We start from the raw sequence: 72,089 nt of genomic DNA on the forward strand, positions 1-72,089 counted from the left end.
GCACATTCATCATCAAGCTATTCCACATAAATGCTAGAGGCAGCACTGACTAGCAATCTATAAGCCTTACAGCTGGAGTTTGGACATTCTAGCTTCCAGCTGCTCCTGTACCACCGAGTTACATTTACCCAAGAGGGAATTTCAGAGTGCAAATAAGCAATATAAGTTTGTATGCATAATTCAGCCTGGATCTTGGGCCACAATACAACTGTAATAGGGGAATGGAGTGTATTAAATATTATTTCCTTATATTTTCATACACTATTCCTAGAGCGTCTCATTAATCGCCAACACTTCACCACTTTCCTTTATGAAACATACCTACTCCAGTCTTTTATACTACATTAAATTACATACAACCCTAATAGAGTTCTCAGTACAATATTTACAGTATAAAGGCTGTAAAAAGAATTACAATGCAGATCTCTCTCGCTCTCTGTGTGGCAAAATATGAATTGATGGTACTACTATGTGGCATAATGTGAACTGGGGCCTCTACTATGTGGCATGATATGAATCGCAGGCACTACTATGTGGCATAATATGAACTGGGGGCACTACTGTATGGCATGATATGAATTGATGGTACTACTATGTGGCATAATGTGAACTGGGGCCTCTACTATGTGGCATGATATGAATCGCAGGCACTACTATGTGGCATAATATGAACTGGGGGCACTACTGTATGGCATGATATGAATTGATGGTACTACTATGTGGCATAATGTGAACTGGGGCCTCTACTATGTGGCATGATATGAATCGCAGGCACTACTATGTGGCATAATGTGAACTGGGGGCACTACTGTATGGCATGATATGAATTGATGGTACTACTATGTGGCATAATATGAATTGGATCCACTACTGTGGCATAATATGAATTGCGGATAATACTATGTGGCATAATTTGAACGATTATTTGTTGGTCCCATCACTTAATATTATCTAGATCAGTGGTCGGGGAACAGGGGTAAATTACAGGGGGTAATGCTGCCGATTCACATGCTGTCAGTTGGATTGTAGACCCCTTTAAATGTGAAATTGCTGTTGTACCAGAAGAGCCTCAAGTGTTGGCAGAGGCACTTCTTGAGCTTCGATGCAATAATGAAGCACGTATTGCATTTAAAAACAAAGCAGATCTGTCATATTTTTGGATGTCAACAGCTGCAAAGGCATTCAAAATTGCACATGAGGAGGCAGTCAAAAAGTTGCTGCCTTTTGCAACAACCTACCTTTGCAAACAAGGTTTTTCCACTATAACGAACATAAAAAAAAACAAAGAAATCAATTGGACACTGAAGACTGTATCCAAATTGCTCTGACATCAAAATGCCCCAATATTGATGCTCTCGTATCAAAAATGAGGCAACATCATTTCTCCAAAACCTGAAGTTTTGAAGTTGAAGCTTTCAAAGAAATTTTGAATTCCAATAATTAAATAATATACGATTTCCTTCCTTTCAAATCAAGGGGATAACATCGGCGTATCTAAATATATTTTGGGGTAAAAGGTAAAAAAGTTCCCTGATCTAGATATCATAAAATTCGAAATAAATTTTTTACAAAAATTATATACATACATACACGCACACACAACTGGTACACCTGAACATGACCAGATTTCAGATTTTAAAAGTTTGCCAACCCCAGCAGTACCCCCACGTTACAAATATATTCTCAAATTACAGCAAACACTCTCCCACAATACAGCAATGACCTCCAGCTCCTCCACATTACAGCATCCCCGCTCCCAGATTACAGCAATCCACTATACGAGTCTGCACACTGCCCCAATACCATCTTTCTACCCACACTGCACCAGCACTAATTCTCTGCCGTCACTGCCCCAATACCACCGCTCTCCCCACAATGTACTAATACTACCCCTCTCCTCATACTGCACCAATGCCATCCCTCTCTCTGAAGAAGGGCACAGTATATGATTATGAAGGGGCACAGTGTAATGATAAGAGGGACAGTAATGAGGGGCACAGTGTAATGTAGGGGTCGCAGTGATGAAGGGAGATCTGTGAGATATACATGTTATTTGAAACATACGTTCTGTGTAGGAACCTCTTTGGGGGGGGGATTTGGAACTCTCCTTTAAATAAATTATGCAAGGTCCAAGACAGTAGTATTGTCATTTCATTTGGAGATAAGATTTACTTACAAATACAGATAATAGTAATAAAACAGCAGGATTTTCTTCAAGATTCAGTTACAGCACAAAACAAATATTTGCAAAACCAAAAAATAATTGAAATTACTTATCTGCCACTTATCTAATTTGTCATGCTGCGGCAAGCTGGCGCTGCACACTTCTGACAATGGTGTACACAGCAATGCAGGTTTTTTTTTTGTAGTAGGGTAGCCTAGCTGTTTTCACTCTTAGGCACGCCACTCAACTATGCAAGCCACACCCCAATGATATGGTCACGCCTGCTATGAAGGCAAGCATTAAGCCGCTACTCGACTATATGGGTATATACTATGCTAAAAAAATATAGTGCTATGGATTGTTTCAGGGAAGTTTGCTCCCAAACCACTATTTTGCTTAGGGCCCACCATGAGCTCTAAATCTGGCTCTGGTGCAGGGGGCGAGAGGGAGTGGCGGATCAGCTATATTGAACCATGTGGCACGTTTATTAAGGTGGCTGGTCTAGTACCTAGATCAAATTGCAGCCAAGCTCATACACAGCACCCATGATGGGTGAAAAATAAATAAATGATTTATTTAAAAAAAAAAATCAACAGACAGCAGAGCCTAAAGCCAGTTTCAGAGTGGGGAGAAGTACGGGTATATCATACTAGCACATACCGCCCCATTTTGAGTACTTCAGTGTATAATGGGCATAGATCTGCAATTTGAGCTTAATTTGGGCAGATTAGTAAAGAGACTGAGTAGATTAAAAAAGTGTCAATTATAGAGTTAAATGCTTTCAGCAGTAGATGAAGTAGCTCCTGGTTTCCAGTACGTGTTTCCAAAAGTGCCGTCTGAAGTTCTATTAGCCAAAGTGTTAGACTCCACATTAACCCTATTTGACTAATAAGGACAGGGATGCCCATCTTGTTAAGGTATGTCTGAGTCAGGTGTGACCTGAATGATAAAGTGTCAATTTATTGCACAATATAAAGAACAGTGTAATAAGGGCCCTCGCCAGTCGTTTGTTGGGCTTGATTTAAAATACATAGTATTTATATTTACAGAACACTAGAATGTGTTTGAGTAGTTGGAGCAAGTAAGTAGATAAACCACTTTCAATAGGGGCGAGAGTGTCTAAAAACAGGCTAATAGTCTATTTAAAGCTTGTAGACCTGCTTTAATTTCCTCCCTCTCCGCAGTCCTCGGCTTTTTCTGCTGAACTGTAAACATAGGAGTTTGCCTTTCAGCAGGGCCGGACTGGGACTAAAGATCAGCCCTGGCATTTGAAGCATACAGGCCAAACTCTGTTGATGAGCAGAAAAAAAACAAACAGCGGCGGCGCCAAGTGCGTGGCCACATTATGTTGGGGGCGTGGTCAACATGGGACATTGATACATACATTATAATAAAACATTACATTTATCATGCACTCACCATCCACATCACACCACCACCCCCACACACATTACGACCCCCCCAGTCCATTGTATTTATCAGGGTGGGAACTTCCTGTAGAGTGAGCAGGGAAGCTCTCAGTTGCACGAGATTAACAAATCTCATGAGACTTAGAGCTCCTCGGCTTGCTCTGCAGGCTGTGTCCTGTCCAGTAACTGGGAACTATCAGATTCCTCCTGCTAACCAGAGCTGAATTAAGGCTCGGGGGGCAGTAGGCACTTAAGACAGGGTGTAATATGATGTAATATGGTTATTAGACACATTTTCAACAAATACACAGGCAATACTCTGAGCAATACTGTTAGGTGCACACAGTTCTGCCTTCACAAGCAGTACTGTGTGAAGCAGGACATACCTCCCAACTGTCCTTGCAAATCCTGACAAAGCGGGACAGTCACCCACCAAATTCAGGACAGTTGGCAGACTGTCCTGCTCTCTCCTACCTGTTCTTGTCACTTTCACCACTTGTGGCTGCTGGTGTCTTAAGATCAGTTGCTTCTTGTCTGGATCCTGGAATGTTGGGGGGCCCTATTTGGAAAAAAAATGGGTACATGAAATGTAGAAAACTCCAACCAGCACCGCTGTTAAATCAATATAGCATCCACGTTTTAAAATTACATTTGATAAATACATCTACTTCCCTCCAACTAGCCCTGACATGATATTAATAGTATTAACATTTAATAAATAAACCCATTTCCCTCCCTCCAAAGAACCCCAGCAACAAATTAAATAGCATTTACGTTTAATAAATAGACCACATTTTCCCCAAACAGCCCCACATTCAATTTATAGCTCCCAAACCACCCCAGCATTAAACTAAAGGTCCAATAACCCCATTTTAAATTGATAGGCTCCACTATTAAATTAAATTAAATTGCCCCACCATCACCCCACAAATAAAATAGCACCCAATAATTAGCCCCTACCTGCAATTAGATTAATAGCCTACCTCCCACATTATATTAAGACCCCCCTTCCCTCGCACAGTATATACATATACTGTCCCCCCTTACACATTATAGTAATATACTGTCCCCCACACGTTGGCCATTTTTATTCCCCCCTCCTACAGCCATTGCCCCCCCCCCCCCTGCAGTCATTTTTACCCACTCGTACAAACCCCCCTGAAGACATTTTCACTCCCTCCCCGCAGTCATTTTCACTTTGTTCCCCCCCTGCAGACATTTTCAACCCCCCCTCCCCGCAGTCATTTTCACTTAAGCCCCCCCCCCTTCCACGCCCCGTGCTGTCATTTTTACTTACTCTCCTCCTCCCCTGCAGTACCTGTCACTATCCCCCCTGCACCATTTTCTCTATTCCCCGAACGGAATGCAAAGAAAAAGAATAGAGACCCATTGAGAACACCAACTTACCTCAGCACTCTACGCCCTCAACAGACCACGCATCCCGATGGCTCCTACGCGGCTGCGCATGACGTCACTTCATGCGGCCACGCGATAATAAAAGCAGCGGGACTCGGAAGCGCAGGGAGCCGGACCGGCCCATGCAGCTATCGGCCCTTCTGGCAAATGCCAGAAGTTCCAAAGGGCCAGTCCGGCCCTGCCTCTCAGGAGACATGTTTGAGCTTCCCAAACTTTATTAGGTAATTGAGAGTGTAATTCAGTGTATTAGTCTGACAGAGTGTCACACAACTTGGATTGTATTACTGGATTTTGAATGAGGGATGTATTAAGCTTCTAATTCCTGGTTTGTTGGACACCTCAAGAGAAACTGAATACAAAAAATGGGTGCATGGCCAGATCAAGTAATGTGGCATGGGATGGACATGGTTTGCACAAAGAAGTAATCTATCAGAGGAAGGAGATTGTGAATAGCTTTGTCTGCCTTGCAATAGTGGCACATGGACAATAGTTGGCTACATGGTGGTGGGGGATGTGTCAAATTCGGCCTACTCACTAGATAAGTCTCACTGCAAGTCCTACAATTGTCTCTGAAAATGTTCTGTTTGGGCATATTGTCAAAAGATGGATTGTTCTACCCAGATTTCTCACATCCGCTTATGGCATAAAGGTAAGCCAAGAGAGTTTACAGCCCCCAAATGAGTGGGTTTGTGGAGACTAAACAGGATTCATAAAATTGGAGATATTTTCAGGGACTCCAACAAAAATATGAGATACCCCATAAATGGTTTTACAGATACTTGCATTTTTTCTCTATTTTATATAAGTATTTTTGGAGATAGGGCCTCCAAGAACTATTCACAGTACTCAAGATTTGGTTGTAAGAGTGACCTATAATTTATATGGCAATATAACCTCTCTCTTCCTGCTACTTATGTCTTCCTGTACAAGTAAGTATTCTGTTGGATTTTTCTACTGCTTATCGACACTGCTTACTTTCATATCAGTTGAGACTATAACTCAAAGGTCCCTTTCCTCTGTTGTTGAAATTACATTACCAATCTGTATGGATTTGTGTCCTACATGCATTTTTTTACATTCTGATGTATTCAATTTTAAATTCAATACTATAGTCCATTCTGCTATTTTCTCTACATTCATTTTGCATTTGATTTTCCGTTTCTTGGGGAATGAACCCTGCTACTAATATTTGTGTCCTCTGCATGAAGCCAGTTTACTTTCCCTTGTAAGCCACAATAATCCTAATTAATATAGTAAACAAGATAGGACCCAGATGTAGTGCGTTAACAACAAGTCACCAGCCAAAGTCTTGAGTCGCAATCACACAAGAGCTTTACTGTGAGGATAACACAGCCATAGAGGTGGACTGCAAACCAAAACAATGCAGAAAGTTCAGCATATAGTGACTTCTTCAGTGGAGAGGTGTGAGTGAGACTTCCACCCTACCCAGACACAAGCCAAATCTAGACTGAATTTGAGCCCTTAAATAGACATTCCTCCCCTCTGAGGAATGGGTGGGACTTCCAGTAGGTAAAACTTTGCTCAGATGTAGCAGTTTCTCACCCTGCCACACCAGGATTAAGCTCTGAGATAGTCTACAGGTTACCAGCCCTTCACCTAAAATTACACCATTGGCTACAACATTCTAGGCTAATCTACCAACTTCAACTAGGTGCAAAGTTTTCATTGAACCACTGCAACCAATCAGTGAATAGCTATTATTTATCTTGTACAAGAGCCAAAAAAGCAAGTGTCTGACTGGTTTCTATGGTACAAAACAAATTTTGCACCTGAACGCAAATTAAATGTGCTCTCCTGTCTCCTGCCCTTTAACCATTCTACTATCTGAGTCAAATCAAACCAGATCATGCAGAGTGACCTAAAGCCTTTGATTGCCATCCGTAGAACAATACCACTGCTAACTAAATTGTTGGCTGTGTATCCAAATCATTCCAGATCACAATAGTTGTAGCGGCAGGAATGTCCCAGGTTGCTTTCATTTGGGTGTTCAAACTAGTACTATGAGCATTTCTATCATTCTTTAAGCAGTGTATTTGCTATTGGATGTGGAATCGAGGAGTTTTCTAACATTGCTCAATTCCCACATGTCACAGTGGCAGTGGATGGTACTCATATACCAGCAGGAAGAACTTAATCCATTTTTCAGAATCAGAAACATTTACATACCATCAATGTCCAGGCTATATGTAATGAATCTCTTCTCATTCGTAGAATTGTTTCCAAATTTCCAGGTAGTGGCCATGACTCCTTCGTTATGAGGCAATCCATAATATGGCAGAAGTGAGGTTCAAGGTGAACATGTATAGCTATTAGGTTTTGTTTGTTTTAAAATTATATAACATGACTTTAGTAATGCAAGTAGTAAATGGACATGGAGTACTATAATTTCCACAATGCTCCATGTGTTTTAATCTCATTTTTACATTGCAGCTAACCGTCTTAGAATCATGTTCTTTTTAAAATATATTGAAGATCATTTTGTCTCCCTCTAAAAAAAAATGTCTGTAGTAACAAACAAAACAAAAAGACAGCTGTTGTCAGCACTTGTCATTATCATCTGTGCATATCTAGCAAAATTAAGCATATATGTTCGTGTAGGACCTACATACAATGAGGTACCTCTGACGCTGGGGTGCAGGCTTAAATGTTCTGATAAAAAATATGAGCTAATACCTCATGTCTTTATTTTGCTAGAAACACACAGATATGCAGTGGTAAGGACAAGTGCTTGCAACAACTGTATTTTTGTTGGTATGTATCATATATATATATATATATATATATATATATATATATATATATATATACATATATTACACACACACACACACACAACATGAGCACTCATGTTGTGTGTTATTTCATAGCATTGCAATTAGGAATGGGGTGCCTTTTCAGGAAAAGGTGGAGATTACTGGGGTGAAGTCTGATAATTAACAACTGGAACCTGGAGGAAAGCATAGCTTTTAAGATTATGATTTTTAACATTACTTCAGTGCAACTAAAAATACATATTCTGTAACCAGGTGGGTGGGTAGAGTTTGGTGTCTGAGTCACATGATAACTGGGAACAACTGGGAATGCTTTCACTGTTCTTTGCACATTGCACTAATTTACCACAATTATTATCAGTTGGTGAAAACCCTACTATAAAAAGAAAAATTAAAGTTGTCAGGCATGTGTGTTAAATGGGACTTCATCCAAATAATAAATCGAGTAATGGCTTTTGAATTGTAGTCTAATTATACACATGCATTGCAACTTTTATGTACAATAAATGTAAATGTATAGAACATATTCGAATTGGTATATTGTAGGCTGGCCCTTAGAAAATACAACTACCTAAGCTGTTAAATTATCTGTAAAAGGAAGTTGTCTTAGTAACAAATCAACCACATTTGCAAAACATACTGTACACATTTCAGAGCTAGAAGATGAGTCATGTTATTACATAGACTGCTTGAATAAATTATGCAGGGAGCACTGGGTTAGCTTACAAGCGGGAGGCGTGACTATTTTCATATTACATGAATCTAATATCGCATGCAGATACAGCTGTAAATACAATAGTTCACTATAGTGTGCACTTACCCTCCAGCTAATTTATGTAAAACGTCACTAGCAATGAGCTACTCTTGCCAATGACAAAGATGGCCGCCGAGACATCGGCGATACGGCAGGCACGTGTGGAAACTCTATCCATGGGCTGCGGCTGATATCAGCCAATCATCAGAATGATATCCTAATCACCGCGATGAGCGTCTGTCATGTGACCCCATACACACAGATGTGACCACGCCCACGGAAGGGAGTGTGACAGGGGACAACTAAACCAAAACAAACTAGAGTAAAGTTGTTTGGGAGAAGTACTGGAGCTGGCAGGGGCGGAGCGGAGACTGGTAATTAACCCTTTCCCTGCCTCTGTTCATGTCATGGGCTGTCTACATGTGTCTATGTAAATACAGCATTATTGGGTTCAGTGGGTTGATTATACAGTAGTTAATTGCTGCATGTGTTTGTGTATATACAGGTAGGTTATAAGTGTTTTCCATGTGTTTCTTTATCAATGCAGTGCAACCTGTTTGTGTCCCTCTATACTGATACAGTATTAGGGTCTGCTTGATTTTTTTATGAATGGACTGTCCCCAAAGGTCTGTGGAGTGAGCAGTATTTCAGGATAGCCTTTGGCTGTGTTATTTACATTTGTTGTACTGGTATATTTAAGAAAGATGATTGAAATCCAGGCTTCCTCATAGTGAGGTCTGTACCTCAGTGAACTGACAGGAGGAACATGAGTCATGTCGCCACTGTTCATCTGTTTTGTATACTGAGTGCTGCTGTTGATGTTTGTAACATGGATTGAATGTCAGCAGTGTTTCCAGGTGTCTTATGGACAGTGCTGATTATATTTAGATATGTGGTGTGTATTCCTTGGAGTAACAAATAATTTTACATCATACGTATAGGAATGTAGATTTTACTTATAATTTAAATTAATCTAAAGCCGCAGATATCATGTTAGTTTAGGTTTTAAACGAGGACATGGTGGACTGAAATCCTCCCCAAAAAATATTATTCCAATTGTAAAGCGCTATGGAATTTGCTGGCGCTATATAAATAAATGTTGATGATGAGGTTGATGATATTTCAATGTGTTGTTAGCCAAGTCGTTCCTTAGATGGCAGATCATCTCTGTTTGCTTTAAAAATTAATCAATTGCTCACTACATGCTGCTATATTTCTAAGAAAGTCTTCTTCTCATCTCTCGCTGACTTGGATCAACACCAATATAATGCAATTTTACAGCAGTATTTTTATTTATACACTATTTATTTACTGCGCTTTTTGAATAAATCCTCAGTACAGGTACTTTAATTTGTTGTATACTCAGGTATGTTAAAGATTAACTCCACCCAAAACAGAAAATATGGTTTTGAGTGGAATATAATCTTAGACCCTATCCCAGAAGATTACTGCTCTCCTTGTACCACTAGCAGTTAGTTCAGTGGTCAGTACTCTCCCTGTATGGATAAAGACCGTGTTGGCAGAGATTGGGTCATTCGCCATGTTTTTGCCAACTCAGTCTCTTTTTGATACAGCAAGAGTGAGGAAGCAGTGTTGGGTAGTGCTAGTACTCACTGATTATATTTAATTTCAATCCCAATGTAAATAATCTTTGAGTTTAATTTATACTCCCCAGAAAAGAGGAAATTTTGGAAAACGTTGATAGTTACATAAGACTTACATCTGAAGATTGACAAATATCTATCCAAATTCTGAAGGAGAGCTAAGACAGGCTGCTTGCATTGGAGTCCTGTGGTGACCCCTGGTCTGTGTGTGCTAAGAGCACATTCTTACACCCTTGAGAGGCGGGAGCTGGACTGGTGTGTTTGTGGCAGCTGCGCAAGTTGTCCCAACCCCAAACTCACCCTAGCCAGTTTAGATTTCAATTCTTCCAGATGTAACAGCAGCAACTAATAATGATGCTGTTTACGTACAAAACTCCCCTTCTGCTGCTCTAGCCAACTGCTGGGAACTTGGTGGGTAGAGGTTCTGGGTGTTACAAGCAGCATAAGTGGGTCATTAAACGCTGGGTTATGTTTCTGTGAGGTAGGCACATACTTGGCAATGCTGGCTATTATTCCTGTGTGCTACAGGCACATGCTGGGCAGTGCTGGATAAATATATCAGGCACTTGAGATACAATCTAGAATAATGAGTTGTGTGGTACATCCTAACAATTGTGTACATCTTGCTCTGTGCACTGCAAGATTTCTTCTTGTAAAATTGCTGGCTCCTAATTTGGAGAAATGTATCTAAGCTTGTAATTCATGGTAGAAAACACAAGTACTGTGACTGGGTGGGCTTACTTCACCACCCAGTCTGTTGGTAGAAGAAGGATGAAGGGATGTTCTTCATGCACAGTTTATCTGGGCTTTCCTTTCTTCATTTCTTTCAATAACACATTTCCTCCAACACAACTGCATCAGAAATCAATATATTTGTAATTCAAAAATTAGTACAGTTGCAATGATATACATCGCGCACTGCACCACTAATTGAAAGAAATTTATACAATAAGTTATTTATAAGTGATCCAGCCACAAGTATCTTTCATGATTTGTAATACATAAAATCAAAAGCTGGGAAAATTATCATAGCTAGAAAGAAGCTACAATAATGTGGTTATTGTACATAGAGAATCATAGATAACATGATTATGTGTAAAGAAATTCTTCCACAAAGGGAATTCACAAAACATGTAACTTTTCTCAGTACTGTGTTCAGCTGAAATTGTAATATTAGTTAATAGAACTTCTCATTTATGTGTTTTAATAGACTGTCTGTGCCAATTCACTTTAAATGTTATGGGTTGGAGGCATTGATCATGCAAATGACCCCATTGCTGTTGCATGTATAGTACCCCTTAACTTTAATAGGGTACCCGGGCAAAGTTTGGTAAAAGTGTCACCTTTTTAGATGCTATTGCAATTTTAGCTGGCCAGACATGAAACACGTATGTATAGAAATCTCTGGGGTAGTGCGCTTGCTAATGCCAATCCTAGTTATTTTACTGCTAATGCTATTTCTCCTACAGTGGAGTTCATATTATGCTAACATGAACTCTTCTTAAATAAACAAAGAATATCCTATTTTGAATAGCCAACAAGTAACTACGTATAATGTGTGCCCTGGCAAACAGAGCCCTATTAATGACTTCCCAATTATTATCTTGTCTGTACTCCATACTTGCCAACTTTAGAAAGTTGGTTTCCGGGAGCCTGTTGGGGGAGTTGGGCGTGATGGGGGTCGGGGATTCCAAAATGTGCGTCATTTAACAGCAGGGGGTGGGGCCAAACGCCGCAATTCACCGGGAATCGCGGCGTTTGGGACCTAATTCTGTCCACTTCACTAGGAAGTGGGCAGATCCGGGAGATTGCCACACTCTCCCGGGAGTCCGTGAGACTCTCACAAAATGCGTGAGTCACCCGGACATTCCGGGAGAGTTGGCAAGTATGCTGTACTCCTCCTATTATATCATCTTTACATAGAACCCTTTTTAGACAATGTAGTTACAAGCTTATTACTTCCTGATGTACTTCTAAGTCATTTGGAAAAGTACATAGTGGGTGACAGTGACAGTGTATGGTTGTAAGAGGTATAGGAGAGGGACCAGGCCTTGTGTATACCTGGGGGCACAACTTAAAATGTTCTTGAAAATCAGCTACAGTGCTTTAAAGAGATGTAAAGGCCAGAGCTGGTACCTTATATGAATCTGGATGACTATTGATGGAAATAGCTTAGTGGAGCCTGCTATGATTATTTCATGGGATTTTTGCTTCAAGCTGACAATTAAGTATGTATATAAATACAATAAAAAAAATGTTATCAGTCGTGTCTGCTTATTTTGTATTTAGTAGACTTTGATGAGTAATGTATTCATAGGCTGTCTATTAGTTCCCCATAGCACATCCCGTTATTGCTATGTATTTCCCCAGCTACAAATAACAACACATGTATGTTTAGAAATGCACATGGTAAATTGTATATAGTTATAAAAGGTAAACATAATGACTAATGCATACCTAGCAATGCAATACAAGCTAGATTGCAGGTGTATCATCTCACATTGTAGTAGTATTTCGGCACTTGATAACCCGGAATAAAGCAATTACACATTCTGTACATATATTTATAGACCTGGAATTCAGGCTAAATCGCCATGACTGATGAATGAACGTGTGAAAGGACTGTAAATCACTTATCACTAATCCTCCATGGTTTATGTGAGGAGATTTGAACTGTTCATCAGGAGAGAAATCTTGGGAGTAAAATTTTAATCTGGTGTTACCCTGTCTAATCCTCTGACCAAAAAAATCTGCATATCAAATCCCTTGCACATGAACCTTAAACAATGGTGTACATTTATTGGACTCCAACAAAAAAAAATCTTTATACAGACTCGCTTTGTGACCGTAGTGGGTTAACATTTGAGGAGAGTTATATTTTGTAGTCTTTTCTCCCTCATGTTCATAAAAGACCATTACAAATAGTGTATCTAACTTCACAAGGTGACGACTCTTAACCCATTACAGGTTTTTCAACCAATTATCATGTCAATCACACAATAAAAGACTGTTAGGTCCGATATTGCATTATTGTGTACACTCCCTCTCGTGATAGTATTTTATCATATCAAAGCTTATTGTATCGTTTGGTTTTATAAACTGTCTAAAAACCAGTATCAACGATGGAGCGATGTAGGGCAGATTCTTCAGTGTGTACGTACTCACGGCCAGCAGTGTAGGCAGATCACAATCTTTTCAGCCGATGGTTTTGAGAGATGCGGAGCACAGATGTGAAGGTAAATCGTGTAGGTGTGAACACATAAATCTACATGATCATCGGGACTTTAACTAATCGTTACAGATTTTTCATTGGGAGACATTTTCTGCAGTGTGCACCCAGCTTTAGTTTGAGATATGACAGGCAGTTGAGACAGATCTTGTGCACACTCAACACACATGTGGTATCTGTGACATGCGAATGTCAAGTGAGGATTGGCAAAGGGGAAAAGTAGGCAATTATCTTCCAGCGGGTTGCTATTGTCTATATAGTCTTAGCAGTGCTTGGTCACTGTATTTTGTATTTTATGTGTGTCAGGAATTGATTGATTGATTCATAATGATATCTATTTAGCAGGAGGAAAGCGCTATCAACCCACTATGACTATGTTTAGGTCGGCATGCAGCACCTGTGTGTCAGACTTCCAAGTAGACTACCAGAATCTGTTTTTGGGGTTACCTGATTGTCAGATATGCAATATATTCTATGGGGAACCACCTCTTTTTGAGTCCCAGAAAAGTGGCACTTAGTAGTGGGTTCAAACTATTTTTCATTAAAACGCAGAAGTTCTCCGTTCACTGTTTAAAACTAGACAGTGTTTTCACAGTGTCATATACAGCGAGGGCAGAAGTGTGTTCACGTCAAGAGATATATGTATGTATTGATACACAGCTGTTCCAATAATATTCTGCACATGTACACTGTTTAAACCTGTAATCTGACTAAACCATGGAAAGAAGATTAAATTTGCATTTAAAAGAAAAACAAATAAATGGTTGAAACCATGTTTAAAACTGCATTAGAACCTAATCTAAAGCAAGCAGCAAAATTTTACTTTAAAATAGCTGCAGATGTGCGATGTGAGCAGGATCAATCAATCTCTGTGACTGCAGTTTATGGCATACTTACCAACTTGACAAAGTTGGTTTCCAGGAGAGTTGGGTGTGATGGGGGCGGGGCTCCAAAATGCACTGCATTTTGGGCCCGCCCCGTGACGCAATGACGCAAACGCGTCATTTGACAGCGGGGGGCGGGGCCAAATGCCGCGATTCACCGGGAATCGTGGCGTTTGGGAGCTAATTCTGCCCACTTCACTAGGCAGTGGGCATTTCCTAGTCAAGTGGGCAGATCCAGGATATTGCCACGCTCTCCCGGGAGTCCAGGAGACTCTTGCAAAATGCGGGAGTCTCCCGGACATTCCGGGAGAGTTGGCAATTATGGTTTATGGTTGGTCCTCTGGCTCACAGGGCCCTGGTGAAAATGGCTGCACGGAGAAGTCTGGTCTCTGGGAAATGGTGCCCTGAGTAGGATAGTGTAGATTTAAAATGTTTCACGTTTAATGTCAGTGACCCGGGTGGCATTAAGAAGTAGCTGGATGGTGGCAGTTGTAATACTTTGCAATAATATTGAAAAATATTGGAAGCTATTGCCCACACCTGCCAGGACTGGTCAGACTGGTGGTCAGTGGTCTAACACACACTGCTGGTTGTAGTGCTCACATAGTGCCTGTTCTAGTAGGAGAAACAATGGTTTATTCTATTATAATAAGACTCTGTTGGGCTTCAGGAGCCGGGTGACAAGTAAAAACAGCCGGTTGGAGCACCCGGGAAATAGGTGCTGGGGAGAACACTGTATTTGGAGGAGTTAGGGGTATCTCTTGGTAAGTTAGCTCTCAATTTAAAAATACACATATATGTATGGGCCAAAAATTAGGATTCTCACTGTTTAGAGTTAGGACCACTCTAGTAACAGAAGCTCACATGAAGTGGCTGGTGGCTTACAAGCAAGTGAGAATTCTGCATTTTTATGTACAAGTAGAAATGGCAGCTCCTTTGCTGGGTATAGCAGTGTGCTGGGGGATTTTTCTCTGTGTTTGTTCCTTTGTGGATAACCCCGCCCTGTCAAAAATCTGCTATGAACCGTTTTGTCCCTCTAAATGCTTTTCTGGCTTGCAAAATAAAGGATGGTAAAGCGTTTTCTTTAGGCACTTGTACACATTATTTCTTGCAACTAGAATTACATTTGTTTTTCATCTCTACTCTTTTAGGATTGGAAATGGATCCTGACAATCTGTGCCTTGATTTGTTGACGTTAGATCCTGGTCAGCTGAACTTTCGGTAATTATGTTTTTGTGTGGTGTTGGAAATGGTACATTTCACTGGAAGACTGTCAGAATGGAATATCTTTCCTTGCCATAGATTGTATGGCATCACAGAGGAGAGTGGAGTGTTGAAGAACTGTTTGCATTCCTCAACCTATAATATCATTTGTTTTACAACAAAAATAAATATTTGATACTAAAATGGTTACATTTAAGGCATCCATACTTATTTCTTGCACTGCAGTCAAACCTCCCTACCCCATTTTACACACCCACAATTTACATTTATCACAGTTTGGACCTTTTTCCCTACTTCATGACCTTCACGTTTCAATACATTCCCATGTAATACTTTTTTTCTATTTATGTTCCAGCAGTTAGCACCAAAATGGACAGCTGTACTTCACAGTTGTCAACATTTTAAAATAATGTTTCAGGGACAATTTGCTGACGAGCAATAGTGCATATATGACACACACACAGGGTGCAGGCTCAGCAGACCTTTGTGTACTGCAATCCCCATCACAACACGTTTAATGAACTTGGTTATAATTGCATCCAGTATACAGAATAAGAGGAATAGCACTGTACATTTGGTCAATATTGAAAAACAGAGACCTATCCCAAGGCCACAAATTCCAAGAACAAATCTGGAAAAATCTTAAAACCTTGAACGTTCCCTGGAAATCATTGATAGTTGGAAACAATGGTGCTTACATCTCAATAGCTTATCCAAGCCACTCTAGTACTCTCTTGCAGGCTTAGGCAACACGCGCCTCTGCTGTGATTGGGCCACAAAAACTGGTTGTCGCTCTGAGTCAGAAGACGCCTACCTGTGCTAAGGGAGACCATTCAGCATTATGAATGTATGGCTTATGTTTCTCTCAAAAATACAGTTCTACACATGCACTAAATGTTACAATTATGCCCTTGAATTGTGAGGTATTCTGGGAAATATCATAAACTGTTTTGTTCAAATAAATACATTTTGAGGTAAAATTTTAATAGTGTACCTTCCCTGTGCTTTCCAGCAAAATACTTTCCCTAATGCCCTCTAAAAAATTAATTTAGATAACTATTAATATATTTTTCACTTATCAATGACTTATATAATTAGCTAGACAAAGGCTGTGTTGTGTTGTCCTGCATGTTCTCAGCACTGTAGAAAACTGACAGATACGCAGATGACATAATACATCTCATGCATGACCTGCACAAGGCTGTGGAATGCATTGTTGAATTGTGTAAGAAGCGTATTAACTGAGGCGTGTGATTAATGTCTGTGTTCTTGTACTATTCCTTTTCAGCTCCCCATTAGCGGGTTACCGTGTGGTACAAAGGGTGGGAAATCACAAGAAGAGGCTTACAATTACTAGAGTGTTAGCATGGAATCTGGGACAAAGTTTTTTACACAGTACCTGCTGGTGTTTACTAATGAAATATGTGTCTGCTGCATATTGTCTTAGTAATACCCCAAGGGGCATATTCAATTGTCCCGTTCTCGCGCCGCGTAAAAACTACTACCGGTATTACGGTAGTAGTTAGCTGGATTTCAGCTCGCAGCTCCCTGAACCGCGAACTGAAATCCAGCGAGAAAATTACCATGTTAATGGTTTTTCCGCACATTATTACCGTAATAATGCTCGGACCGCGAGATTGTCGGCGAAAACGCCGACAATTGAATATGCCCCTAAGTGTCCTTCATCCTTAAGGATAGCTCTCAAGAGCTGTCTGTCTCCTCTATTTGTCAGGAGTTGCGGGTAAAAAGAGTAAATAAAACCGTTTTGTAATGAAAACTAACTAGTAAATGGGATTTCAATGGTACACACTACAGGTTTTTCAGCCAATTATCGGGCCAAACAGTCGTTTATCAGGTGTCGCATTAATGACACCTTAGTGTGTATACTTACATGATGAACGATAGTCATTCCAAAGTACCGATCGTCGTTTCATTTGATTAGTCGTACTGTTTAAAAATCTTGTTCCAATCACCTTCCAATCATGCAGTGTGTATGCACTCCCGATTACGCTCTCTATAGAGTTTACAGTCATGATCTTTTCAGCCGACGGTTATGACAGATGAACAGCACAGATCTGAGGGTAAATCTTTTAAATCATGTATAGTGTGTACACATGAATCGGCATGATGATCGTGACTTTTTTTTTCCCCCGTCGTTAGATAAGATGTTTTAGATAAGGTATAATATTCCTAGCAAGATTCAGTCATTTCCCTGTTCTAGACAAACCAACCAACCAGATGTTTGCTTTCACGTTCTAAACTTTATTAGAACAAATATGTATATCGGTTTTCATAAATGTCCAACTTGGTGACCTAAAACATATTTGGGCATATTGTGGAATTAAGTATCCTTTGGCATCTTTCTTATAGTGTTATTTGCCGATGATGGAGCTGGTCACTTAAATGGTATGTGTAAGTTTTTTTTGTGGAATCTGTCCTAAATGAGGCCTACAGAGAAATCTCCCAGCACACTGCTATAGCCAGCAACAGATCTGCCATTTCTACTGTAGATAAAAATGCAAAAGTCTTAGTTGCACACATTTGCAGATGTATGTTAAAGCCACCCGCCACTCCACGGCGCTTTTGCTAATAGGGTGGTCCTAACTCTAAACAATAAGAGTCCCATATATTTAGCAGTGTGCTGGGGGATCTCTCTTTGTGTTTGTTCCTTTCAGGATAACCCCACCCTTTCAAGCACCTGCTATAGCCTATAAATTGATTGAGCAACTTCCACTTCTTTATTTGTCTGAGAGGCATGTTGGTGTCAGTAGCTGAGGGGGAGTGCTGACATTGGATTGCTATTTGGAGGCTTCTGGGGTACCTCTTTGGTAAGTTAGCTCTCAATTTAAAAACACATATGTATGGCCAAAATATATGGGACTCTCATTGTTTAGAGTTAGGACCACCCTATTAGCAAAAGCGCCGTGGAGTGGCGGGTGGCTTTAACATACATTTGCAAATGTGTGCAACTAAGACTTTTGCATTTTTAACTACAGTAGAAATGGCAGATCTGTTGCTGGCTATAGCAGTGTGCTGGGGGATCTCTCTGTGTGTTTGTTCCTTTCAGGATAACCCCACCCTTTCAAGCACCTGCTATAGCCTATAAATTGATTGAGCAACTTCCACTTCTTTATCTAAATGAGGCCTACCAATTTCAGATTCTGTAGGTTTCCTGGTGTAGTAGGTCTTTTTGCCTTGTTTTCCTTTTTGTGTTTTTTTGTTTAAAGTTTAACACCATTATCGCCAATACTTTTGAGTGTTTTTATATTATTTCAAACCAGTACCGACTACGCCCAATAGGTTATGTGTGACGACATATGGAATAACTGACCAAGTCAGTTGTATTCAGAGTGCTACTCAAAGTGCTAATACTACAATAATTGATAAGATATTGATGTTATTGAAGTGTAACCCCTGTGCAGTCCTGGTCCAGGAGTATGGAATATTAGTTGGAAAGTTCCCTCCCCAATGCCTTTACAGTGCCTCCACCCAGATCTTCTCAATTGGCTCACACAGGTAGTGGTTGACGTCTTCTTCCACCAAGGCTCAACTCAAAAAATAGGGAGAAATAAAAAAATTGACTGAAAAATGATGACATTTGTGTTTTTGTATTAGGTTCATTGTTAGGCAAGATAAACTTAAAAAAGTTACATATTGTAATACACCCCTTATCTTCTACCTATGTCTTTGTAATACAGAAAAGGAAAGTGTTTGCTGCCTTTTGATTGTACTTAAATAGGCGTCTATGACCATGCCAATCACAGATAATACACACAAAGGTAAGCAGTGGAAAGGCTAGCCTGGCACTTTTATTATAGGGGAACAATATGGTGAAAAAGGTGGTGCTAGGAATTGTGTAATCAGACACACAATTTTGAGCCGTACAACTAAATACAATTATAGCTGGTTACACATCTATGCAATTATCGCGCAGATCACGTGATTCACGACCGTTCAGATATTGCCTGTGTACACTCCCACGATCATGTTGTATCCTACCAAAACACATTGCACTTGTTGATTTGGTTTTCTAATTCTCCTATAAATCATGATCAGCGATGGAATGATGTTGAGCAAATGTGGAAGTGTGTTCGCACCCACAACCAGCACCGTAGGCAGATATCTATAGAGTGTACAAAGTCACTATCTTTTCAGCAGATGGTTATCATAGATGAAGATCACAGATCTGAAGGTAAATTGTGTAGGTGTGTACACATAAATCTCCAAACTCATCGGGACTTTCAGTCTTTGGTGAAATCGTTACAGAACTTGCATCTGAAGTAAGATTGCATAGGTGTGCAGATAATGTTTCACTAACGGTACACTTCACAATTTAACTAATTCTGGGAATCCTTCATAAGGAAATGCAACAGATAGGAGTCTATTTAACATGTGTTGAAGAGCCAAAATGCCGGCAAAAGGCTCTTTCACCACCTTTTGCTACTTAAGAAAGGATTTAGGCTGGGTACACATTACTGTGTTTTCAGCCGATTATCGGGCCAATCAGACAATGAACAACTGATTGGCCCTATATCACAGTAGTGTGTACCCTGGAACAATGAACAATTATCGTTCTAAAGCACATCATCATACTTGCCAACTCTCCCGGAATATCCGGGAGACTCCCGAAATCTGGGTCAGTCTCCCGGACTCCTAGGAGAGACTGCAATTCTCCCGATTCCCGGCCGGCAGTGGAAAGTAAATGGAGGGGGTGGGGCTTATTGGCGTCATGGACGCGTCATTGTGGCCCTGCCCCCTAGTTTTATTGGTCGAAAAAGGTGGTGACAGCTTTTGGGGCGGGGCTGACAGCACAATTCTTTGAGCCCCGCCCCCACACACCCACCTGCCCCCCGGACCTCCCGGGACACAAGCTGCCAATGTTGGCAACTATGCATCATTGATCAAGATTTTCAAACTGAACTGAAAACCTTGTTCAGCAATGGAACAATGTCGTTACAAAGTGTATATACACTCACAATCAGGATTTCCATAGAGTTTACAGAGTCATGATCTTTGTAGCCGTTGGTTATGACCACTGAAGAGCACAGATCTGAAGGTAAATCATGTAAAACGTATATAGTGTGTACACGTTTGTTTAGTCATTGGTAAAATTGTTATAGATAACACATCAGGAGAAACCACTTATCCCCATTAATGGAGATTACCACTGTCCCCATAGATCTCTATGGGAACACAGCACTAATCAATTTATTAAACTCAGGATGGCATTACCTGTCTTTATACTGGGATCCAGCTGAAGCCTCTCCAGATCCCTCTCCTTTGAAAGTGCTATACGCATGTGCTTAGCACTTCCTCTATGCACCAGCAGTATTAGGCTGCCAGTGAATAGCAGAAACTGTTCGTGGAAGATGGGGTCTTCGTCTGGGCTCCTAGAGCAGCCGCGGCATGGTAAATTATAACAGTATTTTATTATACATTGCTTTGATTTGCTTGATGCACATTGATTGTTGCTGCACTGAATTAGTAAATAGACCCCTTAATATTATAACTCTGATGCTCCTAGCAGTATAATTACACTGCAATAGAAACAATTAATAAAAGAGTGGTTGATCGCTTGTTCATGCAAGCTTGGATCTCTCACTTGGCAATAGAATACAGTAATGCCATCTTTGATCCTGGCTTACCATAGCAGAAGACATTGATACAGTCCACAGTAATGTCTCAGTCTTAGGACCTGTTTATTTATCAAAGAAAAATAAGCCCTAAACATGGGGGTTTTCGCAGGATTTAGGGCTTCTTGCTATTTACCAAAGTCCGCGGCCAGAGAAAACTTTAATAGAGTTCTTTTAATCTATTGTTTACAATTTAATTTTATTTATTTTTTGCGTTTAACTGGAATCCCAAATTCAGGCTCCCAGTGCACATGTGCAGAGGAGTCTGGGCAAATAGACCCCTTAAACACTGGAGCAACAAAATAACTAACTAGCTTCTGAAGGGATCCTAATCCAGCTGCTGACACGCACCTTAGCTAGATATAGCTTTACATTGAAGAATGTGACTTTCTGGAATAAACTTATCACTGTCCCTGAAACAGATAGTATTACCAGCAACACTTTATGTGTAGTCTCATCACAGTCTTTAGGGTAGAGACGGTAAACGGGAGGATATGCAGCACACATGTTTTTTGGAACAGCAGTCACGTAAAGCAGCTGTTCCTGCAAACACCTATCTCACATGTCCTCTATGGTCACTGTGATAGTAACCGGAGGGAAGAACAGGTAATATGCATTGAGGGATTAGAAGATCCCTCTACCCCAATGCTCTCCTCATAGGCTTCAATGCCTAACGCATCTGAAGATTTTGTAGGAACCGGGCCGGTGCTTGGTTTCTGGGCACCCTATGCAAAGCTTCAGCCGACTCAATTGCTGATCCAGGTCAATTCATAAGATGCGCTGCGGCCAACGGCAAATAAGTCATCTTAATCGTGTCCGCGTCTGACGCTAGCATTAAGGGACATTGTTAACTATTATATCTGGCTTGAGTGTCGCCCCCCCAGAGCACGGCGCCCTAGGCAGCTGCCTAAGGTTGCCTAATGGAAGCACCGGCCCTGTGTAGGAACTTGTTAAGTTGCGCAAAATAGCAGTCCCCATTGCAACCTATGGGGACTGCTTTTGTGTTCAAAGAGACAGGGACAGCAGCAGATATCTCAGATATCTGCTGTGATGCCCTAGGAATCAATTGACTCGATCAGTTATTTTACGGACTTGTTTAGGACATTCTTTCAGCTGGCAGATTGTTGTGTCAATATAAATGCTGACTATGTAACTGGAAACGGTATGCAAAATTTCACCCTTGTAAATATCATGCAAATATCACCCTGTAAACATATCCACTTACATTAGGAAAGCAGAGATCAAGAGTCTGTATGTTTGTTTACTATTCTTTGTCTGTGACAAAACAGTGGTTTAGAAAGCTGTATTCAGGAATGTTAACAGCTTAAGGGGCCTATTTATGAAAGGTTTCCCCCCTGTAAAACACTAATTTTCTATTTATGATAGCAGCATCGCAACAGATATCCTAGATATCTGCTGCTTTGCATCTCCTATCGTTTTACTGAGCACTCCCCATAACAATGTATGGGGGGTGCTCAGTAACGCTATTTAACAATGAATGTAATTAACTTTTCAAACATGATAATGTACGTCAGCTGAAGCTGGCGTACATTATCATTAATGAAAAGTTTCAGTGATGTCAGCTCTGCTCCGAAGAGCAGAGCTGGACATCGCATGTGTGGAGGGATCACATGATCCCTCCCTGTCACTCACCGCTCACTCTCTGCAACTATAGTTGCAGAGCGAGAGCAGAGATGTCTGTGCGCATGCCCGAGGGTTTCACTCAGCGCATGCGCACTGGAGTCAGAAGAGGAGCCCCGTTCATCGCATGCTGCTTCACAACCGAAGAGGCAGTGGTAAGTATGATTTCCACTTCACAGGAACAGCAGTTTTTCGGAACTGCTGTTCCTGTGTTGCTTTTTTAATAAATATGAGAAATAGTTCAATCCTTATCAATGCGATAAGGATTGAAAACTATTTTTCATATAAGTATCAGGAGAAGATTGAAAGACACACTTAATGTTAGTTACAATGAAATGCTCAGTAAAGGAGTGCATAAACTGCATATTATCATTGTCATTTTCCACAACTCCCATCACCCAGTTGACATAACCACCACCCTTCAACTGTCCCAATTCCTGCTGGAATGCCTGTCATGTGGGTTCAAATCCCAGGGTCCTTGTTCTCCCTATGGGGTCTATTTATTAAAGTTTTCCCCCCTTGTAAAGCCCCGAAAACAACATTTTCGGGGCTTTACCGCTAAAATCCTTATGTATTAATCTATCGGAGATATCTGCTGCTTTGCACCCATTAGCGTTTTTCTGAGCACTCCCCATAACAATGTATGGGGAGTGCTCAGTACCGCTATGTATTAAAGTGTGGCAGGTGAAGTATTTCTCTTTGTTTACTTGTTAATGTACGCCATCTGAAGCTGGCGTACATTAACATAAGTGAAACTTTACACTGAAAACAGCTCTGCTCGTCAGAGCAGAGCTGCACAGCGCATGTGTGGAGGGATCACATGATCCCTCCATCACATGCCTCAGGTTCCTGCAGACAGGGATCTCTGTGCGCATGCCCGAGTTTACTGGTCGGCGCATGCGCACAGGGATTGAAAGAGGGACGATCGGCACCGCAGAGGGAGGAAAAGAGAAGAATCCAGTGTTAGGTAAGTGTAAGACTTCACAGGAGCAGCCGTTTTTCGGAATGGCTGTTCCTGTGTTGATTTTTAATACCTATGAGAAACTTTTCAATCCGCATCTATGCGATGAGGATTGAAAAGTTTCTACAGGCAAAAACGAAGGGTCATAAATAGACCCCTATGTCTCAACATATCTGATATGTGCCGACCTATGCAATGTATAGAAATTCCCAATGATCTGCAATGGCCACAACTGCCTGACAGTGAATGAGTTTGCAAAGTTGAGTGGAGGTAAACTGGGGGTAACTTAAAAATTTAGGTCATGGGGCGAGAAAAAAAATTCTGCTGCCTGGACCTCAATTTTAAGCAAATGAACCTAAAATATTCATAAACTGCGCCCCCCTTCAGCATTGCGTTCTGGGCGGTCGCCCCTATCATACAGCCCTAGTTATGGCCCTGACTGGGGGACATGGGGCCACATGTGGCCCTGCTAGCCTTGCATTTCCGCTCTTTGGTCCTTTATTTTGATTTCGATGTTGTAGAGTGTGGGATATCTTTTTACGATGTTCACTAACCAGCTGCAAGTTATATTCCTGCTTGGACTGCATGGACACTTCATGCTAGTGGGGCAGGACCATAACACAGTGCCCTGCGACTCCCACACCTCCCTCCTCTTACCCCTAAGAAAAAAAGATTCCATCACCATCAATAAACCCTGTGTTTTGTCATATATGATCTCTGACCATTCCCCCACCCCCCTTGTCATGTATGACCCCCACCATCTCTCACTACCACACTCCCATATCTCCTCCCACCTGGCTTGTATAGTGTAGTGCAGCTGACCTCTCCTTGCCTGGACAATGCAGCACGGTAAGTACTGCTGGAGAGTCCAGTGTAGGAGAGGAGACCCGCGCTCAGCTTCCCCTACCCCTCATGGTATTTTAGTCACAGGCTGGCTGGATACATACACTAGACAGACGATACCACTGCTGTCTCTGGACCTGAGCAGGCCTCATAACAGGTGCCCTTGTCTGTTTTCCCCACACCCCCGTGGCAGTGCCCCCTCTTCTGTCTTCCCCTTATTTCAGACTCGGAGACTGTACGTCGATAGTGTTAATGGCAGAAAGTATGTGGTGCATAGGGAAAAAATTAATAAAGGAGTTTTGCTTCCTGAAACCTATATAGATCTTTTATATAAACTACATTTTATATATAGGTCGATCGGTCCATCATGGAGGTATACAGAGTTATATAATATAATACAATATATATATGTATATATATATATATATATATATATATATATATATATATATATATATATATATATATATATATATATATATATATATATATATATATAAATAGGTTTGTATTTTGGAAAGGTGCCTGATATGTTAATTTTGATTTTGATTGTCTTCCATAGAATTCTTATCTCTTTCATTCTGCCAGTCTTATATCTCTGCAGTCTTTTGTGTTTCCCAGCAGACATCAGGCTTTTGTATTCTGCATCGGACACACATTTCATTCTATGATGGAAATCTTATAATGCTGCAACCAGTTTTTTGGGCACTAAAAACAGATAAACATATTTGACCTGCAGATGTTCCCTTAATTTCAAAGTACCAAAATAATTGCTGCAGTCCTGTTTCCTCCGGGAAAATCCTGACATCCTCTTGCATTTCCCCTGTAGTAGTGTTTGAGAAGGAGGCTTGATGGCTTAGCATTGAGAGATCATTACATTTTAAAAAAAGATTAAAGCAACACAGATGTTGAGTCAGTCGTTAATGCCATGTTAAATTATGTTGGTACAGAGCTTTCAAAGATGCCAGGTTTATATGCTTCTGTATACTGTTCACTATACTTTTCACTGTGCTTGTGTTAGGGTACATATATATTTGGCACTGTGACAGGGTCTGCAGGGAAAGGAGGGGGTGTATGTAATTGTCTTGTGCGTGCTGGTGGGAGGTAGAAGTGCCTTCTGTGTGGTTTGCAAGGCGATGTGTAACTTAACCAGTTTACCTGCAACATTTAATTGAATTGGCCTCAAATTAGTAAATTATGCAGTTCTGCATTTAATTGGATTAGCATCAGAAATTGCCAAGAAGTCTACTTCAAATGTACATAGCCTCTTAGGTTTGGAGAGCGGTAATATCATGATGTGTGTGGTAGACACAATATACCCATGGTGGCAGGACCTTCTGTGGTGAGGATGGTGGGACCGTGCCAGGAGAGCAATGGTTCCATTGAATATCTGAGAGAAAGAGGTGGTACTTTGTTTAAGTGTGTAGTGGGAAAAGAAAGTGCCCCTGTATGTGGCAGAATAGAAATACTTTTGGTTTAGGCAAGAACCTGTATTCCTTTATATGTGTTTTTGTTTGCACATGGCGACAGTGCATTACCCTCCGTTTCAGATTGGGAGAAGAAGAGTCCTCAGATACACAATAACTTACAGCGTTGTAATTTCTATGAGGTAAGAAGAAAAAAGCAAGTATTTTTCCAGTACTATGTTTCCTGGAGTCAGCGAGTGATGAGGGTTGATTGAAGCTGGAAGCCCAGTCGATCAATCCTCTAGTAACTTAAATGACCAATCCAATCTTTGGTGCCTTTATGTGTATAAAGTACACTGTGAAATATATCGGTGTGTAGAAACTGACATTACCATTGTGTGGATAGATGGGAGGAAGTAAAAGCTATGTGGATTAAAGGTACATTACTGTTTATGTGTAAGACTGTGGTGTCCTTGTGTGTTAGGGGAAGGAGGTGTGTGTGGAAGGTGGGAGGCTGTGTGTGGGAAAGAGTTGTCCTTGTGTTTATGGGAGGGGTTATGTAGGGGTTGGTAGTAATGTGGGGCAACCTGTATAGGTGATGGCTTGGAAAAGAGATAAAGTCCATGCATGGGAGACAGGAGGGTGGTGGTTGTGTGTGAGGAAGAGGGGTGCTTGCATTTGGGGTTGTGTATGAGGAGGTCTTTGTGTGTGACTAAGGGTACTGCCTGTGCTCTTGTGTATGAGTGGGGTTAGGATGATGTGTATTGTGCCTGGCGGCCCAGCGTGCCGTACAGAGCCCAGTCCCTGGTGGCCCAGCGTGCCGTACAGAGCCCAGTCCCTGGTGGCCCAGCGTGCCGTACAGAGCCCAGTCCCTGGTGGCCCAGCGTGCCGTACAGAGCCCAGTCCCTGGTGGCCCAGCGTGCCGTACAGAGCCCAGTCCCTGGTGGCCCAGCGTGCCGTACAGAGCCCAGTCCCTGGTGGCCCAGCGTGCCGTACAGAGCCCAGTCCCTGGTGGCCCAGCGTGCCGTACAGAGCCCAGTCCCTGGTGGCCCAGCGTGCCGTACAGAGCCCAGTCCCTGGTGGCCCAGCGTGCCGTACAGGGCCCAGTCCCTGGTGGCCCAGCGTGCCGTACAGGGCCCAGTCCCTGGTGGCCCAGCGTGCCGTACAGGGCCCAGTCCCTGGTGGCCCAGCGTGCCGTACAGGGCCCAGTCCCTGGTGGCCCAGCGTGCCGTACAGGGCCCAGTCCCTGGTGGCCCAGCGTGCCGTACAGGGCCCAGTCCCTGGTGGCCCAGCGTGCCGTACAGGGCCCAGTCCCTGGTGGCCCAGCGTGCCGTACAGAGCCCAGTCCCTGGTGGCCCAGCGTGCCCTACAAAGCCCAGTTGGCGGGAGTTTCCTGCAGAAAATTGAGGGGTGGATTGGCCTACCTTGGTCTGTGTGTGTGCCTGTATGAATTTGTGCCAATATGTGTGAATAACCGTGATACCCGTGTATGAGAGTGAGGTGTGGTTTTAGGGGTTTGTCTTTCAGCGGGATTGGTTGGTGCCTGTTTGTATGCTTGCCTTGTGGGTGAGGCAATACACATGTCTATGCCCCTGTGTATGTTTTCTTTTAGTGGTGAAGATGTTCTATACCCATATGCATAAGAGCAAATGATTTGTGCTCATATGGTGCCATCTCCTTTCCTGGGGAAATGTTTTTCCTTCAAAGTTGCATTATGAAAAAAGGGGATTTTATAACAGTGAATATTTTGCATAGGGTTTTATGTTTCTTAGTGTCACACACAAAGGTCTTATTTGTGCTGGGATTAGTGAGACCTCTTAGTACAAAGTAAGTTCTGAATAGTGGAGATTCTTAGGGCATGTAAGATTAGTATGCTTGTTAGTTTTCCCCAATACTATTGGTTTGCTGTGCCGGAATGGAAAGACATAGCCCAGAGCATTCAGATATGGATTTCTTGTCACTGTCCCTGTCCAGTGTGGAGGCCCGCGGGCGCTCCGACAGCCTCGGCAGTACTGGGTCATGTAGCAAGTTTGTCCTGCGTCAGAGAGTGGCTCAGCTGATGACCTGCATGGAAGATGTCGGCTCTGATGAGGATATACACGAGGAACTCTCTCGCTCTATCGATCAAGCTTTTATAATCTGCGGGAAACAGATGGCTCTCAAAATGCAGGATTTCAGGTTTTATTGTTCAATATACTTTGCACTTACTATGTTTGTCAGAGTGTCAACCAATACTTTATACATATATCTAGATAGATACATTACTTAAACCAGCCTGTATATTAACTGTACAGAAGTTTTTCTGAATTCCTATAGTGTTTTATTGAATTACTGGATCTGTTTGTTGGAATATTGTATTGTATTTACTCTAATATTTATATACAATTAAGTTTTATGTCTTTAGTTGTATATATCACTTTTATTTTCTCTCTCTTTTTGGGTCTTTCCATCTAATTTTCTTTTCTCAGTTTCATATACCATATGTTTATCTATCTACTTTCATTATTTTGCTTTCCTCATATGCATTTACTGTATTATATACTGTATTTGGTTGTTTGCAGTGATTCTAATTATTGTTTTTCCTTGAAGATTGCAAGTTGTTACTTGGAATGTGGGAACAGCATTGCCGCCCAGAGATCTCAGCTCTTTACTGCTCCTTGACTCATCAGGCTCAAATATTGATATGTACATTATTGGGTAAGTATTACTCATAAGCTGCTTCTTAGAAGAGGAGTATAAAGTATATCTGAAAACCAAAAATTGTATGTATGCATAAAATGCCATATTTTTCTCTGCAAGATTTTAAGATTTATGATATTAGGTATGCTATATATTTCTAATTTTGTTATTCATATATTTATTTGAATGATTGGTCACAACAGAATATAGAAAACCAAGCTCAGACTTCACTCTTCTCTTTTTGGTGAAATATTCTAAAAGGCAGAATGTTTTATAAGATTTGCAAGACACATTCATTAAGAAACATTTAAATCTGATCAAAATAAATCCAACTTTGCTATTCTGATTTTGTGACATCATTGTTATGGTTCAAATATGAGCTTTGATATGTCTAAACTCTGCACACCTGAGTGCAAGTGAAATAGTGTGTAAAATGTACTAGCCTTATTATAGATGGGGCAGCACAGTGGCCTAGTGGTTAGCACATCTGCCTCACAGCACTGGGGTCATGAGTTCGATTCCCGACCATGGCCTTATCTGTGTGGAGTTTGTATGTTCTCCCTGTGTTTGCGTGGGTTTCCTCCGGGTGCTCCGGTTTCCTCCCACACTCCAAAAACATACTGGTAGGGTAATTGGCTGCAATCAAAAAAAAAATAAAAAAATAAATAAAAAATTGACCCTAGTCTCTCCCTCTCTGTCTGTCTGTCTCTGTGTGTGAGTGTGTGTCTATAGTAGGGAATTTAGACTGTAAGCTCCAATGGGGCAGGGACTGATGTGAATGAGTTCTCTGTACAGCGCTGCGGAATTAGTGGCGCTATATAAATAAATGATGATGATGATGATGATGATGGATATCTAGATTAGAAAGAAATGTGGCCTATAGCTTACTGGCTGCACAATAAATAAAGCACCTCTCAGACATAGACTACAACTTGTGTCTTATATTGTGCAAGGAATTAAAAAAATAAAAAACTGTGATGCAATGAAAAGCTAACACATCCAAATGCAATTAAAAGCATGAGTGTGTGTGTGCTGGTGATGGAGACAAGGGTTTCCATTGTCATACCTGTTTACATGTGTTGTACTATAATACTAGTCTATACATATATTTTATCTATTCTGTATGAGGCCTAAACTATGCAAGTACATTGTAGGTTAGACTACCCTATAAAATTTCTATTGTATTTAACAATAATAATCATGTCTACAATATTGATATGATCTTTGTTTCTGATCTAGGTTGCAGGAAGTGAATTCCAAGATAATCAACTTTCTATCAGATCTGGCTTTTGATGACCCATGGAGCCTGTTTCTTATGGATATTCTGGCTCCTCAAGGCTATATCAAGGTAGCTATCATGATATATATATATATATATATATATATATATATATATATATATATATATATATATATTATACACAAGTTAACCCGTGCATGATACTCATGCATTCTAGTCAAATCAAGCTACTTAAGGTGTGTTAAAAAGGTTCTTGTCATGCATTTGGGGCTAGCCCAGGCCTCCTCAGGGGAAGAGCGATACTTCCCAACGTAAGCGCCCTTTTTTAACGTGGTTTTGTCCACATGTCACCACCTCATCATTCTTCTCCATCACCTCATCCTTCATCTTCATCGCAACATCCTTAATCTCCATCATCTTACTGTTCTAAAACCTCTCGATGCACAACGTTTCTGCTAAACACCTTATCGCTGTGCTCAATCAGTCTTCTTTGAAGGGCAGTATTCATAACCTGCACTTTCATACCACTGCTTCTCCGTACTCGTGAAAATGCGACATACAATTGTCCATGACCAAACACAGGCTCTGGTAAATAAATACCCACACGGTCAAGAGTTTGAGCCCTCAACTGGTAAATTTAGCCTTTACTACCCCTTCCACGGGGGGAAGGGGGGATGATGGAAGTTAACTGACTTCACTATTATAATTTTTTTGTCAAATAATGTCAGTATACCAAATTTCAGGTCAATTGGATGAGCCCTTTCTGAGAAAATAGTTTTTTCCACACACACACTAACACACGCCGCTAGGCTTATATATACTATATATATATATATATATATAGATATAGATATAGATATAGATATAGATATATAGATATAGATATAGATATATATATTATAGAGAGAGACCGAGACTCTATAGTAAAAATATAGTATATGGTGAAACAAGAATTATATTAAGAGAAAAACATGAAATGTACAATTACTGGGGGGAGTCTTATGTGACAGTAAACAGTTCCTGTGTTTCTGTTGATGCACCTAGAAATTTGCACACTCTGGGCCTGATTCATTAAGGAAAATTAAGCAAAAGTAAGCAAGTAAGACAAATCCATGTTGTGTTGGAGGGGAGGTAAATTTAAAATGTGATGGCAGATTTATAAGAAAGGTAGGGAATGTCCTAGATCAACTTTAAATTACAGTGCAAAATAAAGCTATTAAGTATTTATGGACTACATGAAAAAAAAGTAGAAGCAATTACGCAAATGTAGATAATTTGCTGCACATTTTTCCTTTTATAATTTACCTTCATTATGTCTACCTCCCTAATTTTTCACATCTTGTATCTCAGCTTTCGTCAATCCGAATGCAAGGCCTCCTCCTATTAACGTTCGTAAAGCACAGACATATTCCCTTCGTTCAGGACATTCGGACCAATTACATTCGCACCGGACTCTATGGCTACTGGGTAAGTGCTGTAGAGATTATTGAGATTTGGAACATCTTTAGTATTTGGATAAGCATTTGGTGCATTTCAATAAAGGCTACCAATGACCCACCCAAGTTTACTATGAGAGAGAAAACTTAGGGACCGTTTAGAATGGCTCGCGATTTTGCAGCCTGAATGTATTTCAGTAATGAAACATTTCCACCACACTTCGAGGTTCTCCTACCAACTAGTAGAAAATCTGCCTCTAGTCAACGTTCAAACTCTGCTATATACATAGTACCTCCACAAATACACCAATTATATAATCCCACAATTGTGCCCTTCACACAATCAACACCAAACCTATGGATGGGCTTCTAAAGTTAGGTGAGTGCATATAACTGTTACTTTTGTTGTTATTATATTTTATTATAGTGTAAGACACCATGTTGATAATTTCGGTGTCATGATTGTTACATTCTGCTTTGTACTTGTTCTTTCTCCTTTTTTCCTCATTAAAAATTACTCAGATTATGGATCAACACATGTCTAGGATCTCACCCAAGAGTACTCGTGTTCTACTAACTACTAGACCACTAAACCTGTAATTTTCACAGCCTCTTCTGCAGGGCTGCCAAGAGGATTTTTAGGCCCTGCTACAGCAACTTTTTGGACCCCTCGCATAGCTGCTGAAAGGGGTTTGGCCACACTAGGTTGGTGGCTCCTCCCACTATAGAGGCAGGCCAGGGCCCCAGGACTTTGCACCTGCCCCCCCCCCACCTCTCTTGGCGCCCCTGCTCGTCTGTGAACCAATTCATTGTTTATCGTCAGAGCATTATCACAATCTTGTCCTTTATAACTGATAATATTTACAACTGAACAGCAAGAACTATTTCCTTCTTTAGTATTGTAAATAACCGAAACAATAACAATATTTTAGATAAAAGAAAAACATACATGTAACTCAAACTATAGACTATACATGCAGCCGCATAAAGATGCACTGTTATTGTTAGCGTTTATTTGTAGGGCTCCACAAAGTTCAGCAGCGCTGTACACACTGGTAGTTACAGAAGCATACATAAGTTCACAAACATCTGCATAGCACATGTAGAACTGAAAAGCGTGGGTAACAAAGACAGGTAGTAATACAAGGAGGATAACATAAACAAAGTCTTGTTACAAAGGGCAATTACCAAGCAATTACAGGGATGGTAAGAGTAGCTGAAGGTGACAAAGGTGAGGTAGGAAGCAAGTGGGGAAGAGGGGGGAGGGAGGTAACAAGAGGAAGTAGGGCATTGCTCCTGAGAGCTTACAGTCTATGCTCCGAGTGTATCTTGATGTAAACAGAGTAAAGATATGGAAATCCTCATCAACTTGATGATGATTACTGCCATATATATATATATATAGTGTATGAAAAAAATAATAGATGTTAAATTACATGCTACCACTCGACTACAATAAGTAACCAGAGCCCATGTAATAGCCGTGGCAGATTATCACTGCAGCAGGAAGACAATGAGTGTAGGCTCCCCCAAAGATACTTGCAACTCAAAATACAATGTGTCTCTAAGGTGCGCACTTAACTGGTGCGTGCAGAGTGCGGCAAAATACATTTTTACATTGCACAAAACTCTTCCACCACGTATATGTTTGCTCTATTTTTATGTATGATTATTCAGTGCTGCGTAGCCTTTGTGGTGCCTTACAAAGGATCATTCATTGGAGATATTTTAGTACTTTATTTTGGTTATACATATGTATTACAGGGCAACAAGGGAGGGGTGTCACTACGCATGTCTGTATACGGACACATGCTGTGCTTCATGAACTGCCATTTGCCTGCTCACATGGAGAACACTAACCAGAGGCTGGATGATTTTGAGCGGATGCTGGAGGCACAGCAATTTGATGGGGAAAGTGTTGGCAGCATTTTGGATCATGAGTAAGTGTTGCTATAAAGTACATTAGTTTGAGAACATGGCGGCTGCTGTCTGGATGTTCATCCATTATATAAACATATTGGAGGTTATTTCCAACTAGGGCAATGCTTAGGTGAAACGCTGCCTTTTTTGTGCAAATAGGCCCCCTATGCACATTCATTAATATGCACCTACACCTCTGCACTTTATTGATGTTTGAGCATAAACTTTCTGGAACACTTTGCAAATGTGAGGGGGCATTGGTGCTGTCTTTATTAGTTTTTATTTTAATTAGTTTCAATGGAGTGAAAGGAGTGGAGTGAAAGGAGTGACCCATTGAAACTGACACCTCTAAGGGGCTCTATAGATCTGGCTGTTCTGAGCATATAAAAAGCTCTATGAGCTCCAGCTAAATTGGAAACGCAGCAGAATATGTGAAGTCTCCACCTCTGAGCTCATTAAAATATCTCCCATTTTGCAAAACAAAAACTTGGTTTTGTGTTCATGTGTAGAATCTGTTGTGTTATTGCAGATATCCCACATTCTACTCAGAACACCCAATCTGTCTAAGTCTAGTCAGCTCTACATACATAAGGAGCAAAGTGTTGCTCCTCCCACACAGCGAATTTCCATAAAAGTTATATGTGTGGCCTGTTATACATACTATGACATAAGTTATAGTATGGGAACTGTATCCTGGATGTGCTTACACTTACTGGGACTATGCTCCTCAGTCTTTAAGAACATTTTTTTTAGAATTCTGGCCATAAGGCTGAGGACTTATGGCCCTTTGTTTATTTCATTTATTATACACACTGCACTACACTTTCACTTTTCATGTGTTTTCGTGTTCACTTTTTATATGGTGGGGCGGGAGGTAGGATCCTTTTGGGCCACCATCCTCCTCAAGTTGTTAGCGACCACCTAATAGGGGGAGGCCAAAGGCTCCTGTCCCCGAGGGAAGCTTTGTCCGGCCTGTGGAAGAAAGGGGCCCACCCAAGCCTTCTGGAGCAGGGGGGATTCAGGCCTGTTACCCAGTTATAAATAAACATTTGCTGTCCTAAAGTTTCTCATCATCATTTCAGTTTAAGTCAGTTGTAATGTATAAAAACTGTGTTTATTAATTACAAAATAATTGAAAACCGAGCACAGGTAGAGTATGTGTTATCCACTTTTTTTCTGTAAATTAGAGTTACAGTTAAAATATACTAAATTACATTTAACCCCCCCATTATATTGTTTAGCAGTGCTCCTCACAGTGACAGTTGGAGAAGGCGTTATACAAAAAGATATTATACCTGCACATGCTGTAAAGTGTAGATGGGCCATATGGATAACCAATTTCTAAACCTGAAACAAAATATCGCTAAACACAGGGGTCATTTGTAATTATTTAGTTGGATTTACCACCTTAATCAATGATCCTGACAAATCAGTACTGGTTTACTGTTTTGTTGTCCATTTGTTTTACGATTAGTTACTCGATGCTGTTTCTTCACCTTCTGTGTGGAATAAATGAATACATTTCTGTTTTCTCCTCTGTCACAGTGTCGTCTTCTGGTTCGGTGACCTGAACTTTCGGATTTCAGACTTCGGGATCCACTTCATTAGAGAGATGGTGAATAGCAACAGGTATAATCTGCTCTGGGAAAAGGACCAGGTAAGTCAACTCAACATCATTCAGTCCAGACATCCAGAACTGCCTAACAACCTGTCCACTTGGGATAATTCCATTTATTTACATTATAATGTTCAAAACATTTACAAATATTGTATAATGAGTGACACATTTCCAATTGTCTGCAACCTCTAGAAACCACGTGGTCTATGTACTTAGGCCAATATGAAGGAATGAGTGGCTCATCTCCAATTGTTCCTCCTTTCTGTCACTTTGCACACTTGCCTTAAAATAATATTCTGTAACTTTGACAGATGGCAGACAATCTTCAAACACCTCTATTACAGCTAGTCTTTGAGTTAAATTATTTTTTTTTTAAACATGTTTTAGTATATGTAAGCTTTGATTCAATAAAAATAATGGTTTCTAAATCTTTACTTTTTTATGTAAAATGTACTTTCTCCTAGGCCAACTACAAGGAATAAGGAAGTGCAGCATCGTTTCTCTTCACAAATTTACTCAAATTAAGACTTTTATGTTAAAAACTACAGAGAACAGTTCTGAAACCGAGCACAGATAATGGTATAAACATGCAGTACTCCATAGCAGCATGTTCTAATTGTCACATTCTAATTGTCATTTGTCGTGTGCAGTTTAGAAAATCATCATCATCATTTATTTATATAGCGCCACTGATTCCGCAGCGCTGCACAGAGAACTCATTCACATCAGTCCCTGCCCCATTGGAGCTTACAGTCTAAATTCCCTAATATAGACACACACTCACACATAGACATAGACAGAGAGGGAGACAGACAGACAGAGAGAGATTAGGGTCAATTTTGATAGCAGCCAATTAACCTACCAGTATGTTTTTGGAGTGTGGGAGGAAACCGGAGCACCCGGAGGAAACCCACGCAAACACAGGGAGAACATACAAACTCCACACAATGAGAGAAAACTTCCGGGTGCTATGAATTACAGCAACTTTTTTGCACCGTTAACTGTGCTCCAAGTTTCGTAACTGCCCCCATGTTTGTCCCATGGCAGTTAGTAGTTCTGCTGTATTGTGATGTAACTATATCACTGCCTTGGATCAGCCTGTAGCTGGCAGTAACAAGTTAAAACAGATCTTCTCTATCTGCATGAGTTGATTCTTATGTTTTGTGACGTTTTAGTTAAATATTGCCAAGAAGAAAGAACGATTTCTTCAAGGATTTATGGAGGGACCCTTGAAGTTTAAACCTACGTACAAGTTCGATCTCAACTCTGATGTGTATGATACAAGGTATAACCACACTGTACAACATTTATATTATATATAATGTGTATGTTATATAAAATATATGGTATTCTATGTGATATGTGACTCATCTGTGTCCTTAATTTTTAGATGGAAGAAGTCACTATTGGGATTTCAGTAAGAGTAACTCTTTTTGCACTGACTAAAACTAGGTGTAGTTTATACTAATATAAAAATCAGTAGTGTACTGACACATGCTACCTCTCATTATCTCTGTGTCTCCTCAGAATCTGTGCAATGTATCCATTTAGGACTTAACCATTTGCAAAAAACTAAAAAATAAAATGTTGATTTGAGCCATCTCTAGCCCTGTCCGTCTGTATATCTACATACTGAATTAGTAGAAATACTGCATGTTCATTTCTTTGTGATATGGCTACAACATAATCCCATTTCTCTATGTCTTGAAGCACCTTTCAAGAGGATGTATCATGGAAATGAAAAATAAAGATTTAGATTTTGAGTAAACAGGTCTGTGCTATCTAGAGTAACATTAGCTGTCAGTAGGGTAACATAAAAAGACAGTGAAAGCAGTAATTACGGTAAGTTCTGTAATAATGGATTGCTGCTGTGTGGGGTAATGTAGTGTGTTTGTACCACAACAACATTCCATTATTAATAATCTGTAACACTGTGCGTTGTCGTTAGTCTTTATTAAAAAAAAATATTGGCTGTTTTTCATTACATATTATATAATATTTCTAAGTCATTGCTAGAGCTAGTAATACCTACTGCAGTCAGTTCTACCATCTGCTACTACGGACCATAATGGTCTTTCTCAGAGTAGCCAAACTGTGCATTAACTTTTGAAATACTTTAGCAAGTTTTATACAGGTGAAAAATATTGTTGTAGAGTATAGTGCAGTACCCTATTCAGCCACTGGGATGCACTCTCTTATAGATATGTCCTGTATCCTTGTACAAGGGATGTGACATTAATAAATGATATACTGGGCAATATGAGCTGGTTTAGCAGGCAAGGAAAGGGTATGAAGGTGCAGCACAGTAAACTATGTGTTATTTTCTGGACCTCTTTTACAAATATCACAATAGTAACATCACTAAACAGACTGCTGTCTCAGGGTTTTTTCACTGAATGAAAATGTGAGGGAAAGTAGTTTGTTACTGAGAAGTAACCAGCAATGAAAACAAATGTTCTAGCTAAAGACAGGGAAATTATTTTCTATTTCCCATTTTGTCACTTTGGGGGATATTTATAAACCATATAAAATAATGCTGCAAAATATTCCTATAAATACTGCCCAGAAAAAGTGGTGAACATACTATACTGAGCTGCAATATGTGCAGAGTCCTTAACGTGTACTGCAGTGTCTGACACTCCTGCGCTTGACGTGTCTTTAATGAATGCTGACCACTTTCAGTGCCTAGTCTGGCTTAGTCTATTGGGGCGCCGTGCTAGTGGATAGATATGTATTAAACTTTAAACAAAGAAAAAACTTATTACAACGCGGCAACTGGTCAAAATATAGCAGTAATCATTTTTTTCTTTGTTTATAGTTTGCCTTATTCAGTGGGGCCTCACACACCCCATATTACAGCTGCGCTACTGATCAAATATAACATTTATATTTTATCACTATAGTTTTATATATTCATTTTATCATTCTATTAGACCTACAGTGTGCCAATTAGATCTTTTTTTAAAAACGTTGCTATGTTTTATAAATGTCTACCCTTTGTGACAAAGTTTGACATGCTCAGCAGTGAATAAAAGGACATGCTGTTACTGTGTTGAATTAACAGAAATTCTGGACCTTTAAGCTTATTATGTGGCTTATTTTAGCTGGACCTTCCCCATACGGCCATGTTTCAGCATGTTGTCTTGTACAATCGCCCATCGTTTCTGTTTATCATCATACTTCTATACATGCTTAGTGATCTAATTGCATCCCAAGCAATGTTAAGTTGCCCTAAACTAACCTGTTACATAAATGCTTGCTCAATGAGTTAAGTTTGGTTTTATATATTGATATGTCGCGGCAGGTTGAGTGAAGTAGCTGCATGGAGCCGGGCAGACCTGTTTGGCGATCAGTCTGTGTGAAAGTATTAAGAGCCAATATACAGATAGAAATGACAGCTGGTTCCTGATGGGATGACTGCAGCTCTTATCTCTAGCAGTGTGTCACACTCCAGCACTGTCTCCCAAAGCTCCACCTCCTACACTCAATGCACTGTGGTTTGGGGTTTAGCTCACATGTGGAAATGTCAGTGGACTCTACCATAGTAGTGGACCGGGGATTTAGTGGGTTGTGTAAACTTTTCTCCCCCCCCCCCAAAGTGGAAAAGGAAAGTGGTGCCTGCTCTGCTCATTGCAGCTAGAAAATAACTTCAGAAAACTGGAGCATACCATTGTCTCATGGGTGAAATGGCGTACATTTGAAGGTATTTGATTGTGCGTACGCTACCTGCCACAACTAATAATTGATGTGAATGCACATGGAAAAAGCAATGTAATATTTAACAAAAAAAAATCCAAACAAAAAACCATTGTTTAATATGTAGATGTAAGTTGATTCCTCAATTTTTACTAAAATAAAAAAAGCACCCAAAATTAAAAATTAGGTTGTGGGTGAATTTTGATGACTTAAAATATAAAACTAACCCTAACCTTCAAGCTTTCGTTAAGTCTAATGGTCACACATCTCACTCCCCTCTCATTTCCTTATTCGTCCTGTGTGAACAAACCTAATGGATGTTCATGCCCATCTCAGATGAAGTTCCCATTTTCAGACAGGGCTGTGTGGGAAGAAACAAATGGAGTGTGTTCTGGGACCATTAGAGCAAGCAGGCCTCAGGAATGTAGCATGGAGCTTGTAAAATTTTGGGGGGGTTTTCTTGAGCTTCACCCAAAACTTTATTTTAGTATTCTGTTTAGCTATCTTTTAAAGAACAACATTAAAGCTATGCTAAATAAAACATATAAAAATCACTCAAAAACGCAAACAGTAATACAACAGGGATTAATGTTTAGTCTCTGAGGTCGCATGGCACCTGGGGTTTTCCACACTTTCTAGAGGTTAATGATCCTCACTCTGTTTATGAGACATTTGTTGATATACGTAGTTTTTCATGATGGAAAGCACAGCAGGCTCTGTGACGATGGCTGGTTGTGGGAATCACCTATGTTAAATGTTTTATTTTCTAGTGGCAAAAAGCGCAAACCTGCCTGGACTGATCGCATTCTTTGGAAACTAAAGGAGGTTTCAGAAAATGAACATGAAGAGTTTACTGGATTAGATTTTGAGAATATCTTGAAAGTTAATTTAGATAAATACACAAGTCACATGAACTATGGGATTAGTGACCACAAACCAGTAACCGGTACCTTCACTCTACAGGTAATTAGCTGGTTTTAGTAACATTTCTGTGCTGCATGTTCTGAATGTTTACAGATAATTACCATAATAATAGGGCATTGAGCCACCTGGGGCTGTGAGAACACCTTCAGAGGATGTGTAGAAAGAATGAAATAGCTGCTGATGAACAGAAGTGGCACATGTCATAACATTGTGCTATTCGGCTATGACCGCTACAGTCCAACTAAGTATTTGCTTTAATTTTCTAAACTATACTAGACCGTTATACTCTAATTGGTTGTTGTGTGTCACAGCACAGTTGTGTACATTGCACCATATAATTAAATATGCCCATGAGGATCTTTAGAGGTTTTATATTATATAGGGTATAATTAGTCTATCTTCATACCTACAACCTCACAGCACAAGTCTGTTCAGCACCTTTCTCGGGGAACACATCATGTCCAGAGTTATAAGGGTACAGATTGTAGTGCACTCTCATAAAGAGGGGTCTTTAATACAACTTAAAGAACAAGTAGTCCGGGGTCTGCAGCTTTTGTATAACTTCCCTTATTCTTGTCCTATCTGTGATCCATTTATACCTATAATTAGATAGTGGGGATACTATCTATAGTATTATATTACTATTATTAATATATGAATATTATATTATTATAGATAATGGTTTAACCTTAATCACTGCATTAGTTAAATTGATCTTCCATTTTTAATGTGTTGTATATGGAATTGTAGATGCAGCCTCTTATCCTGGCACCTTCAGTTTCTCTGGGAGCAGAGGGAGAATGGAATGCCGACCATGACTCTCTCATCAGCTATTCTGTCTCCAAGGATTTTCCCAGCAGTACCTGGGACTGGATTGGGCTCTACAGGGTATGAAATGGTTATAGTTGCCTTATGTAATCAATGCATTTTATTTTTTTACGAAATTTGATCTTGTCTATGTCTTGGCACGTCATCTTATGTCTGACAGCCTTGCCTATTTTTTACCAAGCACTCTTTGTTTTCAAAATGATGCATGATTCATTACTGGAGACTTACAGGCTCCATTAGGGGTGAAGTTCACAAACTGCCAGATTCACAGTACAAGACCCCAGCAGTTCTATTAGTTGAGTATAGAGAAATAAATATAAGCCTTTACCAGTAGTTTGCTTTTGACCATTCTAATTGTGGGCTTGTAATTTTTCAATTGAGATTGAAAAGATAGTTGTCACAATGCCTATTCATTATAATAGAACTTACCATCCATTATTGCTGTTCTCGTTAAGGTGTTTTTGACTTGGGGTCTGATCACTTTTTTATCAGTCTTAATCCCCTGCTTGTCCAGTGTCTCCAACGTTTAAGTACGGGAGGTTGGAACAACCTGTAACTAGGATCATTAGACTGCTCACAGCAGCACAAAGTATTTCATGACATAAGTATGCTGATCGTGCTCCACACAGTAACTTGTCTACTGCTCTGAGGACAGGGCTACATGTGATAGAGGCAGTGTAGTGCTGTTAGGACAGGGCTACATGTGATAGAGGCAGTGTCATGCTGTGAGGACAGGGCTACATGTGATAGAGGCAGTGTCATGCTGTGAGGACAGGGCTACATGTGATAGAGGCAGTGTAGTGCTGTGAGGACAGGGCTACATGTGATAGAGGCAGTGTCATGCTGTGAGGACAGGGCTACATGTGATAGAGGCAGTGTCATGCTGTGAGGACAGGGCTACATATGATAGAGGCAGTGTAGTGCTGTGAGGACAGGGCTACATGTGATAGAGGCAGTGTAGTGCTCTGAGGACAGGGCTACATGTGATAGAGGCAGTGTCGTGCTCTGAGGACAGGGCTACATGTGATAGAGGCAGTGTAGTGCTGTGAGGACAGGGCTACATGTGATAGAGGCAGTGTAGTGCTGTGAGGACAGGGCTACATGTGATAGAGGCAGTGTAGTGCTGTGAGGACAGGGCTACATGTGATAGAGGCAGTGTCATGCTGTGAGGACAGGGCTACATGTGATAGAGGCAGTGTCATGCTGTGAGGACAGGGCTACATATGATAGAGGCAGTGTAGTGCTGTGAGGACAGGGCTACATGTGATAGAGGCAGTGTAGTGCTCTGAGGACAGGGCTACATGTGATAGAGGCAGTGTCGTGCTCTGAGGACAGGGCTACATGTGATAGAGGCAGTGTAGTGCTGTGAGGACAGGGCTACATGTGATAGAGGCAGTGTAGTGCTGTGAGGACAGGGCTACATGTGATAGAGGCAGTGTAGTGCTGTGAGGACAGGGCTACATGTGATAGAGGCAGTGTCATGCTGTGAGGACAGGGCTACATGTGATAGAGGCAGTGTCATGCTGTGAGGACAGGGCTACATGTGATAGAGGTAGTGTCGTGCTGTGAGGACAGGGCTACATGTGATAGAGGCAGTGTAGTGCTCTAAGGACAGGGCTACATGTGATAGAGGCAGTGTCGTGCTGTTAGGACAGGGCTACATGTGATAGAGGCAGTGTCGTGCTCTAAGGACAGGGCTACATGTGATAAAGGCAGTGTAGTGCTGTGAGGACAGGGCTACATGTGATAGAGGCAGTGTAGTGCTGTGAGGACAGGGCTACATGTGATAGAGGCAGTGTCATGCTGTGAGGACAGGGCTACATGTGATAGAGGCAGTGTCATGCTGTGAGGACAGGGCTACATGTGATAGAGGCAGTGTAGTGCTGTTAGGACAGGGCTACATGTGATAGAGGTAGTGTCGTGCTCTAAGGACAGGGCTACATGTGATAGAGGCAGTGTCGTGCTCTAAGGACAGGGCTACATGTGATAGAGGCAGTGTCGTGCTGTGAGGACAGGGCTACATGTGATAGAGGCAGTGTCGTGCTGTGAGGACAGGGCTACATGCGATAGAGGTAGTGTCGTGCTGTGAGGACAGGGCTACATGTGATAGAGGCAGTGTAGTGCTGTGAGGACAGGGCTACATGTGATAGAGGCAGTGTCGTGCTGTGAGGACAGGGCTACATGTGATAGAGGCAGTGTCGTGCTGTGAGGACAGGGCTACATGTGATAGAGGCAGTGTCGTGCTGTGAGGACAGGGCTACATGTGATAGAGGCAATGAGCAGGATTCCATAACATGAAAAGACTAGTTATGTGGGGCTCCTGTCAGCCTGGTGCAGGGAGACTGTGGTGTCAAATGCATCTCTGTATAAAACAAACTTATTTACTTTGTTCCAGCAGTGTTTCTAATTTCTGCAAAAGAAAAAAAATGTTTGTTCATGTGGGTTATGGAAGAGTATTAGTCCAAGGTTCAAGCGTAAAATGTCTTTGTTAAAGTATATAGGTGTCCCTGCACATGCCGTATGATAACAGTAGAACTGGTGCAATGCAGATGCATGGTTGCCTATCATTAAATAATGAGCGCTGGGTCATCTTATCATTAGTTTAATAAATAAATAAAGATTTATGTTTTCAGTCTCTTAGTTACAGGGTCCCAGTGGTTGCATCAAGTTATTTTGCAGTTAAAATTCACTTCATCCCATGACAGTAATAACATCATCATCACCTCAGTGGCGAAGTGGTAGCACTTCTGTCTCACAGCACTGGGGTCATGAGTTCAATTCCCGACCATGGCCTTATCTGTGAGGAGTTTGTATGTTCTCCCTGTGTTTGCGTGGGTTTCCTCCGGGTGCTCCGGTTTCCTCCCACACTCCAAAAACATACTGGTAGGTTAATTGGCTGCTATCAAAATTGACCCTAGTGTCTACCTGTCTCCCTCTCTGTCTGTCTGTGTGTGTGAGTGTCAATATTAGGGAATTTAGACTGTAAGCTCCAATGAGGCAGGGACAGATGTGAATGAGTTCTCTGTACAGCGCTGCGGAATCTGTGGCGCTATATAAATAAATGATGATGATGATGAGTTACTCTGTAGATCCCAGAACATGGCTGCAGAGCTGCCACTCACTCTCGGCGGGACTGTTTCTCTCACCCCTCATGGCTTTCTTTACACTGCAGCCTTCATTTTAGTGGTCTCACGCGGTCTCAGAGTTCACCTCTTGTAATTTATTCTCAACAGCACTTAGGATACAGGTTTGAAGTGTCAGATGCCTCTCTAAGCGAGCACCCACACTCTTAACACTCAGCTCACATGTATGTCAGGCTAGTGACATTCTGCTCTGTCCTCACACTGTATCATATTGTTCTCTGGATCTCCATCTTGATCTCTGCAACTGCACTGGTTTCCGTCTCTCTGTCTCAGAGCGTCTCTCTTGGGCACAGACACACGGCTTCTGAACGCTATTGTATTCAAACATGAAGTTACTCCAGAACATGGGACATGTGAGCCCATGAGAAGTCACATCTCTGCCCCTCAGGGTACCACACTCACTCTCTCACACCACAGGAGGCGGTACATGTGTTTTTTTTAATATATTTGTTTATTTTTTAGGTTGGCTTCAGACATACAAATGATTATGTCACCTATGCCTGGGTAAAAGATGATGAAATTTCCTTCAGTAAAGACTGTAACCAGGTGAGCAGAGGCATCATGTAGTTCCTGTATTGTTCACTTACTCTGCGACCTGCATATTGTATATAACTATTGTTTGACCCCCTTCATGACAGGGGTCATTTATACCTTTTGTGAGCAGAACACATGTCACAGTTTTGCTATATGTCAGTTAAGAATAATTTTTGTATGACTTAGTGAAATTATTATTATTATTTTTGTTTATTATTCCTTTTAGTTACTTTGATCTAGTTCGTGAAACCTTAAAAATGACCTTGAGAATAATTTGGTTACTTTTTATAATATAGGGATACTAGATATGTGTACTTTATGTAAAGTGTGATGCAGTTCTAGGGCCTAGAAACAAAGGTCAGGTTACACTGAATCTTTCTGTGCTGACAGGTATTGGAGATAGGAAATGGATCTTCCCCTAGAGCATCAAGGGCTTCTATACCTTCCGTCAGTGAAATCACTAATTGCATCACTGATTTCACATGATAAGTTTTCATGTAATCAATGGGAAAGTTCCAAAGATATATATTCAAATTTGCTTAGAAAACAAGCTGCTATGTTATAAAAGGGAATAAAGATCGAAAACTTACCTGATACATATAACTGATGCTTTGCAAAACTATGAATACTGGTCTGCTCATTATGTACAAAACACCTCTGGTTGCCCATATCATATAGTAAATAAATGTAAAATAAAATAAAAAAAATAGTTATATAATACATGAATATTATAGGTTGTTAATGTGGAGAAATAATGCAAGTCCCTCCCACTTATATGATGTCAAACAAACGCCCTTTTTTCACACCCATGAGTTGTATATAGCGCAAACAACTGTTTATAAGGTTTACCTAATACAATTTGTGTCTTGTAATCTAATTATTATTATTTTCACTTTAACAACAAATTGTTTTGTAGGTTTACATTAGTGCTGATGAGATTCCACTCGACGGAGGTGAATTTCTGTTGTGCTATTTTTGCCACAACTTGCAGTGCTTAGCTGGTATCAGTGATCCTTTCCAGGTACATTACGTAACAATGCACATGTTGTACCAGGTTTATTGTGTGTCCTAAAATAAGATTCTTGTCAATGTCAACATTACTTTACAATAAATAAATACAGAAAACGGTGCGCACGATAGTTGAAAAGTTCAGTATTTGGTAGTGCTAATTCTTAATCGTTGTATTAGTCCACGATACTTTAAACACCAGCAGACCGTACTCTGCGAGTCATTCCCTTCAAACACCCGACCTCCACGGGGAAACAGCAAGACACTTATAACATCAAAAAGACAGGGGCGCTTCCATAGTGTGCCCACCTCCTGACAAAGTCCTCAAGGATGAAACGCGTAGAGGTGATTGTGGAATATCTGTGAGGATCGCACTGATATGACATCCCCACTTGGATGCTAGATACCTACTGTTTTATGCCTGAAAACTTTTCAGTTCTGGTACGTGCAATTTTATTGTTTGGGAATAAACATTTTACTTGGATTTTACACTATGGAAGCACCCCTGTCTTTTTGATGTTATAGATGTATTACTTTACAATATATGATGCTAATACATTGATAATATAAATACACTATTCTGCAGTTTGAACATACAATGTTTTGTACAATGGCGCTGAGTAATTTGTCATACAAGTTGCAAACTAAATGTCAGAACAATAGGAAAATTCCCCATAGACACATGTAACATATATAATGAAGTGAATCAAAATAGTTCCATAAAATATTTAAAGCACTCCCGTGTCCTGGAAGGTGGCTAAGTGGTTAGCACTTCTGCCTTACAGCACTGGGGTCATGAGTTCAATTCCCGACCATGGCCTTATCTGTGAGGAGTTTGTATGTTCTCCCTGTGTTTGCGTGGGTTTCCTCCGGGTGCTCCAGTTTCCTCCCACACTCCAAAAACATACTTGTTAGTTACTAGGTTAATTGGCTCCTAACAAATTGACCCTAGTGTGTATGTGTGTGTTAGGGAATTTAGACTGTAAGCCCCAATGGGGCAGGGACTGATGTGAATGAGTTCTCTGTACAGTGCTGCGGAATTAGTGGCGCTATATAAATAAATGGTGATGATGATGATGATCCCACCTAGGTAATTATGCTTACATCAACACGCAGACGACAATCAACTTCAATAAAGGTTCTTTACATTCTTTCTTCTCTTGTATCCTCTTTCTTCTTACAGAATCTCTCCTTTCAGCCGCATATAACAATAGAATCCAATATTTTCTAGATCCAATCTTGCTTGTATAGTGGCTCTGGGGTATTGGTGATCAGAAGGAAATTCAATATATATCAAACAATAACCAACACGTTTCGATCTAAGCATAGATCTTTTTCATAGGACACCTATCCTTTCAGGGTATGACACAGGAGTGCTTTAAAGATTTTGTGGAACTATTTTGATTCACTTCATTATATGTTACATGTGTGTATGGGGAATTTTTCTTTATGTTGTTCTGACATTTAATTTGCACCTTGTATGACAAATTACTGAGCGCCATTGTACAAACCATTGTATGTTCGAATTGATTTAGTGGTTGGGTGGTATTCCATTAAGTTTGTTCAAGGCTGCTGTGGTTGTTGAAGTGCCCTAGATCTAATTTTGTTTTAATAATCTGCAGTTAACTGTATAGAAAATTAGGTGTTGCATATGGCAACTGATCAGAGTCATTTTTCTAGTACTGTTTACAATATGAAAACAAAGCTCTGATTAATTGGTATGGGCAACACTGCTGCTTCTACACAATTACCTGTGAAATAGCTACCATAAATGTCTCCCAGTATAAAGGATGCACCTCCTGGTATTAAATATTATATACATGCATTATATACATAAGTATTATATACATGCAGAGGACCACAGAGGTGTACTAATATTAAGGCCCATAGCTGATCCTTGCAAGTTATGATGACCGGCAGGGGGTAAAACCCTGGGGTGTACTTTGTTTATCAGTGTTGCTGTAAACTTTTGCCTTAGATGGTACCTTCTAGTAGGTTCTACACACAGCTGGTGGGAAAAGCTATACAATATCCCCAACCACATCTGGAGAGGTGCAGGAGATAGGACCAGGGGACATTAAACAACAACCCCCCACAAAACACACATCCGTTAATGGGGGAAGGAACTATTCCTTTATTCCTTCTGGCCCCACCTGGCTAACCTCTTTCTGGGCAGTCGGTGTGGGGGGGCAGTCTCATAGCCCCCAGCCGCAAGACTGGTTCTGCCTGGTGGCATAGAGCCTCAGTAATAGCCCTGACTTAGTGTTCAGGACTATTAATCACTTGTACCATGGGAATTTAGGATTACTAACCCCAGAGGGAGCATCATTTGTCACCTACAGGGTTCCCAACATCTCCCATGCAGATGAAACCTCCTGGTGCCATGGATAAAGTTGTAAATTGAAAAGTGAAATCGAGGGACTGCTGTCCTCTGCCGGTGCCACAGGCCCCATCACATGCTGCACGTTTAGCAAGCCTAGGGTCCAGTACTGCCTGGCCTTATAGACACATGGATTGCTTCTACACCACTGTGTTATCACTGATCAATTTCACATGGCTGATTATGAAGACAAACATAATTAACACGGCCGTTTACTGGTTTGTTTTGTTTTGTTTTGATTGAGTATTTAAGAGTGGTATGGGACAGGGAAGTAGCATAATTCATTCCAGGATTGTGAGGACACAGGAGTAAAAATGTTGATGATTGAAAGTGGGGGACAGAAGAGAGTGGATCCAGCCTTGGAAGCTTGTCACACGTATTAATAATTAAATTTACAGATAAAGGAGAGGGAGGTTAGGGGACAGGCAATACAGTGTATCTATCCTCCTAGAAAGCTCCCTGATTCCTTGTCACTTTTATGCATTTCAAGACTAGATAAAATCCACAAATTATACAGTTTCCTATGTTATTAGAACTAAATAACATATTCCCTTTTACTTTTATATGATCTCAGAAGTATCCTATCTCACAATAAAGTTACTTTATCCATGCATGGATTGTATATGAATACTTGTTAAATATTAGTTTTTATCAGACATAAATATAGTCCTATTTAGAGTGATAGGTTTCTGTCTAACTAACCTTCCTCCTGTATGTGTTTGTATTTTATGTAGATACAGCCAGGCAGGAACCTATCCGCAAAAGAGGGCACACAAGAAATGACTGATGACGCTTCCAAGTCGGATATGTTCATGGGCGCTGGGTTCTAGAACTCTTGTGACGTGATGAGGTCCTGTCAGTAATACTTTATATGACATGCTCTGCTTTGTTGTAGACCTGTTCCGGAACAGGTTGTACACTGCTGTCTATCATTAGGAATCTCTGTTTACGCTCTCAAAGGAAAAGATCTCAGTGTGCATTTCTCTCGCACTGGTTAAAGTAGAACACATTGGGACTTTATTACAAATATTTGTTTCAGATCATTTCAATTTTAAGACCAGGTTTTTGTTTTATTTTATTTATTTAACAGTTATGAATGCTAGACTGAGTGGATACTGGTTAATATGCATCTTCAGACCAAATATAGAGTGGCAGCCACCAATTACTCTAGTACAGAAATAGTCATGTTTTTGGTAGCTCTCTGACCTTTTGCACAGGCCTTACTTGTATTTTATATTACATGTAGGGTGATTGTGTATATACACATAAATTTGCACACACACATGCACGCACATCAAGGTCAGGGCCAGTATGAGGTTATATGCCAAACTGCCACTTCTCCTACTGCTTTAATTGTAAAACTAGCAAATTCCTTTCACTTACATTTTCCATGCCCAACTAAATTTCCACTTTGACATCTATCTATCTATCTATCTATCTATCTATCTATCTATCTATCTATCTCCTCCTCTGTAAAAAACAAAACAAAAAAACATTGGGGTTCATTTAGCGGTGGACTCCGAATGTCAATCCGAAAAGTAGCCCACCAAAAAAAAAAGCATACTTCCATGTATATATTGAGCCAAATGCATCTCCGAATATTGTGGAAATGTGATTTACAGTTTTAGTAGGAAATGCTTAAGTCACATTACCCTATCTGTACACAATATAATAATTATACAGCAGAAAAGGGATAAAGTCTGCTCTGCACTAAGTTATGGATCTTCGTCAACGTTAATATGTTAATATTACTGTGTTATGAGGGGCGCTTCAGTCAATATGTAAGTTAATATATAATAATGTAATGTGTCATATACACAAGAGAGAATAGTGACTTGATAGTTATTAATAAATGTGAAGTTCCATTTTTAATATAAAATATAATAAAATACCAACACCTCCCCATCTGTTGTTTATCCCTTTAAAAGTCAAATGAGAATGTTCTTCCCTGCAAATGACATGTCTGTTAAGTAATGGAAATAGATATCCACAACTTGATATAATATAGGAGCAACGCTAATGTTTCTCCAGGAGTAAGTGGCAGCAACTCGACAATACACAAAATTCTATATAAACATATCTGCTTACTCATATTTGGTGCTAATGTGCAGTACAAAAATGTGTATCTTACGCAATCAAATGGACATATGCTCAACTCTAAAGGAGCCCCAATGTTTTTAATAGACAGAAGGCTTGATATTCTTCTTTTTTAGGTAACTAATGTAACTCCTTATAAGAGATATGTGTGTGCAATATATATATATATATATATATATATATATATATATATATATATATATATATATATAATGTATTTATTACATGTACATCTACACACACACACACCTCCCAACTGTCCCATGAAAGTGGCTACGTTTTAGTGAAACTCCACCCATTTGTGGGAAGAACGAGGCTCCACCCATTTGTGGGAAGAACGAGGCTCCACCCATTTGTGGGAAGAACGGGGGCAGGGTTTATTTTGTACCCATATAAATGTGTGTGTTATTGAAGGTAGACATTGTCTGCAAAATATACTGAGACGTAGAGAACACAGCTGATCAGCATTGTGGAAAACAACTGTCCCGATTCTAATGGACTATTCCAACAAGCTGCCAGTAGGACTTTAGTCCCGACTGCAGGAATGTCAGGAGTTATTTCCTGTTCACCGCTGCTCTGTACAATAACACTCCCACAACATAACGCGATACTGATCTCTGAATGAGTAGTGTCCCATTTACCAAACATCAAATGCTGGGAAGTAGGCTATTGTTTGTATCCTATATATAAAAACAGACAGAGTTTGTTTTTTTTAACACATGCTGTTCTGTTTAAAATACAAGTAATGGAGAAAACAGTCTATGATGCCTTTAAATAACTAGTTTTATGTTCTTTAAACAGGGAGTGTCAGAAAACCCACTTGAATATTTACAGGCCTGTAATTTACATAAAAGTCAAACTTTCCTTTGTTTTATTAACAAGGCCAAACATATGCAGCACTTCACTATATCTGTGACAGAAGCGTTCTTGTTGCAAAGGCATTTTGTGAATTGTGTATATTAAGGTGGGTTGTATGAAATTTAAATTGTGAATGAGCACTTAGGTGTATATATAATGTATGTCATAATGTATGTATAATCCATCACAACTACACAACGTGCCTGTCTATGACCAGAGATCACTTTTATAGCTGATCATGTTTAATGCACTTACAGTGCTTTGCAGAAATCTGTTTGAATTTCAGATGACTTTTAAGGACCAAAAGATTATCATTGCGTTGCTCCTATTTCCATTGAGTACTGGGGACAGTATGCTTAGGGCTGGTTCACCATTAGTATGTAATGACTGTTTTGACCACGCTTTATACGTGATATATTTACATGTGTTCACCACAGGGGGAATGGCCTTAATATCTTTTGGAAATGTGATTCATAAGGTCTGGGACTGTAGGAAGATAAACTGAGGCAGCCTAATGCGAGGGAGGGCAATGTATAGGGGTAAATGTATAATAATAATCTTGCTGCAATAGTCTAAAGAGTTCTTTGTAAATTGTTGTTCGATCTAATAATGATATGGTAAAATGACAGTCCCTTATAGTGTACTTTTACACCAGTAGAAATGTTGGTATATAAAGGGGTGCTGTATCGGTTGCCACCTCAAGCAGCCGACACACTCCAGACACGCACTTAGGGGTTTCCAGTTGCCCAGAAACCCCCCCCCCATACTCAGACAAACACTGCCTATTAGCAACTGCGCAGGCGCATCATGCTGATACAGATCACCAGGAGGTTGGCGGCCCCTTTAACCCTCCCTCTTCTTTCAGTTTTGTGAAGGCAGGGGCCGTGCCACCTATTACTGCAGAGCACAGTCCCGACTTCTGACAAGCTTTGGCGGGATCCCCCTTCCTGGCCACAGGCTGACTATTGCAGCATGCAGACATTTATTTTGCAGAACACTCACCCCATTCCCATTGAATAGAGTTCAGGTCAGCGTGAACTAACCATTTCTCCTCCTCTAGTTCTCTTCCCCTGATCGTCCATGTTTGTGCCCTATGAATCCTGCTGTTTTTTTTATTTAATATGAGAGAAAACCAGGAGCACTAGATAAAAATCTGACTATTATCTACATTAATAAAGTGCACTTATTAAGAATAAAAGTATTTTATTGAAGAATTACTAACAAATTATTCAAACATTACTATACATATAATTAAATAAAGCTAATAGTTAGCGCCTCATTCACATGCAGATAAGTACAGAACTAGCTAATGTATAGAACTCTACATCAGTCCCAAATCCTGCAACTATCATGCGGTTTTTAATTGTTAATTATTTGTTTTGACTATTTGTTGATTACCTTCTGATAAAATCCATGGCACAGCCAATGGGAAGCAATAACATAATGCACAGGGTCATTGAGAGTAGTTTAAGCTTTGAAAGCCCACCTTTCATACCCCAAGTTTGTGTGTCCCTTGCCCCCCTAAACCTGTTTCTGCCTCTGTCTGTCACCTCCCCATTGATGTTTTCCTTTTGTGTCTGTCCCTGTTTAGTTCTCCATTTTTGTTTGTGTTTCTCTCTCCCTCTTGAGTGAGAAAGGAGGTACGGCACGTGTAGCAGGGCAACACCAGAATCCACAGTCCTTAGTGCCCCCACACCACGGACGGCAGGGAGCAGGCAGTATGTTTGGGGAGAGGATAGTGGCGGCCAGTAACGCTGTGAGCTATGTTAGAAACAAATAGGCCCCTTACAGATTTCGGGCTAGATTTACTAAGCTGCGGGTTTGAAAAAGTGGGGATGTTGCCTATAGCAACCAATCAGATTCTAGCTGTCATTTTGTAGAAAGCACTAAATAAATGAAAGCTAGAATCTGATTGGTTGCTATAGGCAACATCCCCATTTTTTCAAACCCGCAGCTTAGTAAATCTAGGCCTTAGACTTTTATTTCCACTAATGTGTCCAGTTGTTCCTGAAATACAACTTCTTGAAGTCTGTGTAAGCAGAATGGAGGTTGTGTTACAGCTTCACAGGCTGACAGTAGTTGTGATTGGAGATCACCTCTTTTATTATATATTTTAATATTCCATGGAGCATGCAATAATTGTCTGTGCTGAGCAGAGTAACATGCTTAATATACCTTTTGTATGAGTAAAACGATGTCTGATCATGTGATTAATCCAGGAACAGCCCATACAAGTTTTATTCATGTTGCCTTACTGTTGGTCCAATTAATCTTTCCTCATTTTCTTGACACGTGTTTGTTTTGGTAATTATGTATTTTTTTTTTTGCTATCTCTTTTACATAATAATATATTTTACCTTAGACTAAAGGGGGAATTATTACATTTTAGAAAAATATATAATGTAAAACTCTTTCTTCTGATTAAAACAATTATAATAACACTGGTAGGTTATACATTACTCAAATGTTGCAAATGTGTAAAATGATGTTGTTGATGCAGTAACCTTTAATAGCCAGTATGTGTCACTGTGGAAGTGCTTGCTGTGCAAAGTATTTTGTTGGTAACCAGATTTATATAGTTACTTTTAGATCTAAACATTTAAATTACTTTTTCCTTCAGCTTCGCTAAGTAACATAATGGATGTAAATTAATTATTATAAAGTTCATGTGTGATACTTTGGAATGGCCTGAAATTAAACTGTCCCCAAATCTGCATGAAGCATACTAACATGTAAACAGTGATGTTTGTATGCATAGTAATATAACAGAGATAACTGACTGACATATACAGATAATAAGAACAGGGTTTTTTATTAAGTATATAGAGACGAAAATTGATATTCTGCTAAGCTATTACATTTAATAAATGTCAAAAAGTTATTGACCTGTTTTATGTACCAAATTGTTGTCATTTGGATATTATATAAATGGGTTATAATCAATGTTCAAACATTCCTGGTGTCAAAAATAAAACTGTACCGGAAGTAGGCGACATTCTGCTCTTCACCAGTGATGGAACTACCTGGTAGATTGTGAAAACAATAATATTGATAGTATGAAAATATAAAGCACCTACTTTATGTTAATTACAACTTTAAAATGACCAAGAAAATCAGAGTGCCATCTAAGCTTGGCAGTATCAATTGCAGTTTTGGAGTATTAGATATGGTCCTATGGTTTTATTATGTTTATTTAATTAATTATTTTCTTAGAAAATAGAAGGTTTCTTATTATTTATTAGTTGTGTGGTACTTATTGCAATTTAGTATATATTATCTGGACAGTACAGTTTACTGTCTATCAGTTAAAGCACTGTTGTCTGTTAAAACAATCTGCTATGCTATAAAACATAGCCAAACCGATTGGCTGGCTGGTCTGCAGAGCAGTCTAGGCACCCATTCCATTGTCAGCGGACTATGTGAAAACATTTTGTATTTTTTCTATCACTATTGTTTTGTCACACAATTTGCTCCTGTTGTCTTTTTGCAAAGTTTATATTCTGATAGAATTAAAAACAATGGTTCATAACTCTTTAGGCTACGATTTGTGTTGTATGCATATGTTCTATCGAACTTCAAGCATTGTTTTTGAAATCTGAACTTTCCATGAGCTACTAATGATTAAAATTCCAGTTTTCACTGTTCCGTTGTTGTGTTGTTTTGTTTTTTCTCTTTAAATGTCAAGTTTTCATTTTTGAAAGGGTTGCACCATTGTACTTATTAAAGCAATAATTGAATGTTCATACCAACAGAATCAAGAACATTAAATAGATATAAAAGGTTTTATTTACAAAAAAAAAAATAGACGCATGCACATAACATATATATTATCTTGTTTTCAATCCTGAATACAATTCTCAAGTTTTCAGATACTTTTGTTATATTGAAGTGGTTTAAAACAACAACATGGCAATCATTCTAAAACCTGTATTCATTTATTCATTCATTAATTCAGTGTCTCATCTGGGCTGGTCTTGTGGGTATGGCTCACTTCTCGGGATTCTGGGAGAGTCTCCTGGAGTTGGAATTCCTTTGTCCAACAGTCTGAAAAACGACCAAAACATAACTTTATGCGACATGGACTTAAAAAGTAGTCATTAATATACATGTGTGTGTACATCTGGTGCCCTTTAGCGTCCTCTTAAAAAAAAAAACAACAAAAAAAAAACACCATACATTAAACATTTTCAAAATGAAGATAATTATATTGATTCTACAATGTACTGTTAAATGTATATGTAATTAACTACATTCAAATATAATTATCTTTAACATACTAAACAACAAATAGCTCTAGTTAAATCGACTGACTGACGCACTGTAAACTCTGAAAACGGCACGTTGTTCTGGGCTGCAGAGGGTAGCATGTCATTGAATGGGAACTGATCATGTGACACATTATTTAGCTCTCATCCAATCACATGATGTTTTCTTTGCCTGGTATATCTCACTATTTTCACCCAGTGCAGTATGTCAGAAATAATCTAATTCAATACATTGGCTGTTTAGAAAGTATGGTGCTACACCTTTTAAGTTTGTTTTTTTTTGCTTTTAGGCATCTGCCGATTTTAGTATGAGAATTGTAGGGTTTCCTATAAAGAGGCATGTGATTTTGTAAGTATGAAACCCACCATGCTACTGAAGCAGGCATTTTATTACTGTTTTGGTGCTAGGAGCTAACGAAATTAACAAAAAGAAAATATACCAGCATTTATTCTTAACTGTGAACCCAAAAGAAGTTTAGGGTGTAGTTTAATGAGCTGCTATAAAAACAAAATTGTAATTACCATGGATACTCCATTTGAATAACTGCTAATAGTCATGATTTGTGGACTACCAATGGACTGGAGTTTATTGGAAAGTGCAAGCTTCTGTCACCGATTAATTATAACCTACTGTAAAATTATAGCGCAGTATAATATAGCACATTATAATCATTTCTTGGAAACCACGCGGAAGACTGTATTACTGAGCTGAAAAGCATACATAAAATATCTGAACTCTGGGTTACTTTAGACAAAATGTTGAGTCCGGCCAGCCTGTTACCTGAGCTGAATCACCTGCATCGCCTCCAGCATTCCGGCCTTACATTAAAGCACGTCCCAGCTCTGATTGAATTATTATTATTGATTGAATAAGCAGAGACAGGAGCTGGAGAATTGAGAACAAACCTGCACCGTGGGGGAAGGAGTATTTTATGTCATAGGGGAACAAGAGAGACAATACGGTCGTCTGAAACAGTCATATAAATGCCGCCTTATGCTATATATGCACATTGACTATACATTGGCATGTGAAGCTATACGGAGGTATTTTGGCTATATGGGCGATATAGGCTATGCTATGCCATGTTAGCCTATATAGAGGTTTAGTGAGTTTGGTAAAACTGAGAATTTAAACAAATGAAGGGGATGATCCTAAAGTATTAGCAGGTTAAACCTTTTATTATCCTTTTTTTATATAGCACCTACATGTTCTGTAGCTTGTTACATCAGTCTTCTCCATAAGAGCTCACAATCTAAAATATCTATTACATGAAAACACGGCCACACTAGAGTTCATTTTGTCAGTAGCCAATTAGCCTCCCTCTGGAGTACACAGAGAATACTCATGCAAACACAGAGAGAACATACAAACTCCACACATAGAGTGCTTGGCCCCAGGGCTGTGCGGCAACTTTCAAGTGATGTTTCCATAATACGCATTTTCAGGCATAGATTGATTTCCAAAGGAGCAGTTCCTTGGAACACGAAATGGGTGTGCACCTTGATAGGTGCTAGGTGGATGAGTAGGTGCACTTGTGGAAATAAAGGAGCATTGTAAGCCTGTATTTTTAGCAGCTCGCACATGGCCCTTATTGACCGAATCATTAAGTATTTAGATATATATGCCCATCCCCACCACTATACCGTTTGCCTGACGTCAGCAAGTTTGAATTCTAAATCTTTTTATGCTGACATCAGGCAAATATTATAGCCGTAGCAGTGGGCAAAGCTGAACTCGCCACTGCCAGAAGAATTGTGGTTTCAACTAATTCTCTTCTTCCTAGAAATTATTCAAATTGTGTTTTTCTAGTAAAAGAAAATGCTGGTTATTAATAATGTACTTACATATGCAGAATTTGCATATTGCTGCATATGGAGAATCATACTTGCCAACTCTCCCGGAATGTCCGGGTAGGTTTCCCGGACTCCCCGAAGAGTCTGGCTGTCACGGGCACTAGGAGTCTTTGCCCAGGATATCACCAGATGATGTTCTTACCAGAGTAATATAGCTGGTACTATGGTCCTCTGGTAGCAGGGTGACAACGGAACAGGAGAATCAGCAGATGGTGAGAGAATGCTCAAGGAAAGTCTATGACTAGCAGCAACTGGTAATGACTTAGATGTATGTACACGAGGAACCAGATGGACAAGGAAACGTGAGGAGAGTCAGTGGTCTGCGTACAGCAAGTTGTACCACTGCTATAGTGAGGAGGAATGTCCAGGAGTAGAGAGGAGGTAGTAAAAGTCAGTGGTCTGCGTATAGCAAGTTGTACCACTGTCTATAGTGAAGGAATGGATTCCAGGTGCAAGTAGGTAACGGGGAAGTCAGTGGTCTGCGTGCAGCAAGTTGTACCACTGCTATATATATGTGAGGAGGGACACAAGGAGATGAATGGAATGCAGAGGATACACGGGGCACACGGAACTTGATCCCACGATGATAACCACAATGCAATAATAACTGACAAGCGCTGCTTGAAGTATACAAAGTCACTATAGAGATCCAGGTAATAGGAAACACAGTCAATAGTAACAATAGCTTCAGTAGATGGAAGACTCCGGAGATGAACACAACACAGTCCAGACGGATATGCAATACAATAGCAAAGTCAATGGAAAGTATGCATACCGCGGTTCAGGAGACGTGCAGGGATACCTGAACGGCTGAACGCCGGCAGGAGTAGAGACCACTGGAGGATGGAAGCGGTAATCCGGTTGGTGCAGCGCACGGAAGGTAACCGGTAATCAACGGAGCAATACTCAGGAAGCAGTAGTAAGTAAAACTGGAAACATGATGAACACGGGAGAGTAGAGGTGGTCTGGAATCCGGCAGAAGTAATGGAGGCAGCGGAGAGCAGACACGCTGAACACAGGAGAGTTGAGGCGGACAGGAATCCGGCAGTAGTAGCAGATAGGAATCAGCTGAGTGTAGGCACGATGAACACAGGAGAGTTGAAGTGGTCTGGAAACCACAAACGTAGTAAACAGGAATCAGCTGGAGCTGAATACACGAGGAAACACAGGAACACCTTCAGAGGCTCATGGGGAATGAGACTCCAAGATCAGGCAACCAGGTACTGATCACAGGTGGTTTAAATAGGGAGGGTTGCCTGATCATCCACTCAATTAAAAGCAACAGGTACTGAAGGTTTCATAAGGGCTGCACATGTGCAGACCCTCAGGATGGCGGACGGCCACGGTTCCTGAACACGGGAGAAATGGCACTCACAGTCCGGTGAGTGACAGTACCCCCCCTTTTAAAGGTGGGCACAGGACACCTGGAACCGAGTTTGTCCGGAAACTTGGAATAAAACTTCTTAAGAAGAGCTGGAGCGTTGAGATCTTCTGCTTTAATCCATGAACGCTCTTCAGGACCAAAGCCCTTCCAATGAATGAGGAAGCGAAGCACCCCTCGCGAAATTTTTGCATCCAATATGTGAGTAATCTCAAAGTCCTCCTCTTGATGAGCTTGAACTGGCCGAGGTGCTGAAGGAGGGACCGAGAAACGGTTGATGATAAGAGGTTTGAACAAAGACACATGGAATGCATTGGAAATACGAAGGTTCTTAGGTAGTAGAAGTTTGAAACAAACTGGATTTATCACTTGAATGATCCTATATGGACCAATAAAACGAGGAGCGAACTTCATAGATGGGACCTTCAAACGAATATTTTTGGTTGATAACCATACACGATCTCCAATTTTAAGTGGTGGAATAGCCCGTCTCTTTTTATCTGCAAAAGACTTATATCTGGCAGATGTTTTCTTTAAACAGGTTTTGACCTGAGAACAAATATTTTTGAAGGTCTGACAAACAGTCTCTACAACAGGAACTTGGGTGGGAGGGAGGGCAGGAAATTCCGGAAAAGACGGATGGTGACCGTAAACCACAAAGAATGGAGTTTTGGAAGATGATTCATGATACATGTTGTTATGAGCGAATTCAGCCCATGGAAGCAAATCTACCCAGTTGTTTTGGTTGGCTGAAGAGAACATCCTTATAAAAGTCTCAAGATCTTGATTGACCCTTTCGGTTTGTCCATTTGATTGAGGATGGTAGGAGGATGAGAGTGATAATCGGATACCCAAGGTCTTACAAAGGGCCCGCCAGAATCTGGAAACGAATTGCACTCCTCTATCTGAAACAATCTCGGAAGGACATCCATGAATACGGAAGATTTCTTTGATGAAATAATCAGCCAGAGTAGATGAAGAAGGTAAACTGGTCATAGGAACGAAATGTGCCATCTTCGAAAATCTATCCACCACTACCCAAATAGTATTGCACTTTTTACTAGGAGGAAGATCAGTAACAAAGTCCATACTAATATGGGTCCACGGCTTGGAAGGAATGGGTAGTGGTTGAAGCAAACCTGCTGGAGTTCTGCGGGGAGTCTTAAACTGGGAACACAATTCACAAGCAGCCACAAAATCTTTGACATCTCTCCTCATAGAAGGCCACCAGTAACTTCGAGAAAGAATTTCAAAAGTCTTGCGTTCACCAGCATGTCCAGAAAAACGAGAAGAGTGAAACCACGAAAGGATTTTCTTCCTAAGAGCAGGAGGCACGAGGGTTCTCCCAAATGGTAGCACCTTAGTGGAAGAAGCAGCCAGAGAAACACATTTGGGGTCTAATATAGAGTGGTTAGGACCATCTTCAACGTCTGAGGACGTCACCAAAGCTCGAGATAGGGCGTCTGCTTTTTTATTTTTCGCAGCTGGTTTGAAGGTTATGATTAGTTCAAAACAAGAAAAGAAAAGAGACCATCTTGCTTGACAAGGATTCAAACATTGAGCAGACTGTAAATATGACAAATTTTTATGATCAGTAAAAATTGTCACAGGATGACGAGCTCCTTCCAACAAATATCTCCATTCCTCTAATGCTACTTTTATAGCCAGCAACTCCTTGTCCCCGATGGTATAATTCTTCTCCGCAGGCAGAAGACCCCGAGAGTAAAAGGCACAAGGATGGAATTTTTGTTGCTACGATCCTTGGGAGAGAATGGCTCCTAAGCCAACATTAGAGGCATCTACCTCTAGGAAGAAGGGAAGCGTCACATCAGGCTGTCGAAGAACAGGAGCGGAGGAGAAGGACTCTTTGAGAAACTGGAAGGCTTGAAGGGCCTCAGAGGACCATTGTTTAGTATTGGCCCATTTACGAGTTAGGGCCACAATAGGAGATGCAATCGAGGAAAAATCTTGAATGAAGCGTCTATAGTAATTGGCAAAACCTAAAAAACGCTGAATTGCACGAAGAGTAGTTGGCTGAGGCCAATGTAATACAGCATTCACCTTTTCTGGATCTATCTGAAGACCAACTCCGGAGACAATATATCCCAGAAATGGAATCTGGGGCAACTCGAATGAACATTTTTCTAACTTGCAGAATAATGAATTTTTCCGGAGTCTGGAAAGGACCTCTGCCACATGTTGATGATGAGAAGGCAGGTCCTGAGAAAAGATTAATATGTCGTCCAGATAGACGACGACACAAACATATAACAAGTCCCGGAAGATCTCATTAATTAAACCCTGGAAAACAGCGGGGGCGTTACATAACCCGAAGGGCATTACTAAATATTCATAATGCCCGTCTCTAGTGTTGAAAGCTGTCTTCCATTCGTCACCGGACCTGATTCGAATTAAATTATAGGCACCACGAAGATCCAACTTGGTAAAGATCCGGGCTCCCTGGATACGATCAAATAACTCAGTAATTAATGGAATGGGATACCGATTTTTGATAGTTATGGCGTTAAGTCCATGGAAATCTATGCAAGGACGTAATGACCCATCCTTATTTTTTATGAAGAAAAACCCTGCTCCAGCGGGAGAGGTAGAAGGTCGAATAAAACCTCGCTGGAGATTCTCTTTGATGTACTCAGATGTGGCTTGAGTTTCAGGTAACAAAAGTGGATGCACACGACCCCTGGGAGGAGTCTTGCCAGGTTGAAGATCAATCGGACAGTCCCACGAACGATGAGGAGGAAGACGTTCAGACTGAATTTTATCAAATACATCGGCAAAAGAAGCATACTGAGGAGGAAGTCCCGGTGAACAAGGTGAAATGGAGGATTGCTGTATCTTGAGAGGAACGACTTGAGAGAGGCAACGATGATGACATTCAGGCCCCCAAGACGTAACTTGAGGAGTGTGCCAGTCAATCTGGGGAGAGTGACGTTGAAGCCATGGAAGGCCTAATACAATCGGACTGGTAGTAACAGGAAGAATTAAAAATGAAATTTCTTCCTGGTGTAATACACCAATTTGAAGGGTTACTGGAGACGTACTCTGGGTGATGAGACCATTAATAATGCGGGATCCATCGATAGCAGTCACAGTAATAGGTATTTTCAAAGGTAATCACTGGTAGGGACCATTGATTCACGAGGGATTTAGAAATAAAATTTCCTGCAGCTCCAGAATCAATAAGTGCTTGGGACATGAAAGACTTGGTAGCAAAGGAAACAGTAACATCCAAAGCACAAACTTTTGATTTCGTAGAACATGGAGAGGACTCCAGGGACCCTAACTTCACCTCTCCAGAACTGGTTAGGGCCTGGCATTTCCCGATTTTTTTTTTTAGGGCATGAGTTGAGCATATGAGTAGAATCAGCACAATAGATACAAAGTCTATTTTTTACTCTTCGGTCCCTCTCCTCTGAAGTTAATTTGGAGCGACCTATCTCCATAGGTATCACCGGAGATGAAACTTGGCGAACTTGAGGACTTGAGCGAAGAGGTGCTTTAAATGAAGTTGTTTTTTCAGACTCTCTTTCACGAACTCTCATGTCTACACGATGGCAAAGAGAAATCAATTCTTCTAGAGAAGTAGGTAATTCTTGAGTAGTCAGTGCATCTTTAATTTTATCAGAAAGCCCCTGCCAAAAGGCGGCAATTAAAGCTTCAGTGTTCCACTGAAGTTCAGAGGCTAATATCCGAAATTCAATAACGTACTGGGCTACAGTACGAGAACCCTGACGTAGACGGAGGATGCTGGATGCAGCGGAAATAACACGACCAGGTTCATCAAATACACTTCGAAACGTGGAAATAAATTTGGCACTATCTTGTAATAATGGATCATTTCTCTCCCACAGGGGGGAAGCCCATGCGAGAGCTTGTCCGGAAAACAAGGAAATGAGATAGGCCACTCTGGAACGATGAGTAGAGAAATTGTGAGGTTGAAGCTCAAAATGAACTGAGCATTGATTTAGAAAACCCCTCCATGTTTTGGGGTCTCCATCATATTTTGAAGGAGTAGGCAGGTGTAGCGTGGAAGCAGTAGACACCTGGGATGGCACTGGGGAAACGGAGGAAGGCACAGGAACATCAACAGTAGCTGTGATATTTTGCGCAGACGTTCTTTGGGAGGCTAACGCGTGGCAACATTGCAGCAATTGTTGTTGGCGAACATCCTGTTGTTCAATACGGGTAACCAGATACTGCAGCATCTCTTTAGCTGTAGGTTCCGCTCCTGGGTCTGTCATGGCCTGATCTTACTGTCACGGGCACTATGAGTCTTTGCCCAGGATATCACCAGATGATGTTCTTACCAGAGTAATATAGCTTGGACTACTGCAACCTTCTCCTTATCGGCCTCCCCCTCTCTCATCTCGCTCCCCTTAGATCTGTACTTAACGCCGCTGCTAGGCTTATTTTCCTCTCTCGCCGTTCCACCTCTGTATCCCCACTCTACCAAGCCCTTCACTGGCTCCCCTTCCCCTACAGAATCCTTTTCAAGCTCCTCACTCTGACTTACAAGGCCCTCGCCAACTCCACTGCTCCCTACATCTCTAACCTTATCTCTATTCACACTCTCTCCCGCTCACTGCGATCGTCCAACGATCGTCGCCTCTCTTCCCCTCTGATTACCTCCTCTCACGCACGTATCCAAGACTTCTCCCGCGCCGCTCCCCTCCATTGGAACAAGCTCCCCCGCTCCATCAGAACTTCCCCTAATCTGTCCTCTTTCAAACGAACATTAAAAACCCACCTTTTCCTTAAAGCCTTCCAGTCTCATGCCTAAACTCCCACCGGTCGGCTACCTCTCTTTCTCATCCCTTCTTCCCTTCTCCCCCTTCCTCCCGTCTCTCCATCTCATCCATGTGTCTGTCTGTCTTCCCCTCCCTTTAGATTGTTCGCTCCTTTGAGCAGGGCTCTCCTACCTTCTGTTTCCATCACTTTTAACTTCGCTCTCCAGCTACTCAGCTCACCTCCTCTCAGTCCCTCTGCCCTCTGTCTCCTCTCGCTTCTCTCCGCTCCCCTCAGTGACTCTTAACCTGTCATCCGTGCCCACCCGCTTGGGCCATAGTTACCTGCCTGTACTCACTTTTCCCCTCCCTCCCTCTCTTTCATGCTGTGCCTGAGCCCCCAGAGTTATAGTGCTTACTGTTACTTGTACTGTGCTGTTTCACCTTGTACTGTGCCATTGTTTGTCCTTGTACGGCGCTACGGATACTTTGTGGCGCCCTATAAATAAAAATTAATAATAATAATAATAGCTGGTACTATGGTCCTCTGGTAGCAGGGTGACAACGGAACAGGAGAATCAGCAGATGGTGAGAGAATGCTCAAGGAAAGTCTATGACTAGCAGCAACTGGTAATGACTTAGATGTATGTACACGAGGAACCAGATGGACAAGGAAACGTGAGGAGAGTCAGTGGTCTGCATACAGCATGTTGTACCACTGCTATAGTGAGGAGGAATGTCCAGGAGTAGAGGAGGTAGTAAAAGTCAGTGGTCTGCGTATAGCAAGTTGTACCACTGTCTATAGTGAAGGAATGGATTCCAGGTGCAAGTAGGTAACGGGGAAGTCAGTGGTCTGCGTGCAGCAAGTTGTACCACTGCTATATATATGTGAGGAGGGACACGAGGAGATGAATGGAATGCAGAGGATTCACGGGGCACACGGAACTTGATCCCACGATGATAACCACAATGCAATAATAACTGACAAGCGCTGCTTGAAGTATACAAAGTAACTATAGAGATCCAGGAAATAGGAAACACAGTCAATAGTAACAATAGCTTCAGTAGATGGAAGACTCCGGAGATGAACACAACACAGTCCAGACGGATATGCAATACAATAGCAAAGTCAATGGAAAGTATGCATACCGCGGTTCAGGAGAGCAGGCTGTCAAGGAGACGTGCAGGGATACCTGAACGGCTGAACGCCGGCAGGAGTAGAGACCACTGGAGGATGGAAGCGGTAATCCGGTTGGTGCAGCGCACGGAAGGTAACCGGTAATCAACGGAGCAATACTCAGGAAGCAGTAGGAAGTAAAACTGGAAACATGATGAACACGGGAGAGTTGAGGCTGTCTGGTATCCGGCAGTAGTAGCGGAGGCAGCGGAGGGAAGGCACGCTGAACACGGGAGAGTAGAGGTGGTCTGGAATCCGGCAGAAGTAACGGAGGCAGCAGAGAGCAGACACGCTGAACACAGGAGAGTATAGACGGTCTGGAATCCGGCAGTAGTAACGGAGGCAGCGGAGAGCAGACACGCTGAACACAGGAGAGTTGAGGCGGACTGGAATCCGGCAGTAGTAGCAGATAGGAATCAGCTGAGTGCAGACACGATGAACACAGGAGAGTTGAGGCGGACTGGAATCCGGCAGCAGTAGCAGATAGGAATCAGCTGAGTGCAGGCACGATGAACACAGGGGAGTTGAAGTGGTCTGGAAACCACAAACGTAGTAAACAGGAATCAGCTGGAGCTGAATACACGAGGAAACACAGGAACACCTTCAGAGGCTCATGGGGAATGAGACTCCAAGATCAGGCAACCAGGTACTGATCACAGGTGGTTTAAATAGGGAAGGTTGCCTGATCATCCAATCAATTAAAAGCAACAGGTACTGAAGGTTTCATAAGGGCTGCACATGCGCAGACCCTCAGGATGGCGGACAGCCACGGTTCCTGAACACGGGAGAAATGGCACTCACAGTCCGGTGAGTGACACTGGCAGTCTACTGCATCTGCCCACTTCCTAGTGAAGTGGGCAGAATTAGATTAAAAATGCAGCGATTCTCATGAAATCATGGCATTTGGCCCGCCGCTGTAAAATGACGTCACGGGGCCATAATGGCGTGATCTGCATAGCACCGCCCCCGAAACTTCCACCTCCCCCATGCAGCTCCCGGACGCCGACGTTTGAAAGTCGGCAGGTATGTGGAAAATGCACATTGTGCTAAGAATCAAGCCAATGGGTGTGTGTGCTGTCTGAGATGCAGCTTGTATTGTTTTGTATTCTGCATCAGTAAATGGGCTAGTGATACTTCAAGTGTATTCTGCCATAACTCTGCAAGTCCAAAAGACGAGTCTGTGTATCATACTAGGTCACAGTTTTACCGTAGTATTATGTACTTGTATAGCCCAGTATTCAGTGTCTGGCCTGGGAAATGAATAGGGTTTGGAAGGACATAGCACTCTGCTTACTCATCTCAGCCTGTCTAATAACTGTCTCTGTTTTGTGACTCACCAATTTCTGGCTGCAGCCCCAAGCTATTTTTACTCCTTGGAAATATTCCTTTTTAATTAGGCAGACATGTAAAAGAAATATTAACTCACAACTTTCCAGAGAGTTATTAAACACATTTTAATGCAATAGGATCCTTATTAAGTTTTACTGAATAGTTCAGTGTTGTTAATTTCAGGTTACAATGACTGTTAACAGGACCTATTTTAAGGGAATTTAGACAAGGAAAAGTATGTTGCTTGTTTAAAAAAACTTTTATTAACGTACAGTTGACTAAAGTCACCTATCTCTTCATTCTACAGAATTTCCAGAAAGACATGTTTTTCAGAGTTTTCCATATGACCACAGTAAATATGTTTTGAAATGGTGTAATTTTGAGTCCTAGATCTGACCAGCAGAGGTCAGTGTTGTTTCTCCAGTGTGGAGTATTGTTTAGGCGTGTCTGCTGTGCAGAACCTTTTCATTCCTGAATATTCCATTGTACTGTAGGCACTCATAGTAATGGAATGTGGGTCATTTCGGTTTGGTAAGTATTTAATCCCAGCAAATTCCCACGCCCCCCTCCTTCTTTTACCCCCATACTCAAGGGTGTGCCTGTAATGAGGCAAACTAAGTCAGCTGTTTTAATAAACAAATGCAAATATTCCTACTGTGTAAAGGCTCAGATTATGGTTTATACTTTTGTTGGTAGGTCTAAAAATGATTACATTATACACTGGCTACACTACTATGAAAGTTTATATAAAGGAGCACTAAGGCAGTAAGATGACCTCTGCCTATACTGTACCATTTTCTAATGTAATGTATTATCTTGTGTGGTGAAACTCCCTAAAACTGTAATTTTTCTACCATCTTTATATTATTTTGCTTTTATGCTGTTTGTAGCTCATACTTGCCAACTCTCCCGGAATGTCCGGGAGACTCCCGCATTTTGTGAGAGTCTCCCGGACTCCCGGGCGAGTGTGGCAATCTCCCGAATTCTGCCCACTTCACTAGGAAGTGCCCCACTTCCTAGTGAAGTGGGCAGAATTAGATCCCAAACGCCGCGATTCCCGGTGAATCGCGGCGTTTGGCCCCGCCCCCGCTGTCAAATGACGCAATTTGCGTCATGACGTCACAGGGGGCGGGGCCGAAATGACGCGATTTCGGCCACCCCGCCCCTTCACGCCCCCCTCCACTGGCTGGCTCCCGGAAGGGAGCTGAAGAAAGTAGGTAAGTATGTTGTAGCTATGTATAGTAATCTGTATTTTACTATGATTAGTGTCTGAAAGCTTAACAATATAGTGTATGTGTCTTGAAAAAATGCTAACAAATCATGCATGTCTCTGGCTATTTGAATATCTTTTGGCTGGCAGTGCATGTAGAGTGTAGTGACTGGTAGGGCATGCACTACATTTATTAATCATTGTGCAGAATACATATACCCAGGGCCGGATTAACGGAATGGAGGCCCCTGGGCTAAGGGGGCCCCCATTCCCCCGTGAGCCCCCCCCCCGTTAGCAGACTGGCCCCCCTGCCACCCTGTTAGCCGACAACCCCCCCCCCAAGCGCTTACATTCTCCTGTCACTGCAGTCCTCCTTCCGCGGCGCGCTGTAAGCTGCTTACTGAGGAGATCTCGTGACACTCACGCGAGATCGCCTCAGTAAGGAGATTACTGAGCGCCGGAGAAGGAGGACTGCAGTGACAGAGCTCAGCATTGATCGGGCCGGGAGCGCCCCCGCCCCTGTCCCGATCAATAATTCTGCTGAGCTCTCTCAAGGGCCCCCTGGATGCCCGAGGCCCCTGGGCTGTAGCCCAGTTAGACCTCGGGTTAATCCGGCCCTGCATATACCAATAAGTAGTTTATAGAAATACACCACTGAAAGTGACGTTCCCATCCTAAACTTTCACTCCTAAAAAACAGAAGTAGATTATCTGTAATTAATTGTGACCCAACTAAGCAATTGAAAATCACAATTAAAGCAATTTGGACCAATGACACACCAATTTAAAAAGAGGGGCTAATAGCAAGACAAATTCTTTATGGTCATTTCATAATTTACCTCATTAATTAACCATTCACAAATGCAGTATCCCATTTACCCAGACGTACTGTTTATTTTCTGATCTCTATTAACTCTTTGTATTGTACAGGGTGATTCAAAAGTCGCAGTACACCCTTTTATTTCAAAAACTCTACAGGAAATTGGGAAACCTGAATTCTCCAGTAAGGTATGGGTGACGCGGTCCATCTTTTACGGTATGTACCAAACATGGGCGCCATCTTGAAATCGGCCAATCGGCCCAATTCCTGTAGAGTTTTTGAAATAAAAAGGTGTACTGCGACTTTTGAATCACCCTGTATATATGTATCACTATATACTATTCACATGAGCACCTTTGCAGACATCCTAGACGTGGCACTTACAATCATATACATGGCTCAAATAATTTCCACCCAGCCACTTACACACAGATTCTGCTATGTATTTATACAGTAGGAATAGATAACCATATACGCTTAGATATACATAACACAGCACAGGGACGATACTTAGAAAAGATTGTATATAGTGCATATGTGCAAGCTTCATTTAAGATATTATTTACTCTGATTAACATAATTTTCAATAACAATCTTACACATAATATCAAACAGTTTAGCATAGATGCTACAATACATTATCAAGCTTCCTTTGTGTTTCTCAGTTTCTTTTACAATTCCCAATACAACTCCCATTCCGCTCAGTACCACAGCTCCCATTCCATTTATGCATTACAAACTCAATAGACTCCTATATGTATCTCATAAAGTCCAGAGGCTAGTATGCTATATATATATCAGAGCACAGTCTTCATGTATACCCAGTGGTCAAAGTGGGAATTTAGAAGTAGTGATATGGAAAATATAAGTGAATGAAACGATATAGTTTTACAATCAAAGGCCCTCACAGTATGAGGGCCTTTACAAGGGGGCTCTACACAGGCTCTTCTCTCACATCACATATGGTTTCCAGCCAATTGCACTCACCCCTTGCAAAAGTCTCTATCTGCCATTCAACGCCTCTCTCTTCAGTTTATATGATCTACTATAGTATTTATACTATTACATAACTATTTTATTTTTTTATCAGAAATTCTATCTACAGACACATGGCATGGCGATGGGGACCAGGTGCTCCTCGAGCTTTGCCAGCCTCTTCATGGGCCACCTTGAACAGAACCTTGTCTGGGGAGGTAAGTTTGTGGCAAGCCTGTTCCTTTACACCAGATACATAGATGATGTGGTTTTTTTTGTATGGAAGGGTAATCATGCCTCTGTCATCAACTTCATTTCATATTTAAAGCTCAATTCTTACAATCTTACCTTTACTGGTCTATCAGATCATCCATTAACTTTTTGGATAGTACCCTCAAAGTAACAGGTAATCAAATTCAAACTTTTCCATATCAGAAAGAAGTTGACACTAATAATCTTATGCATTTTCACAGCAATCACCATAAAAGTTGGCTCTGGAATATTCCTTCCAGCCACCTAAAGAGATTACCTAGAAATTGTTCTACTGATATAAATTTTTTGAACAAGCGACAGTTTTAGTCAATTCTTTGAAAGAAGATCCATTTGATAACTCATCAACTAAATAGAGAAACTCTTATTAACTTTGATTAGACCTATCAAAAAAGCAAAGAAGCTTGAAAACTTTTTAGCACAAAGTCACTTTAGAGAAAAACGTATTTCCTCTGTTTATATGACTATTTCCTTCTGGGTGACAAACTCCATTAGGCCCATAGGCTGCTTTAAATGTGGAGGTACAAAATAGGATAACCTGTGGTTTTATCTAATGTCAGGATTATTTAGAATCTTATATTACTAGGAAAAAAATCTCTATATAATCTTTTATTAACTGTAATACAAAATATGTTATTATTAGGTTACAAGGCACTTGTGGCTTTTATTATATTGGACGAACCACTTTGAGATTAGAGATACGTTTCCTTGAACATCAACAGAATTAAAAAAAAAAAAACAACAACACAGTATACCTTGCCACTTTACTGAAAAACATGTTGCAACCCTAAGGAAATTAAGCTAATAGGACTGGAAAGTATTACCCCTACAGCTAGAGGTGGATTAATCGCTTATGTCTTAGAGAATCCTTTTAGATCCACCAATTGAATACTTTACAACCAGAAAGTTTAAATGAATGTTTAGACCTTAATTTTGGGTGAATTTTTTATTTGGTTATAGACCTTATTTGGTTGAAGTGAGTTTTTGCCCTTTTTATTTACATTTGTTATGCTATATAATAATAATGTTAATATATAGACTTATTTTATTAGATTATATTTGTATTGCTAGATAATTCGGTTATATATGTAATTAAAAGATTTGAAAAAATTCTTGTAATTTTTATACTTTGACTTTTTAGGTCATTTGGCTATTGTAAGTTTTTTAAATATTATTTTCATTCTTGACTATAACTATCACTATTTGTCCATTGAAGCAATTTGATATACATACATCTCAATCTGCTGAATAACGATTTACAAAACTTCTATTACTGCTCATTCCTACCCTGTGCGTATATCTGTATATATGAAGATTATATTTATTTTGTTGTTATCGTTATGTAATAAATATGACTTGCTTTTAATGATATGGTGTTGCGTTAATTGTTTTTATATAGTGTTTATTTTATTTTTCACAATCAGTTTCCAGCACAGTCCTACCCTTTTTTTCTGTTTGCATATCTTTAATAATTATTATTAGTAACGTTAATTTATAAGGCACAACTTGAGTTCCGCAGCACTGTATAGAGAGCAAACAACAGGACAATACTTGGTATAACAGTGCAATACAATAATCAATTAACACTGCAACTCTCAACACAGCTACTGGGGTGCATGTGGTATATTCAGAGCACTCTGAAACATACGCCCATTAGCGTGATCGCAACTAACAGGTTTAGAGCCACTGAAAGAGGTGTAAATACAAAAGAGGAATGGAGGTAATGGGTAGAGAGCCCAAGGAGGATGTCTGCAGTGTAGCTGGTGAACAAAAGTTATAGGTAATGAGGACAGGAGGGAAGAGGGCCCTGCTCACTAGAGCTCACACTCTAAAGAGAAAGGGGCTGACAAACGGTTGACACTGGGTGAGCCAATGTAAGGGGATCTGAGGGCAAGAAGGGAGAGATTGAGGATGAAAGAGGGTGGGGTATACTTCAAGGTGAAACAGTTAAGTGGAGGACTGATAGGCTTTTCTACGGTGGATTTTCAATGACTGAAGCTATACAGGCTAGGGGATAATCTGATAGAATGAGGGAGATCATTCCAGTGGTGGGAAAACACCACAGGAGAAATCTTGGATAAGGGAGTGAAATGTGGTTACCAGAGGGTCGGAAAGGCAACGGTAATTGGTCGACTGGAGAGGGCAGGAGGGAGTATGTATGGAAAGGAGGTTGGAGATGTAGGGAGCAGTGGAGTTGGTAAGGGCCTTGTATGTGAGGGTGAGGAGTTTGAAGCGGATTCTGTAGGGGAAGGGGAGCCAGTGAAAAGTTTGGCAGATAAGTCTAGCTACAACATGAAGTATGGATTAAAGAGGAGCGAGATGGGAGTGGGGAAAGCCAGTAATGAGAAGGTTGCAGTAGTCTAGACGGTAAATGATCAGTGAATGGATAAGAATTTTGGTGGCATCCTGGGAGGCGATGCTGTTGAGCTGGAAGCATCAGGATTGGGCAAGAGATTGTGAGGTGAGAGGGAGGGGTCAAGAATGACACCCAGGCAGTTGAGTTGGAGAACAGAGGAGTGGTGTTGTCAGCAGTGATAGGTCAGGAGGGGAGGAGACTCTTGATGAAGGAAAGACTATAAGTTCAGCTTTGTCCTTGTTAAGTTTGAGAAAGCGTAAGGACATCAAGGAGAAGATGGCAAAGAAGCAACAGGACACCCGAAAGAAAAGGGAAGGCGAGAGATCAGGAAATCAGAAGTAAAGTTGTGTGTCGCCGGGATAGAGGTGGTACTGGAGGCCAAAGGAAATGTTGAGTACACTTAGGGAGGCGTACAGAGAAGAGAGCAGAGGGGTAAGTGCAGAACCCTGTGGGACTCCTAAGGAAAGGATGAATGTGGGGAAGGGGGAACCAAAGGTAAAAACAGAGAAGGAGCAGTTGGCAAGGCAGGAGGTGAACCACGATAGGATGTCAGGAAGGCCAATTGTGTGAAGGATCTGGAGTAGGAGAGGTTGATCCATGGTGTGAAAGGCAGTAGAGAGATCACGGAGGATAAGCAGGGATAAGTGTCCCTTGGATTTGGCCGAGAGATGAGCATTGGTGACTTTGATTAAGGCATCTACTGTGGAGTGGAGGGGGCGGAAGCCATATTGGAGAAAATCAGTTGTCAGAGAGGAAGCTGCTGAGATGGTTGCAGACAAGCCAATCAAATATTTTGTAGGCAAATGGGAGAAGAGAAATAGGGCGGTAGTAAGAGTGAGGTCAAGATTGTGTTTTTTTTTTTAAGAATGAGACAAAAGAATGTTTAAAGGATGAGGGGATGATTCCAGTGAAGAGGGACGGATTGAAAAGGTGAGCAAGGTGGGAGCAGGCAGTGGGGGGAGAGGGAGCGAAGGAGATGAGAGGGGATGGGATGGGATCCTGGAGGCAGGTTGAGGGTGGAGAGGATGCTATAAGAGAATGGTCTTCGTCACCCCTAGTAGGGACGGAAGGAGTACAAGAGGTGGTGGCTGGAGGGAGAGGAGGATGGAGTGGTAGGGGTGGCAGAAGAGTGATGAGAGGAGGAGATTTTGCATCAATTTTGGAAGTAAAAAAGGAGGCAAAGTCAGTGTCAGTAAGGGAGGATGGGAGGGGAGGAAGTCGGGGCAAAGGAGTTTATTGAAAGTGGCAAAAAGCTGGCATAGATTGGAGTACTCTGAAGAGACTTGAAGAAGGATTGTTTAACGAGGGAGAGGTCAGAACTGTAGGATGAGCGGATGAACTTGAAATGAAGGACGTCTGCCAAGGAATGAGAGTTAATCCAGTTCGGCTG

General features: G+C 40.9%; 1 protein-coding gene across 4 annotated transcripts; it reads left to right on the forward strand.

Annotated features, from left to right (window-relative positions):
• The first annotated feature begins 8,789 nt into the window (after window positions 1–8,789).
• INPP5K (inositol polyphosphate-5-phosphatase K) lies at window positions 8,790–49,623 on the forward strand. 4 transcript variants are annotated; one of them, XM_075196718.1, is made up of 14 exons: window positions 8,790–8,909; window positions 15,404–15,473; window positions 28,550–28,657; window positions 29,879–29,987; window positions 31,230–31,346; window positions 33,080–33,255; window positions 34,781–34,892; window positions 36,029–36,138; window positions 36,244–36,270; window positions 39,320–39,512; window positions 40,224–40,361; window positions 43,907–43,990; window positions 44,895–44,999; window positions 48,101–49,623. In XM_075196718.1, exons 2-14 carry the CDS (start codon window positions 15,412–15,414, stop codon window positions 48,194–48,196), a joined length of 1,437 nt encoding a protein of 478 aa, XP_075052819.1. In that variant the 5' UTR covers window positions 8,790–8,909; window positions 15,404–15,411; the 3' UTR covers window positions 48,197–49,623. The 4 variants fall into 4 exon arrangements, with proteins under 4 accessions (XP_075052819.1, XP_075052820.1, XP_075052817.1 ...); XM_075196719.1 differs by lacking the exon at window positions 8,790–8,909 and adding an exon at window positions 8,940–9,040; XM_075196716.1 differs by lacking the exons at window positions 8,790–8,909; window positions 15,404–15,473 and adding an exon at window positions 27,095–28,138.
• The last annotated feature ends 22,466 nt before the right edge of the window (window positions 49,624–72,089 follow it).

The sequence above is a fragment of the Mixophyes fleayi genome, chromosome 2 (genome assembly GCF_038048845.1).
Source record: "Mixophyes fleayi isolate aMixFle1 chromosome 2, aMixFle1.hap1, whole genome shotgun sequence".
Classification (NCBI taxonomy): Eukaryota; Metazoa; Chordata; class Amphibia; order Anura; family Limnodynastidae; genus Mixophyes; species Mixophyes fleayi.

Bases quoted from the DNA above. Each gene is read 5' to 3' on its own strand.
- INPP5K (XM_075196716.1), top strand. From the start codon at position 27,876: ATGGAAAGACATAGCCCAGAGCATTCAGATATGGATTTCTTGTCACTG. The intron at 34,893-36,028 runs GTAAGTCAACTC...GTGACGTTTTAG, and splicing joins TGCTCTGGGAAAAGGACCAG to TTAAATATTGCCAAGAAGAA. The intron at 45,000-48,100 runs GTACATTACGTA...TATTTTATGTAG, and splicing joins GTATCAGTGATCCTTTCCAG to ATACAGCCAGGCAGGAACCT.